The sequence below is a fragment of the Cryptomeria japonica genome, chromosome 3 (genome assembly GCF_030272615.1).
Source record: "Cryptomeria japonica chromosome 3, Sugi_1.0, whole genome shotgun sequence".
NCBI lineage: Eukaryota > Viridiplantae > Streptophyta > Pinopsida > Cupressales > Cupressaceae > Cryptomeria > Cryptomeria japonica.
In genome coordinates, this window is record NC_081407.1 from 694,656,467 (window position 1) to 694,728,555 (window position 72,089).

General features: G+C 34.0%; 2 protein-coding genes across 2 annotated transcripts; both read left to right on the forward strand.

Annotated features, from left to right (window-relative positions):
- Positions 1-18,978: 18,978 nt before the first annotated feature.
- LOC131874324 (BTB/POZ domain-containing protein At5g60050-like) lies at positions 18,979-20,094 on the forward strand. The gene has a single exon (XM_059217644.1). It carries the CDS (start codon positions 18,979-18,981, stop codon positions 20,092-20,094), a length of 1,116 nt encoding a protein of 371 aa, XP_059073627.1.
- A 5,993-nt stretch (positions 20,095-26,087) lies between these two features.
- On the forward strand, positions 26,088-27,569 carry LOC131058284 (BTB/POZ domain-containing protein At3g50780-like). Its single transcript, XM_059218531.1, has 2 exons — positions 26,088-27,303; positions 27,435-27,569. The coding sequence occupies exons 1-2, from the start codon at positions 26,237-26,239 to the stop codon at positions 27,436-27,438; spliced, it is 1,071 nt and encodes a 356-aa protein (XP_059074514.1). The 5' UTR covers positions 26,088-26,236; the 3' UTR covers positions 27,439-27,569.
- Positions 27,570-72,089: the final 44,520 nt, after the last annotated feature.

Sequence of the window (72,089 nt, forward strand, 5' to 3'; positions counted from 1 at the left end):
ATGTCCATGAGGTGAATACTACAGCTATACTTTGAAAAAATATTAGTGATATTATCAAGGGAAATCCTTGGTAAATAAGTTATTCCTAAGAAATAAGTTGTATTCTTTGAGGATGGAGGAAGGAGGGTCCGTTGCAGATCATATGAATGGGTTTAACATGCTTATTGCTCGATTGAATTTTGTCAATGACAAGATCGATGTGATCAAGGAAAATGTATGTTTTTATTATGTTCTTTGTCAGACTTGTGGGATCACTTTGTGATGGCCATTAGAAGGACAACAACCACTTTCAAGATGGAGTATGTGGTCAGTTCATTGTTATCTGAAGAGATGCAAAGGAGAACTTGGTTGCTTGTGGTATAATGATGGAGAAAGGCATGAAAATGACAAGAAGGTTAAATCAAAGTCTTTGGGGAGATATAAGTCTCTTGGTAAAAATTACAAGGCTAAATGTTGGAACTGTAGCAAATCCGGTCATTTCTGGAAAGACTATAAAGAGGAAAAGAAAAAGAAAAACAAGAAAGCCTCTAATTTTAATTTTGACAAATCCTCTCAAGATGATGTGGATTCTTTTGTTGCTACCTTGGCAACCCATGCATCAGAAGATGCATGGTTGATTGACTCGGGTGCTTCTTTCCACATGACCTCTCATAAGGGTTGGTTCTCAAAGTACAAAGAATATGATAGTGGGAAGGTGTATTTAGGTGATGATTCTCACTTGAAGGTTGTTGGTTGTAGAAGAGTCAAGATTAGATTCCTTGATTGAAAATTGAAGGAGATTGATAGTGTACTGCACATTCCTAGTTTGGCACAAAACCTCCTTTCAGTTAGCAAGCTGAGTGATGTAGGAGTGCAAGTTATTTTCTTGCAAGGTGGATGCAAGATGACAAGAGGCTCTATGGTGCTTAATAAGGGTGTTCTAATTGGCACCTTGTATAATCTTGATGCATGAAAGACTTGATCACGTAGGTGAAATGCACTCACGAACCTTGAAAAATAAGAGCCTTGTTGAAGGATTTGGTAAATTTAGAAGAAAATGTGGCTCTGGGATGGGTTTCAATTTTCATCTGATAAGAAGGACTAGAGGAGTAGATTCAAGCAGATGAGATGGAAAGAGAGAGCTCCACATAAGAATACAAGATGGAAGCTAAGGAAGAAGGCTAGAAGGATCATTTTTTTGGGGCTACATCTTAGTTAATATACAGATAGTATATAAGGTCAAGTATTTCAAAATAGGATACATAGAATAGTATGGAGTCATTTTGTTGATAAGGCACAAATTTTTTTTGTCAATTGAATGATTTGGTAAACTAATATCATAGATTGTTAGATGGTTGGTTATGTGATCAAAAGGGTTAAGTTTTCGTCATGAAATGCATAATTAAGGGGCTAACGACTGGGGGCAAGATGCTCTGTTTAAAAGGATGTAAATGTAAAGTGTTTAAAATAAGTTTTTTCTCTATAATTAAATGGGTACGAGCCCTTCTATTAGTTTATCTATAAAAAATAAAGTCCTTTCACTTAATGAAAAACATAATATAAATTTTATATAATAACTTTAATATATTTATAGTAAGGAAATTAAATTGGAACTATCTTAGATATATTTAGTTTAAAATTTTATAAAGATATGGCAGTTATTTTGTTTTACTTAAGGAATGTTTCACACACACACAGACACACATATGTATATATGTCTAAATGTATATACATGTATATATGTATAGACACACACACACACAAAATTGGCCTTAGGATCATATGTAAATGTATGTGTGTGTGTGTGTGTTATATGTTTACTCAAATAATAAAGGGCGAAAGATGAAATTACCTAAGGGATAATTTCAAAAACTCTAAAATTTGTATACATTTTATGTTTACTATTAATGGTTATATGCCATTATTTTTTAACATAAATTAATAATAATCTTATGAAATAATTCTTTTGGTACTATTTTTTATAGAAGTATGAGATTTCCTCCTATAATCCTAGGTTGTCTAACTCCGTCACTATTATTGTCCAATGATTCCACTTCCATTGTTAATGCCCAATTGACTCTATCTAGAGGAAAGACTATAGTGAAAAAAACCAAATTTGATGGAATTCTATTTTTTTTTCATGTTTTGAGCTCTATTATTCATCATTGCATTTATAATAATTTGATATTCACTTTCAATTTGCACCTTCTTCATGGTGAATTGTGAAAAAAAATTTAGGCCTAAAAGGAGTACCATGACTTCCACTTTGTTATTTTTTCATTATCTCAAATCCTTCAAAGTAGTTCCTATTAATTGCCATTCATGGTCTTTTACAATGCAACCATCCTAAAATATATCCAAATTGCCCCGTAAAAGTTTATCTTACTCCAACCCATCAAAACAACCATCTATTCAATTTCTATCCTTGGATTTTGAAAGGGATGAAACACGAGACTTCCACGAATAAAAAAATATTATATATTCATATGTTACTTTTATGATTTATATTCTCTATTTAACTTAATTGATTTTTATAATAGATGATAATAATATAAAACTTTTTTTCTATTTACTATATTTTAAAATAAATTAAAATGTTAAACGTTTACGCTAACTATATCTAAAATGAAATAGAAATAAGATGAGTTCACTACACATATTTTATGTCCATTTCTCCATTAGCAATGGACAAGTGCCCATTGAGCCAAAGCATCTGAAAAAACTACTAAGATTAATGCGAGAGAATGTCTAGCACTAACAACATAATTTATTTTTGATAGTGCTTAATTTATTTTTGATAGTGCTAGCCACTTGATTTTCATAGCACTAACAAGCCTGCTTTTACTAAAGTAAAGGGAATCTTCTTTTTGAAAGAAGAGGGGGCAGTGACGTGATTGATATAGACTGTTAAAATTAAAGCACTAAGAATAAACTTTACCATTGAAATTAAAGCATTAAGAATAAACTTTACCATTTTATTGCACCAGAAGCTGCTCCCTGTTCTAAATTCTGAGAGCTAGCAAGTTTGAGTTGCATTGGTATTCAATTCTACTCTATAACATAGAGTTGGTTTTGATCTCTATCCATTTATGCAATGGCTGAAGCTGCGCCTCGATTCGGAAGTCAAAGCTCTGCTGATGTAAAATTGATCTTGAAAGGCCCAGGTGAGAAAAAATATGGGAAAAATCCAGTTTATCTCCATTCTCAGATCCTCAAAAGATTGAAGTGTTTTGAAGGCAAGTTTTCCAACCGCTGCTCATCGGATAAATCAACCGAAATATGGGTAACTACTTCTCATAACTTTGATCACTATTTAAAATGCATTGAAATCATGTATGGTGATCCTGTGGGTTTCCTCAATATTGAGGAATGCCTGGCAATTCTGTCAGTTGCCTCTCAAATGTCAGCTGATGTCTGCATCAACGAATGCATGCAGTTCGTTGGAGTACCGAGGAGGGGTCCCAAATTCGGAAAGTTCTCTCTTTTGAGGAATTTAAACTTTCCCCAGATTTAGATGCCAGGCTTCATCAAGAGGACGAAGATGGCCATATAAATTTTGTGGAGAAGAGTATCCAGGAAATGGTGTCTCTTATTAAAGACGGGGACTCCAGTTTATCCAGAAGTCGAGAAAGTGTGGAGAAAGATTTAGCAGGTATCTTAGATGGAAATGCATCTAGAGATGTGGTGGACGTATGTGGGCGTGTGCTTTTGCAAGAGTTCAAAGCATCCATCAATTCTCATAGTTTCACAACTCTCGGGCATCTTTTTAAACTTATCCAACACTGTAATAGAGGAGTACTCGAGGCTGCATTTAAGGCATTTTGTGAAGATGCAGAATTTATGGAGTATGTAAAGAATAAGTCCTGTTACTCAAGTATTGATGACTTGATATTGTGGGTTGACATGATATTGTGGTTTATGAAGGCCACCGGAGAAGGAAAGATAATAATTTCACGAGCTTCTCGAGTTTCTTTACTCACAACTTGCCTTCCAATCATTGGAACATTCAATTACCATAGCTCACTTGGATATAAATTTGAGGAGCTTGATAAAGCAGTGCTTAAGGTGGTTGAGAGCCTCCCTCAAGTGGACCAGAAACGTATTTGCCTATTATGGGCAGAAGTTTACAGGTTGAATAAGATTGACATTGCTACGCCATTTACCATGTCCAAATATCTGCAACATGTGCATTCCGAATCTGCAGCAAAATAGTGATATGCTGTGTTAATTCAATGTTGAATAATCTTTTGAGATCTACAATTTGTTTCCATTTATAGATATTTGGATATAGGTGTTGAGTTGTCTCTCATAGTGTATGGGGCTACAGCCAGTGTCTTAGCTTTGATAGCATTTCTTGGAAAGTGTGCAATGTTTTAAGTGTTAAGGGTTTATGGCAACGAAAAATTTATTATGGTAGGAACGCTTTGAATGAAGCATTGCTGCTACTGAATTTATAGATAGAAAGGCGTCATCTGTATCAATTTATGTAATGGCAGAAGCTCGGCTTCGATTCGGAACTCAGAGCTCTGCTTATGTAAAATTGTTCTTGACAAAGCAGTGGACCAGAAACGAATTTGCCTAGTATGGGCTGAGCCATACAGACAGAATAACATCGACATGGCTAGGCCATTACTTTGTCAAAATCTCTGTAACATGCCCATTTCAAATCTGCTGCAAACTAGTGATATACTATGTTCGATTAAATTTTGAATGGTCTTTTGAGTTATACATTTTGTTTTCATTTCAAGATATTTGGACTACAGCTAGTGTTTTAGCTTTGGTAGCATTTGAACTTGGAAACTGTCTGCTATGTTTCAGTGTTAATGGTGATATAATTTTCGCTTCAGTTTTCACCTGTGTCTTCCATATTTTTGATATTCAACATTTGATATCTTTAATAAGTTGAAAGGTATGATTAAAATTGGTTTTCTACTTTGAAAAAATGTCAGATTAAGATTTATTTTTTATTTGATTGTTCAATATATTCAATTTGGAAAGATTTTCTTTTTTTAAAGTTTGTTAATGTTTTTTATATTTATTATTTTAATGATGTTTTCATTTAACATATAATATTGTAAAGACACAAATACATGTTTCCAACAAGTTTTAAACATTTATAGTAATAAGTATTCTTCTTTATTCTCACGCTTGCATTGAGAAATATATTCTAGCTTGCATTATCATCATTGATTTTATCCAATACACTTATTTTTTTTATTTTCTTTTTAAATTTCAGACAACCACTCTCCCACTACTAAACCAACACTTGGCCACTATGAAAATAGCACTGACTACCTATGTCCACCAAAATATTTTTCAATACACATAACTATTGTCACCACCAACATTTTATATCAATACCATATGGTCAACTTCTTCATATTGACGTGAGGATTTCTATAAAAAGTAAGCTTGAAAAGGTTAAACTAAAGAGTTAAAACAAGTAAAGGTTGACTAGAAGCTCCCTACTACTAACTTAAGAACTAAATCAAAGCTTAAATTCTTGTCAATTGTTTTCTATGGTTTCAGCTTTGATAGCATTTGAACATGGAAAGTGTATGCCATATTTCCTTTGTAACGACCCAATGAAAAATTCACTTATTTTCAAGTATGTATTCAATCATTTTTACTTTAAAGATTTTTTTCTAATAAGAGTCATCTTGTGTCACTTTATCATTTCAAAAACTATCTTTTATTATTTGAATGTGGTAGTGGAGGTCTATAAATTTTCATATCTATCATTCATTCTTGTTTTTATTTATGTAGATAATTATTTGAATTTGTTAATTTATATTATTATTTATTATGGTGAATTTTATGTCATTTATTTAATTTTTAACTATCTGATATAGGATCATTAGTCTTTAGAGTCAAGAGCTAAGGATTAAGGAATATCCATTTTGTCAAATTTTCCGATGATTCTTACCTCATTCCTTACAAAATTACTTTGTACTTAGTAAGACTTGATTCTTAGTGGGCTCATTCAAAACAATTCAGCTTCACCAACAAACTAAAGACCCATTCACTAGACTATTATCCAAAAAAATAGCGTTTCTCTCACCTAACACTCCAAATTTTGGAAACCCCATAATTAATATCATATAGAAATTTGTTACTTGAAAATAAACATATCAAATAGTTATCATTAATCACATAAAATATTTTAAAATATTGTAGCATAGAAGAACCTTTCATGATATTTGTATTCAATATTGTGATTGTACATACATATCAAAGTAGAGTAGTTCAATAGTTCTTCTCAAATGAATTTGGCAGTGTTGAGATAGGAAGGCAAGTACAAAATAGTGGTGATATGGGAAAAATATTTCAAACTTGAATGTGAGTGAGATTATATATATATATATATATATATATATATATACATATATATATATGTATATATATATATATATATATATGTATATATATATATATATGTACATATATATATACATACATATATATATAGATACATATATATATGTATATATATATATATATGTATATATATGTATATATATATATATGTACATATATATATATATATATGTATATATATATATATATATATATATGTATATATATATATATATGTATATATATATATATATATATGAAACTAATAGGAAAATTTCATGTAAAATTTAAAGTCATCTCCCTCCTCTCTTTTTAATTGCTTGCTAGATCTTGTTATTATTATCACATATAATTAGGATTGAATGAAAAGGAAAATGGAGAGTATGTTTTTTTAGAACATAGAGATGAGCGAGAAGAACTTCACTACTCTCCAAGCCATACAATATGAAATCAATAGGAGGTGAGAAAAAAAGTGGCACCATTTGTAGTCATCCACTATGAGTGGGCTAGAGACGTCTATGTCAAAGGTGAAGGAAACCCCTGATTCCCTAGCCATCTCCTCTGGGAAAGGTTCTAATAGGAAGCTCTCCTTTTTAGAAAAAGAAAAAGAAATCAGCTAGGATAGGAAGTTGGTGTTCTCCAACACTAGGTAGGCCACTAGTTCGTGCCTTCAATGGGGGCGTGTTTTGTTTTATTTTTTGGACTACTGGTTCTATTTATTAGTTTTCTACGTTTTGTTAGTTGTGTTGGATGCCTGCAAGATTTTGTTCTGTTTTGGCAATAGGCATTTTGGTCTTGGGCCCTCACTCCTTATGAGCCCTTGGATTTTGTCTCTTGTTAGTTTTTAGTTATGTAAAGGTTCAAACCTCTCTTGATTTAATCTATTTAGAACATCTTCAAAGAGAATCTCATCCTTTTTACTCCATGAATGCAATTAAGGAAGATCTCTCATCACTTCCATGTTTGATCCGTCATTGAATTTAATCATAGATGTTTGAAAGCTAGTACTACTTTATTTGCCTCCTTAGCATTTATTTTCTAAACTCGCATAAAACATTTTATCAAGAGATTCATAGTTAAAGTAAACTAGGTAGCCAAGAGCTTTATGGATCACCTCTCTTAAATGTTGTTTAACAAAGGCTACATAATTGGTCCATATTGATTATCCTTAAACAAATACCTTGTATTTTAATTAATTAGTTTTAAAGATATTATATTTGATGTCTAATGCATTGTTCCAAATAACTTTGGGATTGCTCATTCCCTCCATGAAAATATCTATTGTAAAATTGATAATTCCCATCATTCATTTAGTAAGGAGGTATCTTCCCCATCCATGATATCTTTAATTATCAATATATCAAATTTCTCTTTGACACCATATTGCAAGGTATATTTTGAGCACAGGTGTTTAAATTTGACCTAAAATTCTTCCATTATATCTTTCACTATGTATCCATATTTCTTGATCTTGTCATGAATGTTTGTCTTTGTCAATTACTTTGACAACACACTTATCCATTGATTGGTGAATGCTAAAATACATTTTATCTCATCGACGCTAAAGCTTCCTACAACGATATTATGATTGAGGTGGTGAGGGTTCCATCCAGTTATCATAGAAGAATTAATTTTTTTTTTAGTAGTTCATATTTTGAATTATAACAAAGGCTCTTATCTTAACTAGTGATTAATGCAAATTCATATAGCCAATCAAACATTCAATTTTTTTTTTAAATTTCTTTCCCTCCATATATTATGAGCAATTTGTTCAGTTTTTAATTAGTTACAATTAAAAATTAATCTGCCTAATTTTGATTGGCTCATCAATTCTTGTAGAGAGCTCACACAAGATTCAATATAAGAGAAGGCACGGATATTGAAATGTGGTGGCAGATATCACGAAAAATCCTAGCAGAATTGCATAAAAATATGGAACGTCATATCATCAAATCTCTAATATCAAATTATGGCCATTTCGAATCAAGAGCATGCCAATGTAAAAATGCAAGTCAATAGTAAGTATTCAGACAAAGGATGCAGGTCAAAGGACAAATTTTCATGCAAATCAACTCACTTTAGAGCTTACCTATGGAAAGCCATTTCATGTGGTCAAGAATAATAATGATTGAAGTTGTTTCAAATTTAGGAAAATTTATGTTTTCTTTTATAAATAATATGTTGGAAAATTAAGATTTTTTTTTGGTACATATCCAACATGTATTGTGCCTAAATTGAAGTTTTTCCAAATTGAGGAAGATTTATGTTTTTTTTTTTAAAAATTAAATCACATATTATCCAACATGGTTAGAAAAACAAGATTTTTATATCCAACATGTATCTATGTATGGATGTCGTATATAATGATTAAAGTTTTTAAATTTTAAGAAGATTTATGATTGTCTTTGTTTTAAATCAAATCACATAGTATCCAACATCGTTGGAAAATCAAGATGTTTGTTTGTGGCACGCATGGGTGCATTACCAACACGTATCCTTCCATATTATGATTGAAGTTTTTTTAAATTTAGGAAGATTGAGATTTGCTTTTTCAAAAATCAAATCGCATAGTATCGTTGGAAAATCAAAATGTTTCGGAGTTCTTTTAAATTTAGGAAGACATGTTGTGATATGTATAATGATTGAAGTTTTTTTAATTTAAAAAGATTTATGTTTTCTTTTTTTTAAAATCAAATCAAATACTATAGTTCAAAAATCAATATTTCTTGAGCATGAGTAGGTACATATCTGTATTAGATATTAGATAAGGGGATATGCCTTGCCTAGAAGAGGAGGTTGTCCAACTACTTTTCAAATAAAGGAGCTCATACATTTATGGATTCCTCATTCCACTAGTCTCTCAACAATAAATGTAGAAATTAGTAGCTTGAAGAATTTCTACTCTTCTAAAGAATGTTTTTTTTCCATTTATAGATTTTGTTGGTTGTATCTAAACATTTCAATCTGTTTTGATGATGTATGTTACTACTATTTGGATGTATTTTGGATATATATGGATGTTACCTATGCCAAATGAAGAAGTGTGTTAGAGTCGAGCCCAAAAAGGATTTCTAAATTGTAGATTGCAGGCCAATTTAATTGAAAGTATTAATCAAACATGTGATAGTCCATATAAGGATGAACAAAATAGTCAAAGGAACTCACAAAACTTGTTAAAAAGGAGGCCAATATGGCAGATTGATTTACTAAAAGTATATCATATGCATTTCTAGCATATGATATAATTACCATCTTTATTTATATCTAAATTAATGATAAGCACCATAATAACAACACCATTACATATATCTGAATTATTACTATTTGGACATAAGATATATTTACTAGTCTCTTCTATGGAATAGTATAACCTTGATTAAATACCATTTGCATTGATTTCATGAAAGATTACTTATTTTTTTCACAAGATTATCTATACTTAATGTTTGGAGCTCTTTATATTGGAAGTGAAAAAATGTGAAGATTTGAAATGGGATTCAAAGCAAGATCAAAAGCATTTAATTATACATTGGCATATAGCCATACTAATCTATGAGATCCAAGAGAGGCAAAGACTAGTTCAAGTATGCAAGATGAAGAAATAAAGAGGAATTTTGGTATAAGCATTACACTATGAAGGTACTGTCTATATTTACACCATAGCTCAGTTAATGACAGTCTCTTTTAGGGTAGATAGAAACAACATTTTCCAACATATGCTATTCTAAATGGGAGCAGATAACAAGCCTTTATTATATCTAAGAAATTCTAAACCGTTTTCTCCAAAACTGCTCTGCTAATATTCCCCACAACTATGTTGCAACACAACTCTTGTTAATAAAGCCAATTGATGGAATTTTTCCTTTAATTATTTCTTGATATTTTAGTTCTCATCCATTCAATACAACACAAATAGAAATAATAGTTGCACACTTTTTATGTCCACCTCCCTAATTTTCTTTCCTAAGTTGAAACTAGAAATTTCACGGTCTACATGAATGATCTCTCTATCATCTTTATCTATTAAGAGAGGTTAATTCCACAATCATAGAGCTAAAGCCATCAATGACAATGGAGGGAAATGATCTAGTTTTCTTCTTTGTTTGTGTCTTTTCAACATTGTAAAAATGATAGATAAATAGTTAGAGTTAGCATTCATATGCCTTTATTAAAGTGAAGAGAATCTACTTTTTTAAAGAAGGGGGTACTGACCTATAATTGATGCAATGACATGTTGTTGATTTTCTAGTGTTTAACCCCTTTCGTCTTAATTGCATTTATAATAAAATAAAATTCACCTCATGTTCATTTGTCAAGAATGCAATTATAAATAAAATTACTTCATTCTCTTCTTGGGATACAAATTCTATGTTCTACTCCAATAAAGTTAGGGTGATGTTGATAAAAAATAGTTAGTGTATTTTTCTTGTATCTAATTCAACTATTAAATTGAGTTTCTCAATGGTCTTGGAAATTATATGAAGGTATGATTCAATGTTCACTAGAATCAATTTTCTTATGGTTTTTTCATTACACATTGATGGAGGGGCTTCTTTGATTGATATGACTTGATTAATTCATAAAGGAATACTAAGACAACTAAATTAATTGTTTGATTCAATATAATAGAAACTAACTATAATTTTTCAATGATTTTAACTCACTCTTTTTCTATTAAATTTTAATGAAAATTTTAAATATGATTATTTTACATATATTAAAAATGTTATTAATTCATGAATCTAAAACACATCTATAGAATTTGTTTTTTATTATTTTTTTTTACACTTTTAATCAATGAATTTAATATGATTCACACTAATATTATGCTTTCTAAGCCTTATTATAAGATCTATTTGCAAAAGTCATCGTTTCTACAACCCAACATATTGTCGACATCTCCCTCTTTAATTTACTCTAGAGGTAAGGTTAGGAATGGCTAACTCAACTCGCACTAAAGGTTTCTAGTGTTAACTACATTTGACCCTAACCCTAGGAGTCATCATATCTATCTTCCTTGGCATTTTTAGGATTCTCTATGCATAGGAGAGACCGCAAGGAAGAAACAACAAAACCAAGTGCATCTGGCATCAGGAAACTATCGAGGATGAGGCATCACTAAAGGCATTGTCCTGAGTTCTTCTTCTTCTATTTTTATTTAACCTTCCGATAGAAAATAACATTCCTCCTTTCTTACCAAAGGAAGGCAGCTAGGGCATCAACAATAGGTTATTCACTATTTAAAATCAAGTTGTGTAGATGTTTGTTCTATTTTGGCAAGAGTGGAAAGCCTTGGTCCATTGCCACATGTATCTTACCTGAATATTCATTTAAAATATTTTTAACCATACCAAGATAGGTACTCTAAGAAGGAAACATGCTTACTTTCCTATCTTTTTTCATCATGTACCCTTTTTGGGTAATGTTTTAAAAATTGTTAATGGATTTTGTTTCCAGACTAAAGGGAAAGAGTAATAGCTGCTACACACTCTAGAAAATAATTATCATTCATCTGATCAGTAAAATGACTCTTCACATCTATCAAACATCAATTTCTTTTCTTCATTCTATCCATGATATACATACGTTAATTTGGGTGATACCCCCTTAGGAAAAAGAGAGCCTATAAACCTAGATGGTAAATACATGAGCTTTGTTTTCTACTCCTTGTTTGTTTATCTTCCAGTTTTCAACGACAGGTTTGAAGGGAAGACTAGGAGAAGAAATAAAAGAGACATGAAAATTTATATTAATTAAAATGGAAGTGTACATAGATATTTTCATGGAGGGAATGAGCAATCCCAAAGTTATTTGTAACAATGCATTAGACATCATATATGATATCTAGAAACTAAATAATTAAACATACAAGGTATTTGATTAAGGATAATCAAGATGGACCAATTATGTAGCCTTTGTTAAACAACATTTAAGAGAGGTGATACATAAAGATCTTGGCTACCTAGTTTACTTTAACTATGAATCTCTTGATAAAAAGTTTTATGAAAGTTCTAAAAATAAATGCTAAGGAGGCAAATAAAGTAGTACTAGCGTTCAAACATCTATGATAAATTTCAATGATGGATCAAACATGAAAGTGATGAGAGTTGTTCCTTAATTACATTTATGAACTTAAAGGATGAGAAAAGGACACAAAAAAATGAAATTATCATTGAAGATGTTCTAAATAGATTAAATCAAGAGAGGTTTGAACCTTTACATAGCTACAAACCAACAAGAGACAAAAACCAAGGGCTCATGAGGAGTGAGGGCCCAAGATCAAAATGCCTACTTCCAAAAGGGAACAAAATCCTACAAGCATCCAACACAAATAACATAAACTAGAAAACTAATAAATAGAACCAATAGGCCAAAAACAAAAACAAAGCACACCCCCACCAAGGGCATGAACCGACGGCCTACCTAGTGGTGGACAACACCAGCTTGCTATCCTAGCTAATTTATTTTCCTTTTTTTGAAAAGGAGAGATTCCTATTAGAACCTTTCCGAGAGGAGATGAGTAGGGAATCAGGGGTTGCCTTCATCTTTGACATAGATGCCTCTAGCCCAGTCATAGTGGAGGACTACAAATGGTGCCACTTTTTTACTCACCTCCTATTGATTTCATCTTGTATGGATTAGAGAGCAATGGGGTTCTTCTCGCTCATCTCTATGTTCTAAGAAAACACACTCTCCATTTTCCTTTTCATGCAGTCCTAATTATCATGCAATGCCTCAACCACTTCTGCCAAATCTTCATGTCATTACCTTGGTTTATTTTCTCACTAAGCTCCTTCATTGTTTTCTCCAAACCTTCCCACATTTCAACCATTTCAACATATTATCATTGAAGATGTTTTTTATTAAGATAAACGGGTTTTACAAGGACCCGAAACCCAAATCCATCCACAAATTAAACACGGTAACTAGAGTCTAACCAGTAGCTAAACAACAACAGAAATAGAGGTTTTCACCCCAAAACAAAAACCCACAAAAAAAAGACCTAAACAACACGCACAAGCAAAAAAAACTAAGAAAGAGATTTCATAAGCTCAACATTCTTCTAGATCGCTTTATTATTAATGTCCTGGAGTTCCTCTATAATGAACCTCGAACTACCTTTTTCCTGATGTTTGTTCCTGGTCCTGGTAGAAGGTCTTGTGGACACCTGCACTTCTTGGTTTATCTTAGCCAAGTTGATATCAAGGAATCTCTCGGCTCTAGTCATCTGCTCCTTCTGCATGGCAATTTCTTCATTGACTCTTTTGAGGCCCTCAACACTATTATGCATGGCTTCTTTGCTCACCTCCATCGATTCCTTAAGTTTACTTTTCAGCTTCTTTATTTCTTTCTCCAACCTGTCGATTTTAGCCTCTTGTTTTGTCTTCATAACCTTAATGTCTTTCACAATTTGTTGGGACAAATTCAAGAGTTCGTTAGTCTTATCTGGAGAAGGAATCTCAGTGAAAGTGGCAATAAGATCCTTAATCCTCTGTTTCAGAATATTAATCTCCCCAAAAACCCATCAGAAGCACATCTCCTGATATGTCAGCGACTTCCCTAGAAGCTTATCAACATCCATTTCATCATCTTTGGTCTCACTGGGGACCACATTGAGGGGGATGTCAAGTTTAATTTCATTATCCTCCTTGTCAAGAATCTCCACCTTTTTTCCAGTCTTCTGTTATTTCAGATTTTGTGGGCCCAATATGTGGGTCTACGAAACAGGGGATTTCTTTTTAGCAGCCCATCTAGGTGGTTTTTTCTACTGCTACTAGTACCAGGAATGATCTTTTGCAGGCGACTCTCATCCTCAAAGGGTTTATAATCCGAGTCGTTCGATACATTGACATCATTCTAGTCCATAGCCATTCTGCCCTCTGCATTGTCAAACACTGAAACATCGTGCACCTCCTGACTGGCTAAAGACTTAGGGTTATTCAGAGCAGAGGAGGGTTTAACCTCATGGGCTTTAGCATACACCATGATTAAGATGATTAAACCCTCATGCAGAATGAGATTATCCTCATTCTTAGAGTGCTTTCTAATAGATAGCTCCAAAGAAGATAACAAATAAAATAGAATGAAAATTCTTTTGTCATACCAAAAATGATTGAGAATCATGTAATAGTAAGAAAAGATGTTAGCAAAGTAGCCATCAAGGGTTATGTACCTCATTACAAACTTCTACATTTCCGCCCAGAGGCTCTGAAGGTCCAACCTATTGTAGTCGTCATCCGGGTTCTTCTTAACCCTTCTTCTTTCACTTTGTTTATCATAGAAAACTGAGAGGGATTCTTCTGAATTCTTCCTTTCCTTGAAAAATTTCCTACCCTCCATGGTGAGCCCACAAATCTTTGTAATAAAGGATTCATCAATTTTGAACTCTTCTCCATACATGCGCAACATCTCATTATCCCAATTGCTCACAAACAAATTTGTGAGTTGATGGTTCTGTCCATGAAGTTTCCAAACAAAGGGCTCCATTCCCCCATCAACTACTTCCCTCCAGACCTCCTCATTTTTCTCCCAAAGTTCACATGAGGATGGCTCCACTCTTTTCTTGTCTCCCCCCATTATGTTTCTACTTCTATAAAACTTTTTGATGACACCAAAACCAAGCTTCAGGCCTGTGCAAAACAAACAGAGCCACATGAACAATCTAGATACTCGTCTTCACTTCTTTCTATGAAAATTCCTACACATGTGATCTGTCATCATTAATGCTCAAGTGAAGAGAGATTTTGGACGTCCTTCCTCACCAACTCACTCAACTAGAATGGGAAAGAATCCCCTTCCTGCCACCACTTTTCATCATCTCTAGCCACATCGAGATTAGCCATGTGGTCAGTTGGCCTATTACCCTCCCTCAAAACATGCGTGATTTTAATAGCCTCAAATTTGGTCATCATTTCAAAGCGTTCCTGTATTAAATGGTTAATCATCTAGCTAGGAGGAGATTTTTGGTTCAAACAATTTATTATATTTAACGAACCACTCTCCAGCCAAACCTCCTTAAATCCTCTATGGCTAACCATTTTAAGCCCAATGTAGGCTGCATTTGTCTCATTGAAGATGTTAGTGCCTAGGACAAATCTAACAAAGATGAGGCCCCTTGATAATTGTATCACTATTCTTTTTAAACTTTCACACAATTTTAACATTTCTAAGGTGTACCTATTTTATTTTTTTATTTTAGGCCTAGGATATTGTTATCCTAATCATTGATGTAAACTTTATATGCGATAACGATTATTAAATTTAGCAAGCAATTACAAAGAGAGGAGGGAGATGACTTTAAATTTTACATGAAAATTTCCTATTATTTTCTTCCAAATTGCATGCAATAATACTTTTCTAAAACACTATCATGTGGTGTGATTTAATCTCACATTAATCCTTCTTTTTAATTCTATGTTAAATACAATTGTATCTTCTATAACTTTAAACGACATTACAATGTTGTCTCTATTAAAGAAAATTAGTTTATTCATGATATGTTATAATATTTTATGGATTACCATATATATATATATATATCACATTCAAGTTTGAAATATTTTTCTCATATCACTACATTTTTGTACGTTCTTTTCTATCTCAACACTACCAAATTCATTTGAGAAGAACTATTGAACTACTCTACTTTGATATTTAAATTTTCATTGGATAAGATTAAGTTAACTACACACATTAATATGTCATTTGTTCAAATAGTAATGGAAAAATATTTTGTGTCAAAGAATTTAAAAAATTACCAAGATTAATATGAGGTTGACTAGTATTGACAAGATTGCTTTATTTTTATAAAACAAAACATTCATATCAACTCGATTTTCAAAGGACTAACAAAATCACTTTTATTAAAGTGAAGAGAATCTACTTTTTAAAACAAGGGTGTAGTGACCTGTAATTGATGCAATGACATGTTGTTGATTTTTTATGTTTTAGCCCCTTTCTTCATCATTGCATTTATAATAAAAAATAAAATTCACCTCCCTTTCACAACTTCTCAATCTTTAGGTGTGAACAAGTTTATAGACCTAAAATGAGCACTGTGACTTCTACTTTGTTATTTGTTCCTTATCTTACACCCTTCAACAAAGCAACATCTATCAAATATCCTTTGTGGTCTTATATAATGTGACTAGCTCAAAAAAAAATTGGATTACCCCATCAAATTTTAGTCGGCCCCAACCTACCAAAGGAGCCGACTAAAAGAACAATCTATTTGATTTGTTTCCTCTGATTTTGAAAATGATGAATAACGAGACATCCATAAATGAACAAATATTGTACATATATATGTTACTTTTATAATTTATATTTCCTATTTAAATTAATTGATTTTTATATACTGAATCACGATATGAAACTTTTTTATAATATTCTAATATATTTAAAATGTTTTGTCTTTACATTAATTGTTAAAACATTATTATATAGTGAAAGTGAAATTGCAATAAGATGAATTAACTACATATTTCATGTCCATTTCTCCATTTGTAAAGGACAAGTGTCTACTGAGACAAAGCATCTCAAAAGCTATGAAGATTAATGTGAGAATGACTAACAGTAACAAGATTGTTTTATTTTTGATAAAAGCAAACATTCAAGGCCACTTGATTTTCAGAGAATAAAAAGCTTTCTTTAAGTAAGGGAATCGACTTTGTAAAAGAAGGGGCAGTGACATGAGACTGATATAGACTCACAGAAATTAAAGCATTAGCAATAAACTTTACCTTAAAGTGGCGGTCCCACTGCTCAGAAATTGTTGAACCTGTGTTCCACATAATAATGTGGTTTACAAAGGCCACAAGAGAAAGAAAGATAATAACTTCACGTGCTTCTCAAGTTTTGTAAAAGAATTTGGGTCTTCTCGAAAATTCTTTGTACTTAATTAAATCTAATAACTCCAATCTATTGTATTTATGATGATAAATTTAAATTTATAATAAATTAAATAAATTTATTTTAAATATTTTAAAGATATGTTAGTTATTTTATTTAATTGTATTGTTTACTTTTATTTTATTTGGAAAGTTTTAAATTTATTTTCAAATCAATTTTATAATTCTTTATTTTATTTACATTTAAAATAATATTAAATATTATATATTTATATTGTTTTTGTTAGACAAAAGTGGCTTTTAGGACCATACCTAAAAAATGATAAGGTTGCTTGAAGAATAGAGAGCTCAAAACTAGAATGAATAAGGGATAATTACAAAAACTCTAAAGGTTGTTGTATACATTTTGTGTTTTACTATCAATGGCTATGTGCAATTATTGTGTAATACATGAAAAATTATTTTATCAAATAATTAATTTTGAAAATATTATTATAAGAGTACAAGATTTAACGCTATAATTTGAGTTATCAATCCCATCACCATTATTGTTTGATGAATCTACTTCCACTACAAATGTTGAATTGGCTCTATTTGAAGGTTGGAATCTCGTGACATATTTCAAGAAGGAAATTCCCTATTTTTTCGTTAATGTTTTTGTGGACCATTATTGAAGTTACCAACTAAAATAACAAATGGTATCCAAAAAGAAACAAAGTTGTGTTGTTAATGGTGGGCCATGTCCTCTTGCCAATTAACAAACCCATAGTAGAAACAATCTAATGGGGAATAATGTTAAGACCTATATGCTAATAAGTATTAATCAAAACTATTTTTTTAAGTCATATTATTTTAGTGAATTATCCAATTTAAAACAAAAATGCCAACAAACATTGATTGAATTTCGATGTGACACAATATCTAAGACAGGTAAAGAGAAACAAACCTTATCACCTCTTTTATCAATGAATATTATCTTAATCTAGAGGTTAGGTATCTCTCAAAAAGAAAATATATCTAGTCTTATTGTATAGTATTACTATATATCAAAAACTTGTTTATCTTTATCTTTATATAATATATGTTTATCTTTATCAAAAATAAACCTCATCGCCTCTTTCACCAATGAATATTATCTTAATCTAGAAGTTAGGTATCTCAAAAAGAAAATATATCTAATCTTATTGTATAGTATTACTATATATCAACTAATTGATGGTTAAGATGTATTCTATAGTGATGGCTTTTTAAAAACTGTTGTAGCATTTCAAACCATGATTCATATTTGCTAACTACGTGTATGATACTTATTTTCAATCCACTCCACATTGTAACATGTCCATTCCTCTAATAGTAATGGAGAAGTGTTTATTGAACCAAAGCATCTTAAAACTTTCGAAGAAATACGAGAAGCAGTAACAGGATCACTTTATTTTTTATAGTACAAAGCATTTAAAGCCACTGGATTTTGATAGATCTAACAACTTTATTTTATTAAAGCTAAGGGATTCTGTTTTTTAAAAGAAGAGAGCAATGAGCTGTGATTGATATAGACTCCATTGAAATTAAAGTATTAAGAATAAACTTTACCATTATATTGGAGCAGAAGCCACCTCCTGTGTAAATTTCGAGAGTTATTAAGTTTGTACTACGTTGATATTAAATTCTACTCTATAAATGTAGAGTTTGTTTGATATTTACGTATCTAGTGTGATAGGAAAGCTTTGAAGTAAGCATTCCTCCTACTGAACATATAGATAGAAAGGCGTCATCTGTATCAATTTATGCTGCAATGGCAGAAGGTCGGCTTCGATTCGGAACTAAAAGCTCTGCTGATGTAACATTGTTCTTGACAGGCCCAGGTGAGATAAAGTACGGAAGAAATCCAGTTTATCTCCATTCTCAGATCCTCAAAAGACTGAAGAGTTTCGAGGGCAAGTTTTCCGACCGCTGGGAATTGCATAAATCAACCGACGTATGGGTAACTACTTCTCATAATTTTGATCACTATTTAAAATGCATCGAAATCATATACGGTGAGCATGTAGATTTTCCCGACATTGAGGAATGCCTGGCGATTCTGTCAGTTGCTTCTGAAATGTCGGCTGATGAGTGCATCAACAAATGCATGCAATATTTGGAAGCAGTTCGTTGGAGTGATGAGGAGGAGACCCAAATTCGGAAACTTCTCTCTTCTGATGGATTGAAACTGAAAATTTTACCAGATTTAGCTGCCAGGTTTCATCAAGATCAAGACGATGAGCATATAAATTTTGTGGAGAAGAGTATGCAAGAAACGGTGTCTCTTATTAAAGACAGGGACCCCAGTTTATCCAGAAATCGAGAAAGTGTGGAGAAATATTTAGAGACGATGTTAGATAGAAATCCAGCTAGAGATGTGGTGGACGTATGCGGGCGTGTGCTTTTGCAGGAGTACCAATCAACCATCAATTCTCGTGATTTCTCATTTATAACGCTGCTTTTTAAACTTGTTCAGCGCTGTAATGGAGCAATACTTGAAGTTGCACTCAAGGCATTTTGTGAAGATGCAGAATTTATGGAGTATGTAAAGAAGTGGTACCATGCCTCAAACATTGGTCCGCCTGTGTTCGACATTATAATGTGGTTTATGAAGGCCACAGGAGACGGAAAGATAACAATTTCAAGAGCTTCTCGAGTTTCTTTTCTCACAACTTGGCTTCCCATCATGGGATCATTCAAAGCGCATAGCTCCGTTAGAGATAAATTTGAAGAGCTCGACAAAGCAGTGCTTAAGGTGGTTGAGAGCCTCCCTCAAGTGGACCAGAAACGTATTTGCGTAGTATGGCTAGAGGTTTACAGATTGCGTGGTATCGACATCGCTACGCCATATGTTTTGGCTCAATATCTGCAGTGCATATCGTTATAACATTGTTATAAGGACTATGATACATAGAAATAAATTTGAGGAGGTTGATAAATCAGTGCATATCGTGGTTGAGAGCCTCCCTCAATTGGACCAGAAACGTATTTGCATAATATGGGCAGAGGTTTACAGGTCAAATAAGATCGACATCGACACACCATTGACTTTGGCTGAATATCTGCAGCATGCCCATTGGAATCCTGCATGTAGCATGTAGCATGTAGCATGTAGCATGTCATGATTTCATGTTATAGTCTAGACATGTTTACTTTGTGATTCTTAACATGCATATGTAAGTAGATTATATGATATTTATCTGAATACATGTGATTTGGATGAGTATATGTTCATGTCTATCATGACATATAATAATATGATTATGTACGAATATCACATACATGTGTTGAAATGATATACATATGTTTATGAAAGTGTATTCTTCATTTGGATAAACATGTATTTGTTTAGAATAGCATGTGACATAAGAAGTTCAATCATTATGTTGGATTCGTTATGATTATATTATGTTGAGTTAACAAAATATTCTAGTGTGCAAGTTTCAAGTGAGTGAGTGAAATTAGGGTAAACAATATAGCAACTTTCTTTGTGGAAAATTAACAAAATATTCTAGTGTGCAAGTTTCAAGTGAGTGAGTGAGTATTTGTGTTGCTATATGGTGCATATGTAAGTTGTCTTAGTGTATGAAATTTTATTCATATCAAATGTCTGTCATTGACATAAAATTTTATATGTTATCACTATATATCTTGCAATGTGAACTATTTTTAGGAATAATGCATTTTTAATAATTAATTTAAAAACTACAAGTTTAAAAGATTGTTTTGATAATAAAAAAATTTATAACAACAAAATTAAAACCTTAGGTCATCACAATTGAGTTCTAGCACCCCTTTTTAGAAAAATAAATTAAAGTTTCACAAATATTAATATTCTAAAAAATATAGCTTAAAAATTAGTGACAATAATCAAAAGAGAGATATTTTCCATTAAGGAAGGAGTTGTTTAAAGGATGAGAAAGGTTGGTTTCTGAAGTTATACCTTCACACCCAAGTTTGCAAGAAGGCTACCAACAAATTTTGGGGATGGTAGTAATGTGTGTGTGTGTGTGTGTGTGTGTGTGTGTGTGTGTGAGAGAGAGAGAGAGAGAGAGAGAGAGAGAGAGAGAGAGGCGGGAGGAGGAAGGATAAAGAAAAAGCTATAAGAAAGTGAGTTGTATGTCAAAATAAGTATTCCATTCTTAGGTGCTAAGGAAATCAGAGGTAGGCTCTTAAAAAAAGAAATTAAAAAGGAATTAAGGTTATGAAATTTTTTCCTGCTACACGTAATTTCTATTAAATTATTCAATTAAATAGTAGTAAATATTAAGATTTTTGTATGAATGTTTTATGTAGTTGAAATTGGTTGCATTGCATAGCTTGTGCTAAGAACTTTGAAGATTAAAATGTTTACTTTGCATAATTAGTATTAAGTAGTGAGAAAATTATATGTTTTTTAACTTCTACAAAATTAAACTTTGTAAAAATTGTTTCTCTTGGGGTAGGGTGAAGTGTTTATCCGTTGGTATAAAACTTCAAGTATGGGGTATGAGGGCATACACGTCCTTACAAGGAATGTGGATAAATATGTTTCTAGACCCACCTATATGATTGAATATGTTATGAGTTATGTAAAGGGAGGTTGTCATGAGTTAATCATGATGAGAAGGAAATTGTTAAGAAAGAAATTGAAGACTAATCTGTGGATAGTTTTGTTTTGTATAATACAAAAAAAATTCCTTTAAGTTAATGTCCTTTTCTCCTCCACTATGTGAATATGTAATTCAGATTTTCATGTGTAGCTCTTTTTGGGTTAAATTATTAAATCTATATTATGTGTGTCTTAAGGTTTATGCCCTATCTATTGTTTAATCCAAATCTGGTTAATGGTATGTCGATGTCTTGTGCATTGTTTGTGTAAAATTTGTACAATGATCACTATGTTTTCTTATATCAAAAGATGTTTAAAAAAACTACACGAATAAAATTTTAATGGTCCACAGCCCAACAAAGAAAAAAGTAGCCACCACCATTCTCTAGACTTGCGAATCACCAATTCATTAAAAAATAAAAAATAAAAAATAAATATTTTAATTTTGAACAATGCTAATCAGCAAGAGGTGGGTTTTGAGGAAATTCCTTCTAGGGTATGGGAAGGTTTGCAGCAATAGTCATATGATTTTCTTGAGTAACGTCGATGTAAAATTTTATGATGATAATTATTCACGCTTTCCCCTTTCATTTCAAGTATTCATGTTCGTTGTCTGGAGAAGAGTTTGAGGTCATGGTATTTGATATAATAGTGTTTTTTCAAAGGTTTTTTGATACTTTCTTTTTTGGCAGGAAGGTTTTTGGCTCATGGGATTTGGCACGGGGCTTTGGAAAATTTTGTCTTCTTCCATTGATAGCAGCTATGGAGTCTACATTTGAAAATTATCCGATGGGTTTTTTTGGCAAATTGTCATATGGGCTCTATGCAAAACTGATATTATATGTGTTGTGACCGCATTTTGTATGTGGTTTTGGTTGGGGTGTATAAATTGATCCGTTAGATACTATAGGTTTATTTTATGAGCTGTGATCAGAGGTTTTCTTCCCAGGGTTCTTTCCTCTGGTATGCTCTTTGAATCCTATGTAAAAAATAAAAAATATTAATAAAAAAGTTTAGTGGAATAATCTACTTTTATTGAAAAAAAATAAAATAATACAATATGAATTACTAATGTAATTTTATATTTAAAGTTTAAAGTGATAAGGAAGATGTCCATTCCTGCAATCGTAATGGAGAAGTGTTTTGAGCCAAAAGAATAAAAAAAAATTAGAAAGATTAATACGACAATGCCTAGCACTAACAATATCAGTTTATTTTATAGCACAAAACATTCAAAGCCACTTGTTTTTCGTAGCACTAACAAAACTCGCTTTTATTAAAGAGAAGGCAATTTTCTTTTTAAAAGAATGGGGGCAATGACCTGTGATTGATGTAGACTCCATTGAAATCAAAGCATTAGGAAAAAAATTTACCATTATATTTGTGTAGTATGGGCAGAGGTTTACAAATTGAATACGATCAACATCGCTACACCATTGGCTTTGGCTGCATATCTGCAACATGTCCATTCCAAACCTGCAGTAAAGTAATGGTATACTGTGTTTTATCAAATTTTGAATAGTCTTATGAGTTTTACATTTTGTTTTCATTTTCTACATATTTGGACTGGGGTTTTGAGATTTTTCTACCGTAAAGTATTGGGTTACAGCTAGGGTTTTAGATTTTGCAGTATCTTCCCTGTTTCATGTGTTTTTGGCTACACAAAACTTTCGCCTCCTTTGTCGCTGCCTAAAACAGTTGTTATAGTGATAAAAAGATTCCTCTGAGTTTTCAATTATGTCTTTCATCATTTTTAAGATATAGAATTTTTTAATATTTTAAAAGAAGACTAAAATGAGATTAAGAATAACTTTTGGGATTATGTTTACAAAGTTGGAAAAATAAGAGGCTAAGAACTTCTTTTTGTGAGCGTTGAAAAAAAGTGAGATTAAGAATAAATTTTCAGTTAGATATTGTTTCATTTCAAAATAGTTTTAAATCATTTTAATGGATCATTTTTTTATATTTTTAATCTTACATAGTTTTAACATTGATTAGGGATATAGAGGTAGGGTTCATGAATTTTCCTTCATTATTGAGTATACACTTTTTTTTTAATTTATCTCTTTTCGATTTAAGTAACATGTTATTCAAGACTTCATTAAACACAAAACTAGTGTTTCTCTCATCTTAGAGTCAACGTTTTTGAAATTGCATAGTTAGGTCCATATAATAAAACTTTGTGTGAAGGTCTACAAATAGTGGGCCTGATTTCCAAGCCCTAGTTATATTTTTGATAGAGGGATTTGAATTTGGATGTGTAATGGGTTGAGGCCCTTCCCCACTTAATAAAAAACATCTACAAATAGTCATCATTAAATATGCAAAAGATTTCAAACTATTGTATAATGCAAGAACCTTTTGTTTAAATATATTGAAGTCATGACAGTGCTAAGTATCTAATGGTCAATGAGGTTTGTTTGCTCAAAGGGCCTATGGATTTTTCAATCTACAAATTAGGAATGCATTTAAATATATTCCTACTTTAACCAAGTTTAAAATAAACATAAAAAGGTAGATGAAGGATGCAAAAAAGAACCATTAATATTTAACTTCTACTAATCAAATTCACTAAGTCCAAAGATCAATTAAACCATTTATCATTAATACTTGAATCAAAATACTAACAATGCAAAATTATGGGGAAATATTCAGATCAATGTATGAAAATAAAGATAAATGAAAACATGTGATTTTTGTGTATTTAGACAATAAAATGTAAATATTAATAAGAGTTAGAGTTATAAGTAAATATTAACTAGAGGTTAGATTTATAATATATATTTCATTGAAATATTTATAGTTATTTTATAATAATTTTTTACTGGCATTTGATTCTAATTTTAATTCTAATTAATTTTCTTAATCTTAAATTTAATCCTCACTAATTTTGATTCGAATAAATATATTAATTTTGCATAAGAAACCCTACCAAACCCTTCTCACATTATCGTGCATTAATAATTGACATTAATTTTAAATTAATAATGCAATATTAAGTTTATTATTTTTTTATTTTTAACGCTTCAACTTTAAGTTTTTACTATCATTAATTTCAATCCCTATGCAAAAAACAATACGTGATGTGTTTTAACATAAGGTAAATTGGCTACGTAGAATTAAAAAGAAATGCAAGTATTCAAGTGAATGTTTTACATGCCTACAAAATAAAAAGATGTATAAAAAGTCACATGGAAGTGACAACATTGGGGGCTGTAATTAATTAATAAAATATTTGTTATCTAGTTAATGGAATGTCAGATGGACCAATCGCTGGAGACTTTGGTGATATCATATGTCCTTCCTTAATTTACTTTGAAAGTCTTTGTTTTGATTAATAATGGAAAGTAAATAAAAATTTAATATTTTTTATTGACAAAAATTAAAATTTATACCTACAAAAATTAGAATAAGATCAATTATATGATAAATAAATCATGTTTTAAATAATTTTTGTTAAAAAAATTGCATGTTAACTTTTGAAATGATGAAAATTTATTTTAGTTTACAAAATTTTAAAAATTGATTAGTTAGAAAGACAATAATTAATAATTACTTAAACATTTTGTAAATATGATGAATGCATTAATATTCCTACCCAAGAACTAATAATATAAAAATTTGTTTATAAATTATATTTTATGATTAACTCCACTCCACATAGTAGAATGGAGAAGTGTTTATTCATTCAAAGCATCCTAGAAATAACGAAGAAATACAAGAATGACAAGCACTAAGAAAATCACTTTATTTTTTATAGTACAAAGCATTTAAAGCCACTGGATTTTGATAGATCTAACAACTTTATTTTATTAAAGCTAATGGATTCTGTTTTTTAAAAGAAGAGAGCAATGAGCTGTGATTGATATAGACTCCATTGAAATTAAAAGTATTAAGAATAAACTTTACTCCACTCCACATATTTATTTTAAAATTAATAATAATATTATATTTTATTTTTAAAGTTACTCCACTCCACATAGTAGAATGGAGAAGTGTTTATTGATCCAAAGCATCCTAGAAACTAGAAATAACGAAGAAATACAAGAATGACTAGCACTAAGAAGATCACTTTATTTTTTATAGTACAAAACATTTAAAGCCACTGGATTTTCAGAGCACTAAGTAAGTTTCTTTAATTAAAGCGAAGGGAATCTACTTTTTAAAAGAAGCGATCAATGAGCTGTGATTGATATCGACTCCATTGAAATTAAAGTATTAGGAATAAACTTTAGCATTATATTGCACCAGAAGCCACCTCCTGTTCTAAATTTTGGGAGTTAGAAAGTTTGTATTGCATTGATATTCAATTCTGCTCTATAAATCTAGAGTTGGTTTGATATCTACATATCTAGTGTGATAGGAAAGCTTTGAATGAAGTATTCCTGCTACTGATCTTATAGATAGAAAGGTGTCATCTGTATCAATTTACGCCGAAATGGCAGAAGCTCGGCTTCGATTTGGAGCTAAAAGCTTTGCTGATGTAAAATTGTTCTTGACAGGCCCAGGTGAGGAGAAGTATGGAACAAATCCAGTTTACCTCCATTCTCAGATCCTCAAAAAACTCAAATGTTTTGAAGGCGAGTTTTCCAACTGCTGGTCACCGTATAAATCAACTGAAATACGGGTAACCACTTCCCATAACTTTGATCACTATTTAAAATGCATTGAGATCATGTATGGTGAGCATGTTTATTTTCCCAATGTTGAGGAATGCCTGGCAATTCTGTCAGTTGCTTCTGAAATGTTTGCTGATGAGTGCATCAACAAATGCATGCAATATTTGGAAGCAGTGAGTTGGAGTGCTGAGGAGGAGTCCCAAATTCGGAAAGTGCTCTCTTCCGAGGGATTGAAACTGAAAATTTTACCAGATTTGGCTGCCAGGCTTCATCAGGACGACGATGGTGACCATATAAATTTTGTGGAAAAGATTATCCAAGAGATGATGTTATATTATAAAAGCAGGAGCTGCAGTTTATCCAGGAATCGAGAAACTGCGGAGAAAGATTTAAGGGGGATGTTAGAGGGAAATACATCTAGAGATGTGGTGGACGTATGCGGGCGTGTGGTTTTGGAAGAGTTCAAAGCATCCATCGGTTCTCGTCAGCTCTCCACTCTAAAGCTGCCTTTTAATCTTATTCAGCTATGTGATGGAGGAATACTCGAAGCTGCACTCAAGGCATTTTGTGAAGATGCAGAATTTGTAAAATATGTAAAGGAGGAATACTGTAGACCATATTCAACTCGTTCAAGTTCGACTGATGAGGCTGTGTTCGACATAATAATGTGGTTTATGAAGGCCGCTGGAGGAGGAAAGATAATAGTTCCAAGAGCTTCTCGAGTTTCTTTTCTCACAACTTGGCTTCCAATTGTAGGAATATTCAGATGCCATAGCTCAATTAGAAATAAATTTGAGGAGCTTGATAAAGCAGTGCTTAAGGTGGTTGAGAGCCTTCCTCAAGTGGACCAGAAACGTATTTGCTTATTATGGGGAGAGGTTTACAGGTTGAATAATATCGACATCTCTACGCCACTGACTTTGTCTAAATTTCTTCTTGTCTAAATATCTACAGCAATGTACTGATATACTGTGTTTGATTAATTTTCTGAGTTTTAAAATTTGTTTTCATTTGTAGATGATTGGACTCAGGTATTGAGTCGCGTCTGTCTTAGGTTATTGGGGTACAGCCAGTGTCTTAGCTTTGAACTCAGGTATTTAATGTGTGCAAGTAATAAAAAGTTCGCTTAAGTTTATAAGAACGTTTTCCATCATTTTTATTATTCAGTGTTTTGTATATTTTTGAAAAATATATGTGGATTTCTCGTTTTATAGATTTTAATGGTGTGATATATTATATTAAATTATTTTACAAAGGATAATATAGATTTTTATTCATTAAAAATTTAAATTTTTAAAAATCCTGATATAAGAATTGGTTTTTTATTCTTGTGTTTACAAAATTGAAAAAACTATTAAAGTAACATTAATTTCTAATCTTGATAATGGTCAATTTATGTCAAATTATATTTGTTCAATATATTCATTTTTTAAGACTTTCTTTGTTCAAGATCTAATGAAACCTGATATATTTATTTCAATCATGTTTGAATTTAAAATAGAATATTTTAGAGACATGGATATATGCTTTGGACAAGTTATAATCCTCTTATAAGAAAATAATAATCTTTTTTCTCATATGTGCATACATAATAAAACTCTCATTGACTACCTATTGATGTTTTATGGCCCCTTGTGGTCCATAAGCTATTATCAATTTTAAATACCCTACATGGACCACTTTACCTAGTTTTACCTTTGCCCCTTATGTTTTTACCCTTGTTCATGCCTAAATCCAAAAACCCAAGTTGCCAAATTTCCAAAATTTTATTGTGATGGGGTTTTCAACACTTCTAAGATACGAGGAACCTTACAAACCCTAATGGGTTTGTGGTTCCTAATCCAACCCTGAAAAAAAAGTAAACACAAATGTCAATGATAGTAGAGTTATATATCAATATTGAAGCCTAATGTCTAACTACGATGGACAATTCAAGTGAATGCAAGGGAAAAGGTAAAGTGAATATATCAACCCTAATAAAGATAAAAGGTAAGGAAAACGCAAATAAACTATGTGGTAGATCGTTCGCTAAAACATTAACAAGCTAAGCTTTGGTAGGGGTTTAAAAATTTTAATACTTTACATGACAAAGGAAATGGTCCAACATTGAAACTAAATATAATAAAGCTTGACATTGGTCATTATAATAAGAAGGAAAAGAAGGACAAGTAATATTATAAACCCTAATTTAATTTATTTTCTATCTTACTTATCTTTTGTTGTGCCTCATCAATCTTGTACGACCTTGCCATCTACCTAACCTAGAACTATGAAGCTTTAGGGGGTCCAAATCTAATGTATTTTTAGCATATTTCTAATGATTTTTAGGAACCCGTGTCTCATTTATTCTTCTGCATGTCCTTTTTGTTAGATAAGCATACTTGGACCACATTTTCGCTATTTTTTGGAACTTCTCCACAAATATTTCTCTTATCTTTAATGTAGTCATGGAAAGGGGAATTTGTGAGGGTTTCATAGGTTTACACATTGGATTTATGCTCTATAAAGGTATCAAATGTTGCATAATGATAGCTAGGGTAGTCTCCTTGCTACGATCTTGATTCTCTCTTTCTCATGTTCTCATGAAAAAAAGATACTTTTTTGCCTATTGTGAGGGGTTCAAATTTTTTCCCAAAGGCATGAATTTAATATCTCTATAAATTTATATATTCTTCATGCCTCCATATTAATGAAAGTTATGATATTTTTAAATCTTCTCAAATCTTCCTTGCTATCTAGAAATCCTTTTCTTTTGTGGTTGCATGATCATTTATGTATTTATCTATACATATGGTGTGCAAAGGTTTTTTGCAAGGGCTCTCTGTGAATATTGAAATAGAGAATTGTGTGATTTTACTTTGTAGATTCATTAATGTTTCATTTTGTTAGTGATAAGGATGAAACCATTTAATATAGGGGCATCACCACCCTTTCCCTTTAATACATCTTTCTTCCCCTTTTCAAGTGATAAGTGATAGAATAGGATTAGTCAATAAGTTTATTCATGTTGAGTTGGTTGAACACTATGCAACTATATTAGGTAAGGAACCAATCATTTCTTTGAAAGTTGGTCTTGATTCAATAAGGTCATATACCTTAAAGCCATTCTAAAGTTTCATTGAGCTATTGGATTTAGGATCTTATAATATGGTCTAGTTTATATTGACAAAAAAAATTGGCATGCTTTATGGGACCAAGATTTGTGAACTTTACATCACTAACTTAAGTTTTGTTGTGTTCTTTAGTGAACTCTTCCTTTTACGATAGATTCAACAACCACATAGTGACTCTACATGTTCAACATTTTGGGTGGCTCTACTTGTATGTACCCAATATCTATGGCTACGAAGATATATTCTCTCTTTTTCAAATAATTATTAAAATAATTCCTAGCTTCTTATATTCTTTAGCATATCAAAATACCATGAAAAAATATTTTTCCCTCCTTTCCATGAAAACATAAATTTTCTAACTCCATACAAGTGATACCAGGGTAGAAATGCTATTGGTTTCACTTCACATAGCCCTACTACATTAGGTTATCAATACTTTCATAGTCCTTACCTTCAATCCATTGTTGCTTAGCCTTATTAGCAACATGCATATGCTTATAAGAAACTATAAGAGGCTTAATTTATTCCCAAAGAGAATTATTATCCTCTCATATATCGATAGGATAATGATTAATTGTTGAATCTCAACATCAATGACATGATGTTAAATATCCAAAAATGGTTAAGGGCTTTTGAGTTGTAGCTACTATATGATCAATAGTAGGACGAGCTTTCCCAATGAGATTACCTTCATTAACAAGAGATGGAAGTACAATGGAGGCATTATAAATAAATGGAAATACGAAGACATCAAATTGAAGGGTTCCTTGCAAGGTAGTTTGGTAGCTTGAGAGAAACAAATAATGAAAGAAACATGGAAAATCTCTAGTGTCCTCGTTTAATTTTACATGTTTTGGAGGTCTTCATTACTTACTTGCAAGAACATATACTCATTTAGACTTAGCTTATTATTTTACAATAGAACCCCCCCTCCCCCATCCCCCTCATCCTTACCTTACCCCCCCGTCCCTGCCCCCTACTCCCTACCCCCCATGCCCCCCTCAAGATTCTTTCTCTCTCAAGACATCCAACAAACATGTAAAATAAATCCAAACAAGAAACAACAAATGTCTTCCAACTCTGTGAAGGCTCTTCAAAAAGAGAATGAAAATAAGAAGGATTCACCTACTTCTAATGATGTCCCAAAAGATGACCCATCCCCGGTTGATGTTCTTCAAAATGTTGAAGCCCCCTCATGTGAGGAGATTATTTCTAATCTAAGCCACAACGAAAAGAAAAATAATGTGGATGATCTCTCGGCTTCTACCTCTAGCTCTGAGATGACTTTGATGGGTCCATCTCTTCATCTTACCTCTGAAGATCCCAGGAGTTCGATCTCCCCAAGTACCAAGGAGTTTGTTATTGACTTAAATCAACTGGAAAACAATGATCAGAAGAACAAAGAACAAAATACTAAAGATGGAATGCAAAAAGAAAAATATACAAAAGGAAAATGTTCCTCCAATCTTACTGACTATATGTTTGGGGACTAGGAATACTTTTATGGTAACTCCCAAGAAAATGATAAATGGTGGATTTGGTAACCTGAAAGAAAATCTACCGATGCTAGGTTTTTTTTCTACTCCACGACCAGCAAAGTCAAAACATTGGTTTGAAGAGGATGAGATAAGAGACAAGGGATGGGAACAAGTGCCCACCAAGAAGAAGAAGAAGAAAGCTTATGTGGGGGGTAACAACGAATAGGGTTGACCCTCTATTAAGGACTCTAGATAGAAGGCAGTGGAACATGAGGTAGCTATAGGTAAGAAAATGACCTTGGATGGAGTCCCAGATAACAAGAAAAAGAGAAACTAATCACAATTTTATGGGAATCACCCCTATTTAGGTGACTAGGGCTTCTAAGATCTGTATTTCCATGATTATTATCTCTTGGAATGTGAGGGTCCTTAATAACCCCATAAAACAACATATGCTCAAATGTCTTTTGTTGGAATAGAAGGTGGATATCCTTATGATTCATGAGACTAAGATGAGTAAAGTGAATTTTTAGAGGGCCATAAACTCTTTCTTGCCCTTGGTCTATTTCTTGAATACTAATTCTTTTGGTTCCTCAGGGGGAGTGGCTACCTTGTGGAACCCCAATGTTTTAGAAGGCATCTTGGTCTCTTTTGACAGGAACTCTCTCATTGTCAAAATTTAGAACATCAAGTCTAATTTGCAATGGACCTTGGTTAATGTCTATGTTCCTAATGTTTGTAGTATTAGGGCTCAATTATGGAGATCCATAAATACCCAAATTGATATTGGATCTGATGATTGATGGATGATTGTTGGAGATCTCAATTCTCCCCTCTATCCCTCAGAGAAAGTTGGTGGTAATGAAGACTTTTTGGATAGTATGAGTGAACAGACTGACTTCATAGCCTCCTCTGGTCTCTTGGATATACCTCTCAGTGGTTCTAAATTTATGTGGACTAATCGAAGACATGGAGATCATCTTATTCAGGTAAGGCTGGACAGATTCTTGACTTCTTCAAATTGGAACTACCTAGATTCTTTCTACCTCAAATCTTCTCCTCACTCAGGATCTGATCACAATGCTATCATCCTAAGAATGGATGAATCAGGGACTAGAAAACCATACCCATTTAGGTATAAAATGATGTGGGCTCAACATAAAGACTTTAGAGGATTGGTTGAAGAATGGTGGAACATTCCTGTTGTGGGCACACCCATGTTTAACATTACCAAAAAGCTAAAGATTCTCAAAGGAAAAGTTAAGGGCTGGAACAGATATTCTTTTGGTAATATCTTTGAGGAGAAGAAGACCTTAATCGGTGATCTACAAGATATACAATCTAAAATGGAAGAACAATAGGATTTAGAAGAAAATTCCAAGGAGGAATTATTAAGTTTGTATTACATTGATATTAAATTCTACTCTATAAATGTAGAGTTTATTTGATATTTACGTATCTAATGTGATAGGAAAGCTTTGAATTAAGCATTCCTCCTACTGAACATATAGATAGAAAGGCGTCATCTGTATCAATTTATGTTGCAATGGCAGAAGGTCGGCTTCGATTGGGAAATAAAAGATAACAATTTCAAGAGCTTCTCGAGTTTCTTTTCTCACAACTTGGATTCCCATCATGGGAACAATCACAAACCACTTCTCACTTAGAAATAAATTTGAGGAGGTTGATAAAGCAGTGCATATTCTGAGCCTCCCTCAAGTGGACCAGAAATGTATTTGCATAATATGGGCAGAGGTTTACAGGTTGAACGATATCGACATCTCTACGCCACTAACTTTGGCTAAATATCTGCAGCATGCCCATTGGAATCCTGCATGTAGCATGTAGCATGTAGCATGTCATGATTTCATGTTATAGTTTGGACATGTTTACTTTGTGATTCTTAACATGCATATGTAAGTAGATTATATGATATTTATCTGGATATATGTGATTTGGATGAGTATATGTTCATGTCTATCATGACATATAATAATATGATTATGTACAAATATCACATACATGTGTTGAAATGATATACATATGTTTATGAAAGTGTATTCTTCATTTGGATAAACATGTATTTGTTTATTATGTTGCATTTGCTATGATTATATTATGATGATTTAACAAAATATTCTAGTGTACAAGTTCCAAGTTCCATGTAAGTGAGTGAAATTAGGGTAAACAATATAGTGACTTTCCTTGTTGAAAAACCTATTAAGTTGATTAGGGTCTTATTAAAGAACTTAGGTATTTTGTTTTGTAGTATTTGTGTTGCTATATCCTGCATATGTAAGTTGTCTTAGTGTAAGAGATTTTATTCATATCAAATGTCTCTCATTGACATAAAATTTTATATGTTATCATTATATATCTTGCAATGTGAACTATTTTCAAGAATAATGCATTTTTAATAATTAATTTAAAAACTACAAGTTTAACAGATTGTTTTGATAATAAAAAATATTATAACAACAAAATTAAGACCTTAGGTCATCACAATTGAGTTCTATCCCCTTTTTAGAAAAAAAAATTAAAGTTTCACAAATATTAATATTCTAAAACATATAGCTTAAAAATTAGTGGCAATAATCAAAGGAAGATATTTTCCATTAAGGAAGGAGTTGTTTAAAGGATGAGAAAGGTCGGTTTCTAAAGTAATACCTTCGCACCCAAGTTTGCAAGAAGGCTACCAACAAATTTTGGGGATGGTAGTAATGTGTGTGTGTGTGTGTGTGTGTGTGTGTGTGTGTGTGTGTGTGTGTGTGTGTGTGTGTGTGTGTGTGTGTGTGTGTGTGTGTGTGTGTGTGTGTGTGAGAGAGAGAGAGAGAGAGAGAGAGAGAGAGAGAGAGAGAGAGAGAGAGAGAGAGAGAGAGAGAGAGAGAGAGAGAGAGAGAGAGAGAGAGAGAGAGAGAAGTAGGAATGGGAGGCAGAAGGAAAAAGAAAAAGCTATAAGAAAGTGAGTTGTATGTGAAACTAAGTATTCTATTCTTAGGTGCTAAGGAAATCAGAGGTGGGCTCTTAAAAAAAGAAATTAAAATGGAATTAAGGTTATGAAATTTTTTCCTGCTACACTTAATTTCTATAAAATTATTCAATTAAATAGTAGTAAATATTAATATTTTTGTATGACTATTTTATGTAGTTGAAATTGGTTGCATTTCATAACTTGTGCTAGAATTTTGAAGATTAAAATGTTTACTTTGCATATTTAGTGTTAAGTAGTGAGAATTTTGTTTGTTTTTTAACTTCTACAAAATTGTTTCTCTTGGGGTAGGGTGAAGTGTTTATCCGTTGGTATAAAACTTCAAGTATAGGGTATGAGGGGGTAGACATCCTTACAATGAATGTAGATAAATATGTTTCTAGACCTACCTATATGATTGAATATGGTATGAGTTATGAAAAGGGAGGTTGTCATGAGTTAAACATGATGTGAATGAAATTGTTAAGAAAGAAATTGAAGACTAATCTAGATAGTTTTTTTTTGTATAGTACAAAACAATTTCCTTTAAGTTAATGTCCTTTTCTCCTCCACTATGTGAATATGTAATTTAGATTTTCAGGTGTAGCTCTTCTTGGGTTAAATTATTAAATCTATATTTTGTGTGTTTTAAGGTTTATCTCCTATCTATCGTTTAATCCAAATCTAGGAAACGGTATGTCAATGTCTTGCGCATTGTTTGTGTAAAATTTGTACAATGATCACTATGTTTTTTATATCAAAAGATGTTTAAAAAAACACCAAGAATAAGATTTTAGTGTTCCACAACCCAACAAATAAAAAACTAGCCACCACCATTCTCTAGACTTACGAATTACCAATTCATTAAATAATAATAAAAATAAATTTAAATATTTTACTTTTGAATTAATAATAATACAAATATTTATTTTTTGAATTACTAATTTAATTTTATATTTAAAGTTTTAAATGATAAGTAAGATGTCCATTTCTGCAATAGTAATGGAGAAGTGTTTTGAGCCAAAAGAATCTTAAAAATTAGAAAGATTAATACAACAATACCTAGCACTAAAAATATCAGTTTATTTTATAGTACAAAACATTCAAAGCAACTTGTTTTTCGTAGCACTAACAAAACTCGCTTTTATTAAAGAGAAGGCAATTTTCTTTTTAAAAGAAGGGGGGCAATGACCTGTGATTGATGTAGACTCCATTCAAATCAAAGCATTAGGAAAAAATTTCATTTTCTAGGTATTTGGACTGGGGTTTTGAGATGTATCTACCATAACGTATTGGGTTACAGCTAGGGTTTTATATTTTGCAATATCTTCTTTGTTTCATGTGTTTTTGGCTACACAAAAATTTCGCCTCCTTTGTCATTGTTTAAAAGAGTTGTTATGGTTATAAAAAGATTCCTCTGAGTTTTCAATTATGTCTTTCATCATTTTTAATATATATAGTTTTTTAATATTTTAAAAGAACCCTAAAATGAGATTAAGAATAACTTTTGGGATTATGTTTACAAAGTTGGGAAAAAAAAGAAGGCTAAGAACTTCTTTTTGTGAGCATTGAAAAAAAGTGAGATTAAGAATATATTTTCAGTTACATATTGTTTCATTTCAAAATAGTTTTAAATCATTTTAATGGATCATTTTTTCATATTTTTAATCTTACATAGATTTAACATTGATTAGGGACATAGAGGTAGGGTTCATGAAATTTCCTTCATTATTGAGTATACACCTTTTTTTTCATTTATCTCTTGTCGATTTAAGTAACACATCACTCAAGACTTCATTAAACACAAAACTAGTGTTTCTCTCAGCTGAGAGTGAACATTTTAGAAACTACATAGTTAGGTTCATGTAATAGAACTTTGTCAATTTAGGTGAAGGTCTACAAATAGTGGGCTTGATTTCCAAACCCTCATTTTATTTTTGATAGAGGGATTTGGATTTGGATGTGTAATGGGTTGAGGCCCTTCCCAACTTAATAAAAAATATCTACAAATAGTCATCATTAAATATGCAAAAGATTTCAAACTATTGTATAATATAAGAACCTCTCATGATAGATGTACATAATGTTGTAATTGCATAAATTGATCTATGTATAGTTGTATGCACAAGTTCAAGCATACTATATGCATTTACATTCGCATAACATGTACCATACACATCTTGTCTAACTTGTGCATCATTGATTCTTCACAATTCCCCTGTGCAAAACTATAAGAATGGTTCTCATACACCTTTTGTATAATGTAGTTCCTATGCATATTTTTTAGTATTTACTACCCACATTTTATTGTTTTACACATGAGTGCATGTGCATTTATTATGCCATGATTAATTTAGTACCATATGTCTACACCACAATATTTAGCATACTTATGTCCACATAGAATGTGCACCACATGCATGTGACGCTTGTCAACACATTATTAAGGGATTAGCTAACAACTAATTGTACAAATAGTTGCCATGTACTAAGTACAAGTAGAGAAGAATTTGTCAAAATAATTTGTAGCACAAGTTCCCTTGTATAGTATATATTTTCTTTTTGGAATAAACCAATCCTTTGACTCTTTTCACATGTTTGTAAATTTCTTCTAATTTAAATTGAATCAATTGAATTGGTATATTTCTCATACACTTGGGCTAGGATTTTGAATCCCTCTCTATATTTGGAATGACTCTTACTATTGTATCATTACGAGTACTCTTACATTGTTTCTTATGTTCTGTAAAGCGGAATATCGAACCCTAGGTGTTCCCCCCACTCCAAGGAGAGAGAAAGGAGGTCACTAGGATTGACGGTTTTCACTTAGGAGAGACTTTACATTCAAAGAGGGGTTGAAGCTCACAAGATCCAATCCCACACAATGCAAGATTGAATTCTAAATGAGTTTCAAGGGTTGAGACAGCAAGGATACCCTCTTTTGTAAAGAATGTAGATAGAAGGATTGAACTACGAGTGTATGTAAAAGTAGGAAAGATTCGCTTATAGACGGAGATAGAGACATGGGATGAAGCTATGGACCTGGAATTAGTAGTAAAATGTCGAGACAAGGCTGTCTTGTAAGTTTGAGCGAAAGTTGACGGGACGATGGCGCCCGGAGTGCACACGGTCCTCCGAAAAATCCGCGAAACGAAGGGGGATCTGTTGATCTCTACACAAGGATTCCAGATCTTCAATTACAGCCGTGTACCTGTAACCTACACATAGAAAAGAGAGGACGATTGGGGGGTTAGGGATTAGGGTTTTGCCTTCAGGTCAAACCCCGGTTTTGGAATTAACCAAGAAATGAGAATGCTATGAATGTAAATGTTTGTAATGTAATCAAGTACTAATACCTTGTTGTAAGAATGTTTGTATTCTTACATGCGAAGGTGTAATGATTTTGTATGTCGTATGTTGTATGTTGTAGGTGATCTCCTCTTCAATGGTTGAATCCTTGTCTTGAATGCAACACCTAGCCTTGAATGGAGACCTAGAATGCTCAATTGCTTGAAGGAATGCTTGAATGTTTGAATGTTTGCTTATCGCTTCCGCCTCTTGTACGCATATGTTTTTCCCTCTTTTTTCGTAAGGGGAAATGTAGTTTATATACTTGTCAATTAGGGTTAGGAGACTGATTTTTCTGACCTTAGGCTGACCTAGGAACATTATTTTCCAAATTGCAAACTTGAAGACCCGATGCCCAAGAAGAGACCGGGCCCAAAATAGGGCCAGGGACCAGGGTGCTAGGCGCCATGGTCCTAAGGGACCAGGGCGCTGGGCACCATGGTCCCACCTCCCGGGATAGCAAGGTGCAAGGACGATGAGGCCAAGGTGCAAAAAGATGCAGTTTTTGATGTCGTAAACAGGTTTCGGGGTCTCCATTCAGGTTCAACATTGCGTCACCATCGTGAAGACCCAAATGCAGTTGAAGTTGCAAGTGTCACAATTTTACGACGCTACATTTAGCCCCCACTTTAGTAGGAGTATAAGCGTATGCCCATACTTCTGGTAAAGTACAAGGAAACAACATTGAAAGACTTTCACCATGTCAAGGAGGCAAGATACACCAAGCCCCCAGTGGACTAAGGATCTTACGACTTCGATTGAAAAATTAAAAGGGAAGATCACGAGGGAGAACCATGACTGTCAGTAGTAAGGTTCCCTCACTATGAGTCATGCAAGAAAAATACCAAAAATTTTCAAGGCAAAGCTAAGTTCGTCAAGAAATTTTTAAGTATCCTGAAGAGATATGGACAGAGTGTATGCCCCCTACGTTAAAGCAATCGCACACACCTCATCAGGGGTGATTTCTTTAAGGTAGTGATACACATAAGAAATGAGAAGGGGAAGGAGCACATTATCACAAAGATTTAGCCCCCAAATGTGAGATAAACCTAAGGATAATAAACACAAAACACAAACCACGAGGTGACTTCGCTTTCCTTGGGGTCAGTATGCTATATGATAATTCATGTATATCATATGTATGTATGCATAATTGTTCCTCATTCCCCAATCAAGGAAGGTCACTTAGAAGAAGGGAACACATGTGTCTTTTGAGTCAACATGAGAGAAACCAAAAGAGATCTCAATGCTTTGCATCGTCCTCAAGTAGACAACACTAAGGATGACAAATAGAAGAATGAGAATAACACATAGAAGAAGTAACAAAAGATATCAAGAGAAGAGTAGAGAGTCTGCTATGCTAATGAACTAGTGATCAATATTTCAGGAAGGCAGGAAACACGCTAGAGGAGGAACATCCAACATACCAGATGGAGCTATCGCAAGATCCAAACAAGGGCTATGTTCATGTTCCAAGCCACGTTGTTCTTGTCTAGGAGCTAAGATAAGTGCTTTAGAAAATTTGTTAGATAAATGGTTATCAATATCAACATATTCATATTCACTATCAGAAGGAAGAGAAGTAACATTTTCATCATGAATAACATTTTCATCTATATCATCATCAAGATTTATAAAACTAGGATCTTTAACTCGCACAGGATCAAAACCATCATGCATCTTATGCTTAGGAGATTTTGGCTTAATTTTTGGCTGAGGAGAAAATGGAAAAATACTAGCTGAAGGTGTTTTTGGGGATTGCAAAGTTTGAGAAGCAGCTGCACGAGCTTTAAGACAACGCTTTCATCGGTGTTCACGCGCAAAACGATTTCGTCTAGTCTTAGTAGGAAGTGGAGAAGATTGAGGAGGAGGAATGTTCTCATCCTTATCACTTGGGTGTTTAGGTTGTGGTCTCTTAGGTTGGATAATAGGAGAAGAGGAAGGTCTCTTCTCTCTATAAGAGGAAGGAGGAGGAACTGCTCCATATAGAGGAGGAATATCTGGTTTAGGAAGGAGACCAAGTCCATCATGATGAGAAGGTATAGGTCTACTTTTAGAAAGTTTATTAGACATAGACATAGTCACATCCATAGGAATGGGTTGGGAATCTTCTTGAGGAAAGACATTAGTTTTATCTTTGAAAGGAAGAACTTTCTTCTCAAGAACGATAGGAATATCAAGTTTGGGTGTTCGAGGTTCACTTAGAGATAGGATCATATCTTTTTTCCACTTTTGATAAGATATGAAAAGATGATCACTTCGCGATGGAAGAGATTGGAATTGTTTAGACCAAAAATAAACAATAGGAACGCTAGAAGTTCTTTCAACTGGTTTAAAGAGACTATGATTGACAATAACAACTTCACCATTATGGGGAAATTTCAAACACTTTTGAATAGGAGAAGCAATAGCTTTCATGGAAGATAGCCAAGGATAGCCTAGCTTCACATGAAATTGTTCGGATGATGGAATAATAGAAAAGCTCACATCAAGGGATTTGTTATGGACCTCAATAGGTAATGTAATAGAACCGATTGCAGGAGAAGAAAATGCATCAAATAATTTCACAACCACATCTGTTTTATTATAGATCACTTGATTCAATTGCAAAGTAAAAAGAAATTCTTCAGTAATAACATTAACCATGCAAGAAGGATCAATAAGCACTCCACGGCAAGGTGTATTCTTGACTTTTGCAACTATATATAAAGGACCATCAGGTGCCCTGATAGTTTCACTTTAATCAAATGTGATGGAAGGTTCTTTAGGGATTTTCTGTTGCTCTACAAAGTTAATCACATTCGGAGTCATAGACACAAGACCATCAAGTGAGAAAGAGGAATCATTAGTCTCAATCACATTAGAGGTATGAGAAGGTAATGGATTAGTAAAAATCTTAAGATTTTGGTTAGGAAGAGCTACAGATGTGTTGCCTTTATCATTCACGCCTGAAACAGAGATAGTATTATTATCAATCAAATCTTGAATTTTACCCTTTAAAGCAAAACATTTTTCAGTATCATGCCCAGGTTGACGATGAAATTGACAAAAAGATTTGTTGTCAAAATAGGGTGAATTAATCTTTGCAGGATCTATTTGCTTTATAGGAGGGAGAGTAAGCACACTTTGTTCCAATAACTTATTCATAATACTATACAATGATTCATTCAAAGGAGTAAACTCTCTTGCTTTCTTGAAAAACTTAGAAATAGGAGGCACACCTGATGCTGCATTCACATTGTTGTTGATAATGTTTTCATTGAACTTAACGAACCATCTGTTCGGTTTAAACTTCCCAAATGGTTGTTGAATACTATCACCCTTATCACTCGGAGCCATAGGATTTGCTTGTTCCATTTGACTCACAGTCAGTTGATAATTGTGAAGAGTTGCACACAACTGTTGAAAAGAATTTAACTCAGAAAATAGAAGTTTTTCTCTAATATCTTTTTGTAAATTAGAAATAAAGATTATTTGAATATCATTTTCAGGTACTGGAAAAGAAATTTGAGCACACAAATGCTTATATCTACCAATGAAATCAGTCACTTTTTCTTTAACACCTTGTTTACAATGCATTAAATCAATCAAAGTAACTTTAGGACTTATATTGTTTTGAAATTGTTGAATAAAAGCATCTACAAGTTGTTGGAAAGAAGTAATAGAATAGGAAGGCAACGAGCAATACCATTGTAGAGCCTTATCTCTTAATGTTCTAGTAAACAGTTTTGCAAGCAACCTCTGGTCATAAGCAAAATCGGTACATATTGTTTGAAAGGTCTTAACATGTGTTAGAGGATCACCCTTACCATTATAAAGCTCCAACTGTGGGATTTCAACATGCTTAGGGGGGATAGCTCGAACAATGTCAAGAGAAAGTAGGCTCGCAACATCAAATGTAGGCACACTAAACTTAGATTGATTCATAGAGGCAATTTGTTGCTATAAAGAAGAGACAGTTTGCGCAAGATTGTTAATGGTCGCTTCAGTCGAAGAGTTCATATTAGACATGTTAGATTGTGATGGAGGTATTATGTTATTGAAAGAAGATATTGATTGAGAGTAAGGTGGCGGGACACTATGATAGTTAGTCATAGGAGATGATTGGAAAGAAGGAACACTACAAGGAGGAATGGAATGGTTGAATGAATTGCCCCCTTGCGTCATGTTCATTTGTGGAGATGTAATAGGGACACTCATTGAAGGAATGAATGAAGAAGTCGGATTGAATGAAGGAAGAGGGTTGATTGAAGAAGAAGGATTGCCCCCATGACTGGTGATCATAGGTGGAATGTTTTGTATTGAAGTAGTCATTATGTTTGATGTAAAAGTAGGTATACTAGCAATAGAAGTTGTCAAAGGGATAGAATGATTGACTTGAGTAGGAGGTTGTGTATAACCTAAAGTTTCGGCACAACTCTTCATAGGCATCACATTTGAATCTACGATGTGTGCAATAGCACATAGAATATCAATTCCATTCTTATCACTTTGAACCATACATTTTAGACCCTCAATTAATGAAAGAGCTTGACTATCAGGGTATTCTTGAGACATCCATTGCTGAAAATCATCAAATTGGTTATCCAATTTCAAAAGTTGTTCTACAGAAACCTCATGGAGAGCTTCTTCATCATTAAGAGGATTAGAGGAATTACCCATGTCCTCGTTAAAAAGGCCATTCAAATTAGGTTCCATCTCCTCGGTAATTAAACCTTGGAAAGACTTAATTCTAAGGCTTCGTCTAACGGGAATAGTGTAAGTAGGGCTTACTGTTGTGAAACTCATGCACTAGAGAGAGAGAGAAGATTTTTGAATTTAGAGGTAGCAAATTTCACTAAAATCAGCCAATCTCCTAAATTTAAGCTGTTAAATGCAATCAAGACAATCTCCCGAAATTTCAGAAAAAATGTCGGGGACCGTGGCGAACGGAGTGCACATGGTCCTCGCAACTTTTTTTGAAATTTTCAGAGATGAAAGTTATGATGATTTTAAAGCTAATCTGAAAAAATTGACTGATTTTCCGATCTGTAGATAGGCTAAATTAAAGTTGCAATCTCAAAATTGAACCCTACCAAGATTGTTGAAAAATGCAAAATTTGAATTTTGAAAAAGAGAGAGAAACTGGAATTTTGAATTTTATGATTTTAGAGGGAATACTAAAAGCAATACAAGCTTTGAAAATTAAAAGTTGACTCAATTTCATGCAAAATTCAATTTTGAAAGCAGAAATCAAAGTTGTTGCAATTAAACGCTTAATTTCAAAAGTCACAAATTGCAAAACTTTTAATAAAGCACTAAAACTTTGAATGAATGTCAACACACTCTTCAGATTTAGGACAGTAAGAAACACAATTTTGACACAAAATTTCAATTTCAACAATTTTTGAATGATTAGAAGCCTTAATCCAAGCAATCACTAAACCAACTTTGACTTTAATTTTGAAAGTGTTAGAATTGATGAAATCAGCCAAGATTCTGGATTCTAGCAGAAAAATACAGTAAGATCTAGCTCCCGAAATTTTGAAAAAAATGTCGAGGACAATGGCGCTCGGGGTGCACACGGTCCTCGCAACTTTTTTCAAAATTTTTCAGGGATGAAAGATATTATGATTTTGTTGCGGAATCCAAAGTTACAGCCTATTTGGAGGTGTTTTGATCAGTGAAATCATCGGTCAAAGGTTGAATCAAGAGGGTTTAAAAATTAGGGTTTTGACACTTAACCACTTAATTTTTAGAATTAAAGCACAAATATGAATTGATAATTTGCGATAGAAGGGTAGATCTAAAACAAGCATTAACAATTAAATATTTCACAAGCTCAATTACTAAAAAGAAAATTTAGGGTTTTTATGCAATTAACCTCTAAAATTTGCAAAAGATCAAACATGGAAATGTAATCAAGGAAGCCAATTTTTTCAGATCTAACCATGAATAATCAGAATTAGGATGTTCACATCGGGTTCACCAAAATGTAAAGCGGAAAATCGAACCCTAGGTGTTCCCCCCACTCCAAGGAGAGAGAAAGGAGGTCACTAGGATTGATGGTTTTCACTTACGAGAGACTTTACATTCAAAAGAGGGGTTGAAGCTCACAAGATCCAATCCCACACAATGCAATATTGAATTCTAAATGAGTTTCAAGGGTTGAGACAGCAAGGATACCCTCTTTTGTAAAGAATGTAGATAGAAGGATTGAACTAGGGGTGTATGTAAAAGTAGGAAAGATTCGCTTATAGACGGAGATAGGGACACGGGATGAAGCTACGGACCTGGAATTAGCAGTAAAATGTTGAGACGATGCTGTCCTGCAAGTTTGAGCGAAAGTTGACAAGACGATGGCACCCGGAGTGCACACGGTCCTTCGAAAAATCCGTGAAACAAAGGGGGATCTATTCATCTCTGCACAAGGATTCTAGATCTTCAATTACAGCCGCGTACCTGCAACCTACACATAGAAAAGAGAGGATGATTGGGGGGTTAGGGATTAGGGGTTTGCCTTCGGGTCAAACCCTGATTTTGGAATTAACCAAGAAACGAGAATGTTGTGAATGTAAATGTTTGTAATGTAATCAAGTACTGATACCTTGTTGTAAGAATGTTTGTATTCTTACATGCGAAGGTGTAATGATGTTGTATGTTGTATGTTGTATGTTGTATGTTGTATGTTGTATGTTGTATGTTGTATGTTGTAGGTGATCTCCTCTTCAATGGTTGAATCCTTGTCTTGAATGCAACACCTAGCCTTGAATGGAGACCTAGAATGCTCAATTGCTTGAAGGAATGCTTGAATGTTTGAATGTTTGTTTATCGCTTCCGCCTCTTGTACGCATATGTTTTTCCCTCTTTTTTCGTAAGGGGAAATGTAGTTTATATACTTGTCAATTAGGGTTAGGAGACTAATTTTTCTGACCTTAGGCCGACCTAGGAACATTATTTTCCAAATTGCAAACTTGAAGACCCGATGCCCAAGAAGAGACCGGGCCCAAAATAGGGCCACTGACCAGGGCACTAGGCGCCATGGTCCTGAGGGACCAGGGCGCTAGGTGCCATGGTCCTGAAGGACCAGGGTGTTGGGTGCCATGGTCCCACCTCCCGGGATAGCAGGGTGCAAGGAGGATCAGGCCAAGGTGCAAAAAGATGCAGATTTTGATGTTGTAAATAGGTTTCGGGGTCTCCATTCAGGTTCAACATTGCGTTGCCATCGTGAAGACCCAAATGCAGTCGAAATTGAAAGTGTCGCAATTTTACGATGCTACATGTTTGATCATGTAATTTCTTACTTCATTTGAATCTCCTACACATGGAATCTTGTGAACCTAAAGGTAATTAAATTTCTAAGATTGTGTTGATTATTACTAGCTATTATTGGTTCTAACTTTTGTACTATAATGTTGTTCCGTTTCATTGTCATCATCTTTTATGGTAGTGCTTTGGTTGAGGATTGCAGTAACTCTAAGCCCAAATCTTGGTTTTCCTCTTCATGGAAAGATGTTCAACTTAGAGACTTTACTATTCTCGTGGTGGTTTTCTAGCCCAATTTCCTTCTATAGAGTTTCCTCATTCTATTCTTCTTCAACCTATTCCTACTACTCTAGCATCTGATGAGAATTATCAAGTAGTATTGCATAAGGAAGTTGAGAATTTTTTTTTTCAGCATCTACTGATCCAAGTGCTACTATAGTAGTAGATGTTGTTGTTCCTCCTTTTACTACTTCCCTATTTACTAATATTGAGTTTGAGAAAATAGAACCTAATGCAAATTTGAATTGTCCGTATAGATGGAGTTCCTTCATAGGAGGATAGGTAGTGTCCCTTCACTTGGTTCTAAACCTTTAAATTTTAAAATATTATACATGGGTATTTATGGTTTAACTTTAAATAAATGGTTGCTATGTTTGGTAGACTGGATGTTGTTATTTTCCTTATGTTGGGATTATTGTTGCACTATTTGTTCTAGAAACTTTACTTACGCTATGTTATTACAACCTTGGAGTATCTTTTGTCTCACCTTTTAGTGGTTTTGTAAAAGGGTTTAGGCCCTTTAAAAATATCCTTTTACCTAATTAAATATAATAACTTCAATCTATTGTATTTAAATTAAAAAATTTAAAATTGATAATATCATAAATACATCTATTTTAATTTTTGTAAAGATATGTGAGTTATTTTATTTTCTTAGGAGTTATTTTATTTTACTTAAGAATTATTTAAAACACTTTTTTATTTAATGAAAAACTATTTTACTTGTTCAATTGTTTACATTTTTTATTTTAAATTTATTTTTTTATTTTTTTTAAATAACCATCTTAGTCTTTATTTTATATTTATTGGAAGTAGTAGTGAACATTACATATTTAAATTATTTTTTCTCAACGAAAGTGGCTTGGGGACCATACCTAAACATTAATCTATCAAAAAATGACAAGGTTGCTATAAGAACAAAGAGCTAAAAACTAGAATGTCTAAGGAATAATTTCAAAAACTCTAAATTTTGTTGTATACATTTTTTATTTTACTCTCAATGGCTATATTCGATTACTTTTTAAATACATGATAATTTTTTTTATCAAATAATTATTATGAAAATATTTTTGTTATAATATGAGGTTTACCCCTATAATTTTGGGTTATCAATCCCAACACCATAATTATTTGATGAATCCACTGCCACTACAAATGTTGAATTGACAATATTTGGAGGCAATAATCCCATTGCATTTCTCAATATGGGAATTTCATATTATAATTAATGTTTTTGTGGACCATTGTTAAAGTTCCTAGTTAAAATACATAATGATATCCAAGAAGAAACAACCATTGTGTTGTTAAAGGTGGGCCATGGCCTATTGACAATTACCAAACCAATAGTATGAACAAAATTACCATGAATACTATTAAGATCTATATGCTAATAAATATTAATAAAAACCATTTATCGTAGCCTTATCATTTTAGTGAATTGCCCAATCTTAAGAAGAAAGTCAATAAACATTGATATAATTTCTATGTGACATAATATCTATTAGAGGTAAAAATAAATAAGCTTTATCATGGCATCATTGAAGTGAAGGAAGATACTCCAGAGGATAAGGAGACTGGGTTTGGGAGAAGAACGCGGGCGAGCATCAGAAAGATGCAAAGCCAAAGCAAGGAAATTGAGGAAATCAAGTGGGCTCAATCGAAAACTGCTTTCCCTTATTCAAAAACAATAAGCAATATCTTAATCTAGAGGTTAGGTATCTCTCCGAAGAAGAAACTATAAGAAGTGTTAGTGTATGGTATTATTATGTATCAAACTAATTAATGATTAAGATGTATTCTATTGTTATAGTCCTTTAAAAACTATTATAGCATTCAAAACCATACTTCATAATTTCTAACTCTGTGTCTTTATAAGGATTAAAATAATAAAATCATGTTCAATGTAATTGTGTTGTATTATCACAAAAAATTATTGGCATTTATTGGTGTAATGGATCATCCTAAAATAAAGACAGGGTTTGTCACATCCATAACCTTAATTTATATCTACATAATAGCCATATGTGATAATTAATACTAAAGTTGACCAACACATCAACATATCAATTTCATTCTCTATGAAATTCTCCTCAAATTTGTACCATCTTAATACCTAGGTGTTAACAAGCTTATAAGCATAAAAGAAGCACCATGGTTTCTACTTTATCATCTATTCATTATCCTATACTCTTAAAAATAGCTCTCATCAAATGTCCTTCATGGTCTTTTATAATGCAACAAGCTTAAAATATATCTAGATTTCCCCATCAAATTTTAGGCTGATTCAAACCACCAAAAGAATTAACGTTTTATTTTCTTTCTTTGAATTTTGAATCAAATGAACCATAGACTTCTATAAATAATAGAATATCATATATTTATATGTTACTTTATGATTTATGTTTATGATAGATTTAAATATTTTATAATACACGTGATAATAATATAAGACATCTCTAATTTTATTTAACATTTTTTAAATAATTTAAAATATTTATTTTAAAATTAATAATAATATTAAAAATTTATTTATAAATTATATTTTATTTTTAAAGTTACTCCACTCCACATAGTAGAATGGAGAAGTGTTTATTGATCCAAAGCATCCTAGAAATAACGAAGAAATACAAGAATGACAAGCACTAAGAAGATCACTTTATTTTTTACAGTACAAAACATTTAAAGCGACTGGATTTTCATAGCACTAAGTAAGTTTCTTTAATTAAAGCGAAGGGAATCTACTTTTTAAAAGAAGCGAGAAATGAGCTGTGATTGATATAGCAATCAGATCCTCAAAAAACTCAAAAAGTTTTGAAGGCGAGTTTACCGCTGGTCACCGTATAAATCAACTGAAATACGGGTAACTACTTCCCATAACTTTGATCACTATTTAAAATGCATTGAGATCATGTATGGTGAACATGTTTATTTTCCCAATATTGAGGAATGCCTGGTAATTATGTCAGTTGCTTCTGAAATGTTAGCTGATGCATGCTCTAGAAAGGTCTCAAATGTTACATAATGATAGTTGCCTGGTGTAGACACCTAAAATTGTCATGTCTAATTAAATAAATATTTTATTTATTTAATTATCTAAGCCTAATTCTTCTATTAGTTAAAATAAATCTTTATTTATTTAATTAATTCATTTATCCTCTTCTAACCTTATTTCTTAGTTAAATAAATACCTTTATTTATTTAAATTATCCTTTTCCTAAATTAAATAAATATTTTATTTATTTAATTATCCCATTTCTTCTATTAATTAAATAAATCTTTATTTATTTAATTAATTCATTAACCTTTACTACCCATGACACATATCATTCATCTCTTAATTCATACACTACCTACCCCTTTCATTATTTTATTATTTCTTTTACCTACCCTCTAATCATAGCCGACCTCCTTTTACACCTCTCAATCTTATCCCTCCATTTCATATAGTGTCTTCTATATAAGGAGATGCTTCCTTCATTATCTAACCCTAACTAAATTATGCATTTGACTACACTACGTTTTTGAACATAGGCTATCCTACTTGCAATCACATTCCGTTCTTTGTTGAGCTCTTGTGCACATAAAATCTGAGAGCAAATATATCAAGCAAGATCAATGGAGATAGGAAGAATGGAGATCCAAACCCTATTGGACATGTGATGGTATAATCTTTGTGATTTCATTTGATTTGCATTGTCTTAGGTAATCTTCATATGTTATGGTGGATCTTTGTTGTTGTTAGGCTAGGGTTTTGTGGTTGAATTCATTTAACCTTTCAACATTGTTTTATCCATTTTCACCATATACATTTTGGCACACCTGGTGGGACTCTTGTCCCTTTTGCATATAACATCCTTGTTGCAGATTTTGTGTTTTGAAGTTGCAGATCTAACATTTTCGACAACATTTTGATATTTTCGCATTTGCGTACTGTCAGATCGTGTTTTTGATTTTTTGTTGCGTCTGTGACATCTGGAATCACGTCTATGTCTTCGACAGTATTTTATTTTGCAGATTTCGAAAACCACATCTATGTTCCTCAGTCACGTCTACGGTGTTTTTAGACGCGTCTATGTCCTGAAGTTGTGTCTGGGTTCTGGAGCCACGTCTATGTCTCACAGAAGCGCGTCTGCGTCAGAGAGTCATGTCTGTGTTGATTTTAGAGTCTATTGATTTAGTTTTTGGTCTTGCATTTAATGTTTCAGATCTAGTTTGTTTTGAGCTAACATTTTCAGATCTAGCTAACGAAATTAGTGCAGTTTGTCTTGAAAGAAAAAAATCGTTTGGTTGAAGGGCCCTATTTTCACAAAGTCTTTTGGATTTAAAATTTACCTAACTTGTGTGCTTGCAGGAAAGGGTGATTATTTGAAACAATCCAAACTACTAACAACTCTTTGTTGCAGGTCCTTGGTAAGGGTTTTTGAATTTTTATTGTGTGCTTTGTTTTCAATAGACTAGCAAACACTTCAATTGGTGCACTAAAATTGAATCATTTTCTTTTGTGTCTGGAGCAATAGGCTCTTTTTGTTTAATCTTTAGAGGGCCTATCTTCTTGTGTGGTCATTAGGACTACTAGTGAGAAGAGAACGACCCAAGTGGTAGCGAGGAAAACTCACCTCTTCCGAACCACTATAAATAATTGTATTGGATGGATGCTTGAAATAGGATGGGGGATTAGGATTATGGATTTTTTAATGTATTTGGGGAAATGAGATGATGGATTTAGATTATGGATGTAAGTGGTAGTTTTGTTATGAAAAGATGGAGGTTGGGATAGGCTCATGGGAGAAGATGGAGGTATGGATGTTGCATATGAGGGATATGTGGATGTCACATATGAGGGAGTTGTGGGTGGAAGAAATACTAGATTTTCCTTGTCAAAAGTGTGATAAGGATTATGAGTGGATGTGCATGGAGGAATGGTAGGGTAGTTAGGATGAACAGTTCGATTTTGGTATCTAACACTTGGTGCAACCTTTCTAAGGATGAGGACAAAAAGGTTTATAATTTCATACTTGCCTTGATCAACATGACTCTCATCATCATCAGAATGGGATGAAGTAGAAGAAAATGAAGGATGACCAAAATCATTATAATAAAATTGTGACATGACGATTAGTTGATGAGTTGGATAGATGAAAGATGAAAATGGACAATAAACTAAAGCTTAGAATATGATGAATGACAAGATTAGACTAGGATGGGAATGGACTTGAGGAAGTTGAAAAGAGGATGAAGTTTGGTATTTGATTTTGGATGTTTGATTTTCAATCTCTGACTTAGGAAGAAGGTAAGGATGACACAAATTGGGAGACAAGAGGCGATGATGAATGATAACGATGATACAAGAATTGAGATGATGACAATAATTCAACTATGCAAGAAATGAGGACACTTAAAAACTACAAATGCAAAGTGAGATGGACAACAATGAAAACTCAATTGAATCTAAAATGGACCTTAGGAATTAGGAAATCCTACTAGACTATGAAGAAAACTCATTGGACAAGCAGCATAACAAGTCAATAAGGATCAAACCAACTGAAGGAAGAAGCCAACTTGCCATAATAAGGATCAAACCCACTAGTCCTAGATGCAAACCCACCATAGTATCAATGATTAAGTTGATAAGTGATAATGATAGAAAACTCATTTGATCATGGTACAAACCCACTAGAGTACGAAACACTGAAAGAACTAGAAAAACTAACAACAAATTTGCCAGAGTAAAGAGTGAACTCGTGAGTCTTCTTGACACAAACCCATGAGAATTTGAATGATAGTGAATACGCTAAGTATGTCAATCTAGCTCAAAAAAAAGGCATATCCATTATATCAAGATCCGAACTCACTACAAGACAACATAAACTAGGACTATGAAAAAAGTGATGTGTTTGATGACTTATACTAATTTTGGCAAAAGTGTGACATAAACACACCAAATACGCAAGCATGATAAAATCATGAATAATCATGTATATCATAGATTGGTCAAATGATAATACTTATTGAATCCCCTTGCCCAAAATACCACATTCAGTTGGATAGATAGAAGCTTGGTAGCACTAGCTCTACTCCATGGCACACACTTCTAGGTATACCAAGCTTTGAATTTCTAAGGACCTGAAGATCTCAAAAAATTTACTCTCAAGTTGAAGGGTACATGAGGGGTTTCTTTGGCATGCACATATCACAATGCTTGAGTCAACAAGTAGACATTTTTTGACAACTAAAAATAATTTGTTTCTTATTGGGGGAACTTCAGCGAACCTAGTGTCTACCCATGCGATGGTGACTTATTTAAGAACCCATTCCTAATCCTCAAAAGGATTTTTATGCATCTCACACAAGTGTGGATACTGAAGGAAAATCGTCAATGTAGATACATGTCACCAGGCAATCGCTAATTTCACTTAAATTATATTTATATAGTTGGCTAAAGAAGTAATTCTTGGGTTGTTCCCTCTCACTCTAGCTTACTGGCTACACATGAGGCAGACCCCCTACCTAAAATTAAAAATGAGTGTTGCTAACACTTTTCTCTTGCACCCAGGTCCACAAGATTAAGGCAAGAGAATAGTGTGTGTTAGTAGTAGGTTAACTCAATAGATGCACAAGTGTTACAAACACAAATTTTTTTTTATTATTTTCCTATATAAAATTGAAGTGTGCAATTAAGCAAAAGACACAATGCAAAATTGAAAGAGGTTAAAGGAAAAATATGTTTTCAATATGCTACCCCTCTTTGGCAGTCCTACAATAAATCGTGATGTAAGATAGTAGGGTAAATAAAAAAAAATCATAATTCAAGAACCTTTGAATTATTATTTCACCTTTATGGCTCTAACTTAGTGTCTTTTCACAATTCTTCAATCTTGGCCTTGGAGCCCTCCATAACTAATTTTCTGATCATAATTAATTTTATGGGTGGAATCTAACCAAAATAAAGACATTTTAGGATACCCATTTGACCCTTTCGCAACATATTTAGAAATTAGTATGGGTTACTTTGGAACATATGGCTAAAAAATTGACTGGTAATGCTGCTACAAGGGTTCAAACTCAGAATTTTCACTGTGAAGTGCAACAAATAGTCATTCATAAATTTCAAAAACCCCAAAATAAGGTTAATCTCTTCAGTCATATTTTATATAAAATAGTTAAATAATTTCCTTGAAATTTTTATGAAGATCCAACGGTTAAAAAGAATGTTATAGCGTCTTTCCTGATACTGGGAACACTAGGCAGAGTTTAGACCTGCACTCACCAAAATTGCAATATCTTGCACAAAACTTAATAAAATCACACGAGAAAAAATTTGAAAGAAATTATATTAATATTAATTTCACATAAAATGAATGAGGAGTAGGCTCTCATCCATATAGGTCCATACAATGGCTTGGAGTGGAGCAAAATGTTAGGAAAATGCAGAAAACTACATGTATTTTATTCAATAATTTATCAAAACCTTACATTCCACTTCTACCCTACTCCTCAAGACCTTCCATGAGGTATTTTAACATATTTAAACCCATTCCCAACCTTTGGTAACTGTCCAACCAACTTCCACATGACTTTTAATTGATGACCTTTCATATTCTAAATTTTGACAATTTTTTCAATATTGATAATTTTGCAAGATTTCACAATATTTGACAAATTGAACCCATAATTACTTAGAAACCTAATCAAATGACTCAAATACATTTGAAATCATCTAAAAATTAAAATTTTACAATATTTCCTAATGGAGGCATAAAATGCACAAGGTGCTCCTGTACCAAATCATTAGTGTTTCAAAGGCGTAGCGGTGTCTTCAATAAGCAAGATAGTTGCATGAAAATTAGTGAAAATCCAATCAAACAACAAAATATAGTGAGTTAGAAAATATTTTATGAAATAAATATTTGAGAAAATGACTATTAAAATACAAAGACCACAAATATGTAGAAGCACAGTGCATTCCCATAGTTTTTAGTGCATTCTCATGGTTACTTAGTGCATTCCCATGGTTTCTTCGTGCATTCCCATAGTTTCTTCTTGCATTCCCATGATTTATCAATGCATTCATATAGATTCTGCAAAAAAAAATAAGAGCTTTTTTTTTTAATGCAAACCCACTAGAATTACTCACAAACCCGCTAGAGTTACCCTCAAACTTATTGGTACCCACAAACCCATTGGACTTAGCCACAAACCTGTCATATTTTTTTACCAAATTGAGTACCTGATTCTATTTGTTCTGCAAGTATGTTTCTTCTGTGATGCATGAAAGCTTTCACAAACGGTCTTCTTCATTCTTTCGTATAATGGCTGATGATGCACCTTGCAACCTTGAGTACCTTTGGTAGGTGAAAGGTGGGTGTATGCATAGGTGATCAATTGATTTTACTCTGGAAAGTGCTATAAATGTAAGGCCTTCTTTATTTGTTTTCCCGATGTCAACTATTGCAAAGTCTAGTGTAAGATCCTATGATTTGTGAATAGTAATACCCCATGCCATTGCTAATATAATTTGTGTGCAGTTTCCTCTAGTAATTGGTGATATGGGAACATGTTTTGAATTTGTTGGATCCCAAGATGGGCCAGTATAATGTTGGAAGAGAACCACCACATATTTTGGCAGATCAGGTGGTTTAGAACCTGCATCGTAGACAATCATTTTGATTTAACCCAAAGCACCATTGACAAGGCCAACTTCTATCCATAAGTTTGCAATAAGCATTACTTCCTGGTCTATAGAAAGAAGGATTTCAAATGCTAGTTATTCTTCTTGGTGTGTTTGTTTATCTTTCTGATGTGCAATGATTGTTGTTGTATGTGGAATGGGTGAGTGCAATTGTTTCAACATTTTAATTGCAATGGGTGAGTAAGTTTTAATAAATGAGATAAAGCACATGAAATTACTATATTTCACATATATTCTTATATAGTGAATTAGATTAATATATTTTTCATTCAATATAATATAGTTATGTATTATTTTATAAATGTTAATATAAATTGTTGTCTTTGATTTCAATGTGGCCTAAATCATGAGGGATCCCTATGAAACTGGTATGTTCCATACCACACGAGCTCCTGGAAAGGCTAATTGACCTTGTCAATTAGTCGCTTTTCATTTTACGTCTTTATATTTAGGCATTTTTGAGTTATTAGTTTTCTTTCTTTTTACTAATAGGTTAGGCTTTAAACCCTGACGTGTCAGTTTGCCTTTGTCGGCACATCGGACTTTAAAGTTCGATGTGCCAGTTTGCCTGACTAGAAAGTCTAACTTGTAGTTTGTTTTTGTTGACAAGTCAGACTTTAAAGTCTCACCTGCTAGTGTCTTGTGGTGACATGTCAGGATTTAAAGTCTGACATGTCAACGCGAGTTGCATTTACTGCAACTCGCGTTTATCTTTCAGTTAGTTATAAATTGCTTTTTAGTCGGTCTTTTTGCATTCTAAGTCTTTGTTTCTTCTCGTGAGGTGTTTTAGCTCTTATCTCCTTCCTCCTTGTAGGTGTTGGCAATTTAGCTACTGGATTCATCTTTTTCTTTAGCGTCTTCACATTTGGAAGGTAGGGTTTTTAGTTTTCTTTTATTTGTTTTGCATCGGGTTTTCACTAGGCTTTGTGTTAGTTTTTAGTGTTTCTTCGTTGTTTGTTTTCCTCCAATTAATGTGAGGCATGTCAGGTTTTTGAAACCCGACATACCTTCCCCTTTTTTGCTAAACCTCTCATAATGAGTTTTAAAACCCAAAATAAGATTTTCTTTTTCATCCCATTTTCTTTACATAGTTGGCTTCAAAACTTGACATGTGGATTGGACTTGCAGGTCAGTTTTTAAACCCTGACATGTAAGTCAGCCAATGCTCATTCCCACAATTCACATGTCGGAGTTTGAAACACAACATGTGAGGATCAAGTTTCCTCAAGTCGTATGTCATGTTTCAAATCTTGACATGCGAGCTTTTATCTTTACGTTTGCAACTGATAGGTTAGGGTTTGAAACCTAACCTGCCAGTCAGTTTTGTTCCACTGGCCTGTCGGGTTTTGAATCCCAACCTATGAGTGATTTATTTTTCCTTTATACTAGCATGTCGGGGTTTAAAACTCGACATGCCAGTATCTTTCCTTTGCAACTAGTAGGTTGGATATTAAACCCTGACCTGCTAGTTTTGATGTTTTTCCCTTCATGAGCCTTTTTCAATTAAGTTTTTCTCTTAGTCATTTTTGATTTCGGATCTCTAGCTTGCTCTTTTGATGATGAATACTGATCATGGGCCTAACAAACATGTTCTCTATAGCATCTTTACAAATGTCCAAGTCATCTACAAGCAAATCGAAGGCCTCTCCCATTCATACAGATCCATCACTGATGAAACTTGTATACAAAAATATGAAGCTGAGATGAAATCCATCTTCACTAAACTTGAAGAATTTCAATCCAATGAAGAGGAGAAAGATGAATAAAGTGTCCCCTTTTTGTCACTTAGTTTTTCATGTAGATGCATTTTTAATGTAGTTGCATTTTTAGATGTTGTTAGTTTTCTTGCAGCTATATGTTCCCTATATGCTATAGTTGTAGTCAAGTGGTACTGTGCAGTTGAATTAGTCAACTATGCCCATCTTTTTCTCATTTTCTCTCCTATATATAGAGGAGCTTCATTTGTAAATATTTATCTATTATTATGCTAAGCAAGACTCTGCTGAATTTCTGCCTCAACTAAGACTTTGAGCTTTTTGTTGTAAAGATTCAATCAAGAAAATAAAGAAAGCAATCGCATTTGATCTCAAATTTTGTGTTGTGTCAAAGATTTTTTATATGAGTTACTGTTCCTATGTTTATTTTTTATATATGTTCTTTAACTCCTTGATATTGGTGATATTGTTTATGTTAATAAGAGAGCTTTCCAATTGTGATAAGTAGACTTTGTGCTATTTGCATATTTGGGAAATTTCCTGATGTTAAGTGATTAGTGGTAGGCTTTGTATTGCTGCTATTACGTGTAGTTTTAAGGGATTGGGAAATTATACTTGAAGACTTTGAGTTGCAAGTTAAATTTCTCATCATTTGTAATCATTAGCTTGGTTAGAATTACATTCAAGAAAGACTTTGTGCTTCTTGATTGTAAGTTTAGTGTGTTCATTTATTTAACTATAAAAAGTGATAGAGAATTGTAACAAATTGGAGGGACAATATATAAACTTTGAAAAAAAAGAGTTATATGCCCGAAACTTACCCACAAATTTTAGATTTTTCTTAATTAGAGAAGAAATTTCAAAGGGAACCTCCCCTTGCTAAGAGGAGAGATTAATTTCTCAACATAGTTGTGTGTGAATTATATATTTTGTCATTGGTATGCTAGTGACAAAATATTCAGCCAACAATTTTTTGGTGACTCTGCTGGGGATACGATACACATCCAAAAGCCTCATGCTTTTGGGTGAAGTATACTAGCATCCTATTCATTGTAATTCCTTTCCTTATAATTTATCAAACTTTCAGCAAGGATATGTAAAATGGTTTCTCAAGGTCCTTGGGGGAATACTTTTGGTCCGTCGAACCTGACTGTACCCTTACATTTTGTTCCTGATGGTTTGCGGAAGAATTTTCCCATTTTTGGGAGATGGTGCTCAACATCCTGATGATCACATCACTACTTTTTATATTGTATTTGGTTTTCTTGGTGTTGAACATGAAGATGTATCTATAAGGTTATTCATTGAAACCTTACAAGTTGTAGTTGCTGATTGGTTTTACCATTTGCTTGATAACTCTATCACCAATTGGGCTACTCTTAGAAAAAGGTTTGAGGCAATGTTCAAGCCTGTTGAAGATGATCATGCGCTTTTAGCTCAATTAACTCAAATGAAGAAGGAATCGCAAGAGCCCATGCGGGAATTTGTTGCTAAATTCAACAAGCTGCATAACCACATCTAGGTTACTTCTCAACCTACCATTGCAAATTTGAAGTGCTTCTTCATCAACGCTCAGTCACCTAAGGTGAGTTTCTTGTTGAGAAGAGCAATTCCAAGAGACCTTGCAGCTGCACAAACCTTAGCAGTTGAGGTTGAAGATGATCTTATACTTGCGGGTAAGATAAATATAGAGCCAAATGGGTCTAAAGAAAACTCTTCTTTAGGATCATGGTATACCAAGAGAGAAGATACCATGGTGCAGAGGTTGGTTAATGAGTTTATTTCCCTCAAAAATCAAATAGCTCAAGCTGTATTTTCTTCCCCTTATGAAGACATTCCTAGGAGGCCATATCCAAATACTGCTCCTAGTTATGTAGCTAGAAATGAAGACAAGTTTCCTTCGCCACCAGAAGTGCTTGCACTTGAGGCACCATCAATAAATGTAGCAATGGATGACTCTGAATCTAAAGAAAGTGGTCTTACTAGTCTATTCCAAGAGGAGGAAGTAGACATGGCTAGCGACTCTCAAATCTAGTTTATGTAGTTCCAAAAAGCTATTGAACAAAAAGAAAAGACCATGTCAAGTACCATGGAGGAGGACAATCACATTATGAGATGTGAAAAGGTGATCATGCATGAAGATCCCAGTCAAGTAGAAATGAATGCTTTTATGCTCCAAGGTCATTAACCTGGACATATCTTACATAAGACACCTACCCTAGAAATTGATGAAGATCTTTTCATGAGCACTATAGAAGAGTTTTGTTCAAGTCATGTTGATGATTCTCTCCAATCATAATTTTGTGAATGGCCTACTAAGGAATACAATGAAATCATGTTTTCATCTGAATCACATGAAGAAGATCATTCCATTCAGCATGAGGTTGTTATGTTTGAAAAACCAGTTGTTCAAGTTGTAGCTAGTAAGAAGGATTCAATCTTTGTACGGTCAAGAGGATGTCCAATCAGAAATATTGCTTGGTTGGAGGCTAATGGAGAGCCAGAGGTCCAACTTGTACTAAAGGTTTCTAGTGTTAACTACATTTGACCCTAACCCTAGGAATCAACATATCTATCTTCCTTGGCATTCTTAGGATGCTCTATGTATAGGAGAGACCGCAAGGAAGAAACAAAAAAACCAAGTGCATCTGGCATCAGGAAACTATCGAGGATGAGGCATCACTAAAGGCATTGTCCTGAGTTCTTATTCTTCTAGTTTTTTTTTAACCTTGTGATAGAAAATAACACTCATCCTTTTTTACCAAAGGAAAGTGGCTAGGGCATGAACAATAGGTTATTCACTATTTAAAATCAAGTTGTGTAGATGTTTGTTCTATTTTGGCAAGAGTGGAAAGCCTTGGTCCATTTCCACACATCCTCCCTGAATATTCTTTAAAATATTTTTAGCCATACCAAGATAGGTACTCTAAGAAGGAAACATGCTTACTCTCCTATCTTTTTTCATTATGTACCCTTTTTGGGTAATGTTTTGAAAATTGTTAATGGATTTTGTTTGCAGGTTGAAGGGAAAGAGTAATAGCTGCTACACACTCTAGAAAAAACTTATCATTCATCTGATCACTAAAATGACTCTTCACATCTATCAAACATTAATTCATTTTCTTCATTCTATCCATGATATACATACATTAATTTGGGTGATACCCCCTTAGGAAAAAGAGAGCCTATAAACCTAGATGGTAAATACATGAGCTTTGTTTTCTACTCCTTGTTTGTTTATCTTCTAGTTTTCAACAACAGGTTTGAAGGGAATACTAGGAGAAGAAATAAAAAAGACATGAAAATTTATATTAATTAAAATGGAAGAAGGTCTTGTGGACGCCTGCACCTCCTGGTTTATCTTAGCCAAGTTGATATCAGGGAGTCTCTCGACTCTAGTCATCTGCTCCTTTTGCATGGCAATTTTTGCATTGACTCTTTTGAGGCCCTCAGCATTGTTATGCATGGCTTCTTTGCTCACCTCCACCAAACCCTTAAGTTTACTTTCCAGCTTCTTTATTTCTTTCTCCAACCTATCGATTTTAGCCTCTTGTTCTATCTTCATAACCTTAATATCTTTCACAATTTGTTGGGACAACTTCAAGGGTTCGTTAGTCTTATCTGGAGCTGGAATCTCAGTGAAAGTGGCAATGAGATCCTTAATCCCCTATTTCAAAATATTAATCTCCCCAAAAACTCATTGGAAGCACATCTCCTGATATGTCGGCGACTTCCCTAGAAGCTTATCAACATCCATTTCATCATCTTTGGTCTCATTGGGGACCACATTGAGGTGGATGTCAAGTTTAATTTCATTATCCTCCTTGTCAAGAATCTGCACCTTTTTTCCAGTCTTCTATTATTTCAGATTTTGTGGGCCCAATATGTGGGTCTACTAAATAGGAGATTTCTTTTTAGCAACCCATCTAGGTGGGCTTTTTCTACTACTAATAGTACAAGGAATGATCTTTTGCAGGGGACCCTCATCCTCTGAGGATTTATAATCTGAGTCATTCGACACATTGACATCATTCTAGTCCATAGCCATTTCACCCTCTGCATTGTCAAACTTTGAAACATCGTGCACCTCCTGACTGGCTAAAGACTCGGGGTTATTCGGAGTAGGGGAGGGTTTAACCTCATGGGCTTTAGCATACCCCATGATTGAGATGATTAAACCCTCATGCACAACAATATTATCCTAATTCTTAGAGTGCTTTCTAATAGATAGCTCCAAAGAAGATTAGAAATAAAACAGAATGGAAATTCTTTTGCCATACCGAAAATAATTTAGAATCATGAAATGGTAAGAAAAGATGCTAGAAAAGTAACCATTGAGGGTTATGTACCTCATTACAAACTTCTCCATGTCCCCTCAGAGGCTCTGAAGGTCCAACCTATTATAGTCATCATCCGGGTTCTTCTTAACCCTTCTTCTTTCACTTTTTTTTTCATAAAAAACTAAGACGACTTCTTCTGAATTCTTCCGTTCCCTAAAAATTTTCCTACCCTCCATGTTGAGCCCAAAAATCTTTGCAATAAAGGATTCATCAATTCTAAACTCTTTTCCATACACATGCAACACCTCATTATCCCAATTGCTCACAAACAAATTTGTGAGCTGATGGTTCTGTCCCTGAACTTTCTGAACAAAGGTTTACATTCCCCCATCAACGACTTCCCTCCAGACCTCCTCATTTTTCTCCCAAAGCTCACATGAGGATTTCTCCTTTTTTTTCTTGTCTCCCCCCATTATGTTTCTACTTCTATAAAACTTTTGACAACACCAAAACCAAGCTTCGGGCCAGCACAAAACAAACAGAGCCACATGAACAATCTGGGAACTCGTCTTCACTTCTTTCTATGAAAATTCCTCCACATGTGATCTGTCATCATTAATGCTCAAGCGAAGAGAGATTTTCGATGTCCTTCCTTGCCAACTCACACAACTGGAATGGGAAAGGATCCCCTTCCTGCCACCACTTTTCATCATCTCTAGTCGCACCGAGATTAGCCATGTGGTCTGTAGTACCCCTACCGTAATCGATCTCTAACCTTGGTTTAATCTTGATTAGTTTATCGTGATATTATGATTATAATCAGATGTTGATTTTACGCATAGCTATTGATGTGGTTCTCACAATAGTTGTATTCAGGTTATTCAGTGTACCTATTTCGTGATTTTAGTATCGGACTAACGCTTTCATTAGATTTTATAAATGTATGCATGTATGATCTTTTGTTGCAGGAGATTCCAGGTACGAAGTCGCATGAGTGCGAGGTTCGTCGTCACCTGGTTTTGCAGGTTTGAGTGTACCCTTGTTAATCCCTAGAGTCGGATTAGGTGGTCGTGAGACCCCAGTTGACCTTCGTCGTGCTCAAGTGAGCATCGTCAGTCGTCGTCGGTAATCCCTTCTTGTTGGGTTTGCCAGTCGTCTGTTTGGTTAACCTTCTCGGTTTGCGTGCCTGGTGTGTTTGGTTATTTGATTAATTAGTCCTTAGTAATTATCTTGATTAAATATATGCATTTGTGCATTGAGGATTAATGGATTAAATTAATCAAGTATTCGTTATGCGATTTTCGTTGTTAATGAATTGCCTATTTTAAACTGGAAGCAAATTTGATTTAATGTCTGATTTTGAATATTAATGCATTTATATATGCTGTTGAAAAAGGAAAGCTTTGTATTTTATCGCAATGGATTAATTGTATTTTGTGGCTTCTGAATTTCGAAAGGTTAAATTTGTTTAAATAAGGAAATCGAATTTTTAATTGAAAAAGCAAGTTATTTTGTTGTTGTATTTAGAAAAGAATTAATTTTGAGTATTATTTGTAAATAAAGATTTTTATTCCAAAAATAGAAATTTTGGGTCAACTCTCCCATATAACCCAAATTTGGGGAAATTTGGGGAGGATGGTCAATTTGGAGAAGATTTTGGTTGGAGAGAATTTTTGGGCAAAATTGGGAGTTTTTGGAGAGGAAGATGTTGGTCTGGATCTGGCAGGATTGGGCTCTCCCTCAGCCATACCGGGATTGCGAATTAAGGTAGGATTCTGAATTGGTCATTGAAAAAAATCTATTTGAATGTTCATTATGAATTTGGCTGGAAATTTTTATGGAAATGTGTATTTTTCTTCATGGCTGTTTGGGTGTTTGAATCCCTTTGTTATTGGGAAGGAGGAAATCACCCAAGAACTTGAACCGAACCAGTCCCTGTTAACCGAATTTTTATTGAATCGAATTTTGCTTGCCAAATTGGGTGATGGGCGGTTGTTTTAGTTTTCGGACTGGGCGTTTTAATGAAATTTGTTTTATTAAATTTCATGCGGGGAATGTAATCGGACTGTGTGCTTTTAATTAGCAAAGAAATTTTATTTAAGGTCGAACTGTGTGTGTGTTCGAAGAAAGTTTCGAACACTCGTTACCAACTGGGCGAGTGTTTATATTTTAAAAAAAACCCGAGGGTTTGGGGTTTGGAGGCGGGGAGCGGAGCTCCCCCGCACCTCCTTCCCCCTTCCCCCGCACGCAGCTCTTCCTTTTTCCCTCGTCCCCCGCGCGTTCTGTTTACCGCCGCTCGCACACCATTTTGTTTTATCCCGCTCGCTGGTGGTGTTGGCTTCGGCTGCGGCCCACGGCGGTGGCCGCAGGGCGCCGCGGCACCTGCGGGCACCACCGTGGTGCGGCCCGCGAGCGCCGCCTCCCCTCTCCCTCGGCTAGGGTTAGGGCACGGCCGCCTCGCCTTTCCTCTAAACTTTTTAATGCGTTCTCTTTGGTTTAAAAAAAAATGGTTTAATAAATGTTGATTTTTATGTGTTCTTTTTTTCTTCATTCAAAAAAAAAAAAAAAAAGAAAATGCAAATGATATGTTGTTAATGTATGTTATTTTAATGTTGAGTATCAATTAGTATTTAATCTTGATTAAGATAGCAAAAGAATGACAAATGATATTTGGGTATTGATTAGTGTTATAACGGGGTTATAGGTGAATTAACTATTCAATTTCATTTCATGATTTTTGCTCTCTTCTGATTAAGTTCTGAAACTGTGAACTTTTGCAATTGAATATTGTTGTTTATATTCTGATTGATCTGGGATTAGTGAAACTAGATCTCACCCTCTAGCTGATTAGAGCATTCGGCTAATTGAGAAGTAGTGAAATATTTATCGATGGGTGTTTAAATTGAAACGATGTGCTTTTGGAAATGATTAGCTTCTTTAGTTTCTCCTTCTACATTTTTAATTATGAAATTCGTATAATGCATCTGGAAGTGAAATTATGAATCTGTAGAGATTGATTTTAGCCCAGTATGTTAATGATGTTAGATTGGAGATTAAATAGCTCATTTTAATTGATTAATAGTTGTCTAATATTTTTAATATAAATTTGGTTTAAAAACTCTATATGGCTTAACTTGCCTGTTCGATGCTTGAACCTTAGGAGTTAGAAAACCAAGAACAACTTATCCCTCGATGAGGTAGATAACTGTAAGCTGATTTAGATCTTGTAGAAAACTTGATCGATTTTAATGCTTAAATCAATTTGAGAAAATATTGTCTTTTCTGATTATTGCCTTGCGAGTTTAATTCCTGTATTCGCCTTTAATTATGAAATGGCATGTTTTGCTTTGTGTAAAAGGACCCTATCGTATGGATGATTTGGTGTTCCTATTTCAGTCCTCGAATTTTGAGTTGCCTATGGATTGTGATGTTGTCTTAGTTGGTTATATCCTCCTTGTGTGAGTCGAATGATGATTCATGGTTGACCTTAGTTGTCAGGTCTCTAGTTAGAGTACCGTCAGTAAGTGTTCATCTTTGAGTCGTGTTTGACCTGATGATTGTATCTCCTGGAACTCCGTTCGTCTTACCATGTGTATTCCGTGGTGTGAGTTCGTCTGAGTTAGTCTAGTGTCGTATGGGAAAGTGGCTTTCGATTGGGGGCCGCGCCCAAAGTGGCTGCTGGATAACCCGTCGAAAGTGAGTCTAATAAGTGATAACCTAAGTAGATTAGAATATAATCTTTAATTAAGATAATTGTGCCTCACACATGAGACGAGTGCTATCATAGATTCGACATGCTGTGAGAAGGTCTGAAATGGCAAACTACCTTCCTTGTCATCACGAGAGGATGTGTGGGTCCACACGAGGCTTGGATGGGCCAGAAGTTCGGATTAGGTTGCCAAGGTTACCAGTGTATGGGCCGGGACCTATGAAGACTTGCCATGGTATCCATACCAGGTTGTGTGATGACACTTGTCCCTACATTCGCTAGTGTGTTGTTGTTTTGTCCTGTTTTGAGTTCCTTTGAGAGTCGTCCCTTGTCTCTGCTCTTGTGAGTGTCGGTTTCGTATTAGACCCTTGGGCGGTGATGGCTCAGTGTTATGGATGCTCTCTTGGACCTCTTGTTTTAGCTTTGATTATGTTCAGCTGGATCCTGTTCTTTTTAAGGATCGTTTATGTATTATTGACCGTTGTGGTCGTTGTATATTGCTTATGTATCGCCTTGATGGCTGGATTGTATGGTGTAACCTCTTGTACTCTTAACCTTATTATTTATCCGAGGGGGTCTTGCAGTTGCGCAGACCCGGAGATGTAGCCCTTTAGGGGTGAACTCCGAGATCATTATGGTGTTTTGTGGTGTATTCTCTTATGTTTCCTTTATTCAGCTTTATCATGTATGATTATCTTATGTTTGAATGGTTAAGTGGATAATTGGAATTAACTTTAAATGTTTATATTTAGTTCTATCTTGAATGCCTTGTGGATCGAATGCATAATTGGTTGAGATGTGATTTATCGTAATGCATGTGTGAAATCGTCATTTTAACGCAATAAGTGGGTATATGAATGAATGTAACTTAGAGTAACGAATCTTACTCAGTTGTTGTTAGGAATTTAAATATGCTTGGAAAGATCTCTTATGTTATGATGAAATCTTAGTGTATTAGAATGTTAGATGTTTGGGTTGCAATTTTAAATGAAAAGCTTGAATGATAATTAGGAAGGGATCTTAATGATGAATCCTTGTTGTGGTTTATATTTCCATCCTTGAAAGAAATTATCCTGAGTTTGAATTACCTCGTTATTAAGATATCTAGCTTATTGGATTAATGGTGTGAGTTAAATGAATTTTGAAATTAAGTAATCTCGTTGGGAAACTCTTTAGGAGATTGTTGTTAATGTCTTCCGCTATGTAATCTGAATCTTGTTTATCTTGTTGCATCTTATGTGTTGTAACTTAAAAAAAAAAAGGAAAATTTGCACTCTATTCTTGTTATTTGGCTTATCCCTTCGGGGTTTCCTGGCGGGGCATTACATTTGGTATCAGAGTCCATGTTGCAAACATTGGGATCTCTGGTGTCGCGTGTGCCCTTTATTGGTTTTGAGGTGTATCGACCTTATGTGTATGCTTGTCCTCCTTTTGCATGTGAGTGATTGAGTAGACCTTAGCTTGTGTGGAACGTGTGTGTTAACACCTGGTTTTCGCCTTCTTGATGTTGGTGTTTGAGTATTATATGTGCATTGTTGCTTATTGAGGTCTTGGTCTACGATTACTCTTATTTGGAAAGAGAGTCGTATGTACCTTTCCTTATTGAGTGTTGTACTCTTTAGACTAATCCATTTGGATTGGTCCGTGCTTGTTTTGAATCTGAAAGTGCAAATTGTGCTTGTTTTAAGATTATGATCTAGCTTAATGTCGTCCACTTGAGGGACTAATATGGCAATTATTGAATGCTTACTTTGTAGAAAATTAAATGATCATCACCATTCCTCTCTTCTTTCTGGAAATTAAATGATTAAGATATGTGTAATTATCTTTGATTTGAGTTTCTTGTTTGAAAGAGAAAAGGGTGTGACTTCTTGAACCCTTGTGTGAGCCTTATGACGCTTATGCTTGTAGAATTATTAAAAAAGAGCATGTTATTGTAGCTTCGAGAGAATATTAATGTTTTTTCCGAAAGATTGTCTTATTTGTCTCATTAAACCAGTTTGATTTAAGATTTATTTTAGCAAATGCTCCGTTGAACTCGCTTTTGGGTATGTGGTATTACCTTGATGTGTTTAGAAAGTGCGAATGGAAGAGCTTGTTTGGTGTGCGTGCATTAATATGTTTTATTTGGATAATAGCTCTTTGCTTATCTTTGATCGTATTGTGATCTTTTCTAATAGGTTGCAACTTATGACATGTGTCTATATTGTATTATTATAAGTGAGTGTTCTTATGAGGTCTTGCGTTATTGAAAAGATTGCCTCTCCTGATCTCTGTTTTGTTTGGAAAACTAGAACCTCCTGTTGCAACCATAATTATTGGAAGTGTTTTGGTTAGGCTAATTTTATCTTTCTAATCGGTAGCGAAATGAAAACCGTGTAATTAAATGATAGGCTTATAGTGGGAAATTTAATATTGCAGCGTGATCTTGTTTGATCTTGCATGTTTTGTAGGAAATGGTTTGGTTATCAAACTCTCTTTCCCTTCTCCTTGCCTAATCATGAGATTTTTATAGAAATGATATTAAGAGTGCATTGATTTTCATTGAATGCTTATAACCATGTGAAATTGTATGTTTGCTTTTGGCTTCATAGTGATAGATGAAAGTCTTAAGCCTTAGAAATGAATTTGCTTAGCTAGTAATTTAGTTATGAATGCTTAGTAAGATTCGAGAAAGATGTAGGAATAATGTCATTTCCTTATGTAATTGTGAATTGTTAATAATTTCAGTACTTGAATCTAGAGTAAACGTGATTCAGTTATTTATATAGAAAGCATAATTGGAATCTTCCTTGTATAGATGTTAGCGTACTGAAAAGTACTCCTCGTAAATGTGACTAAACCAGTGCTGGTGTAATTGTGTGTATTGTAGGAAACCAGTGCTTATCTTATGTGCCCATGGATTGGTGAAGTAATCAACCATGGAGGGTATGTTGCTTATGAGTATGGGAAACCATACTGTTTATGTGATGTTGCTTATTTGTTTCCCTGCTGAGTACCAAAACTCGGGTTGTGGGCAACTCAGTATGTTAAGGGGTAGTATTCGAAGCGACCGTTCCTTGAATAGTATGGATTGGCGTACGAGTAATGTCGGTGCGAAGCGACTTTAGCTTCTCTACTTCGAGGAATGATATAGTTGTACTACTAAACTGTATCAAGGTGTACTCAATACTTTCCCTTTGATGAACCTATTTACAGGTTTATGTGTGCCAGCCTATTCTTTTCCTTATTTGAGCATTTGGATGGTGATTCTTGTGTATAGTGATGGTATGATTTGGAGGATCCTTTGCCTTGTCTTCATGAAAGGTAGGTTTATTCACATGTGCTGCCAGTTAGTATGTGTTGGTGGGCATGTGGGTGGACCATAGTCATGTATACCTCTGACTTACGGCGAGTATCCTTCTAGATACGTCGCTATGCGGGATGTGGCTTGCGCGTGCTTTTTTCGCGAGGTGCACTACCATGCGGGATACGTCCATTATGTGTTTTCTCCACTTGGGGTATTGCCATGCCACATGACGACGTGATGCGGGGTGATGTCGAGGTGCACACCGCCATGCCATGTGGATAGTGTGACTATGTCGCACCACATGATGAGCTACTGCAATAGCTAGTCAGTTGTTCCTTCCTTCCTCGTTGGTGGCTAGATGCTAGTCACACAGTGCTGTTATGTGCAGTTGTGATATTCTTTATATTTCTTTGGGGATCAGCAATTTATTTTACCTTGACTTTGAAGGTTTGGCCACGATCTTGTGATCTTTTGCACTTTTGATTTGGTGTTGAAATTCCGGATTATTTTCTTACCTTATTGTTGGAATTGACGATTTATTATCTTTATTCATCTGTACTTTGGTGGCTAAACTGGTTTATCATTATTGTTTTCGGATGCTGGTCTTGTGTCGAAATGTGAAATTCCTCTCCAAGGACGTATGATACGGAATTGGTAGAGTGTGTGCGAGGAAGTTGATATAGGGAACCGTGAGGATAGGGGGTATGTGAGGCTATGACGCAGCTAGTACCCACTACCTACCTATGTGTGGTGACTATCTCTTGGAGGCTAACCACCTTGTTCAACAAGGGATATTCACAAAGGTCTTGTATGGAAGGTAGCACCGCTATGGTGTGCCTAGCACCATCAAGCCTTTGAGTGAGATATTGGATATTTATGATCATATTATTGTTTTGAGATCAGGCATAGAGATGCTGATCGTGCATGTTATCCTTGACCAAGCATTAGACATGCTCACATGTGGCCTTTTCTGTTATGCATTCCAGTTATGTGGATGGTTATTATTTGTATCATGGAGTAAATTGTGTTAACTTGTCGCTATGTTATGGGGCATAGTCTTTGGAAAGGTTTTCTTATGCCTGGCAAGTGTAATCAATTGAGTTATTTACGTTGCTCTTATTTCATGAAAGCTAATATGGTTGTAGAAACTGATATTTTGAGCTAGTTCTATGTTATTAAATCTTATGATAAAGATGGATTGGTAAAGGAAATTGATCTTATGGCATGTTTTCCTGTCATTTTTGATCGATGATTATGGTAATTGTTGTTACCTCATTGTAATGTTTTAATTTGGTGTAATGAATGGAAGAAAATTCCTGTTTTCTCTGCTATGATTGTGGATAATTCCTAGAATATTCTAAGGAATGTATGGTTTTAGATGTAGTTTGCCAATGGATAATGGCGTTTGTAAAGGATTTTGCAATAATACTTCATTTGATTATGGAAAGATTTCTATGTGCAATTTGATCTTTGTTGAATGAGTTTCAGGGCTGATGCGTATGACATGTTCTTCATCTAGCCTCACGACTTCCAGGAGTAAGTCGGAACCTAGGGGGGGAGAATGTAGTACCCCTACCGTAATCGATCTCTAACCTTGGTTTAATCTTGATTAGTTTATCGTGATATTATGATTATAATCAGATGTTGATTTTACGCATAGCTATTGATGTGGTTCTCACACTAGTTGTATGCAGGTTATTCAGTGTACCTATTTCGTGATTTTAGTATCGGACTAACGCTTTCATTAGATTTTATAAATGTATGCATGTATGATCTTTTGTTGCAGGAGATTCCAGGTACGAAGTCGCATGAGTGCAAGGTTCGTCGTCACCTGGTTTTGCAGGTTTGAGTGTACCCTTGTTAATCCCTAGAGTCGGATTAGGTGGTCGTGAGACCCCAGTTGACCTTCGTCGTGCTCAAGTGAGCATCGTCAGTCGTCGTCGGTAATCCCTTCTTGTTGGGTTTGTGAGTCATCTGTTTGGTTGACCTTCTCGGTTTGCGTGCCTGGTGTGTTTGGTTATTTGATTAATTAGTCCTTAGTAATTATCTTGATTAAATATATGCGTTTGTGCATTGAGGATTAATGGATTAAATTAATCAGGTATTCGTTATGCGATTTTCGTTGTTAATGAATTGCCTATTTTAAACTGGAAGCAAATTTGATTTAATGTCTGATTTTGAATATTAATGCATTTATATATGCTGTTGAAAAAGGAAAGCTTTGTATTTTATCGCAATGGATTAATTGTATTCTGTGTCTTCTGAATTTCGAAAGGTTAAATTTGTTTAAATAAGGAAATCGAATTTTTAATTGAAAAAGCAAGTTATTTTGTTGTTGTATTTAGAAAAGAATTAATTTTGAGTATTATTTGTAAATAAAGATTTTTATTCCAAAAATAGAAATTTTGGGTCAAATCTCCCATATAACCCAAATTTGGGGAAATTTGGGGAGGATGGTCAATTTGGAGAAGATTTTGGTTGGAGAGAATTTTTCGGCAAAATTGGGAGTTTTTGGAGAGGAAGATGTTGGTCTGGATCTGGCAGGATTGGGCTCTCCCTCAGCCATACCGAGATTGCGAATTAAGGTAGGATTCTGAATTGGTCATTGAAAAAAATCTATTTGAATGTTCATTATGAATTTGGCTGGAAATTTTTATGGAAATGTGTATTTTTCTTCATGGCTGTTTGGGTGTTTGAATCCCTTTGTTATTGGGAAGGAGGAAATCACCCAAGAAATTGAACCGAACCAGTCCTTGTTAACCAAATTTTTATTGAATCGAATTTTGCTTGCCAAATTGGGTGATGGGCGGTTGTTTTAGTTTTCGGACTGGGCGTTTTAATGAAATTTGTTTTATTAAATTTCATGCGGGGAATGTAATCGGACTGTGTGCTTTTAATTAGCAAAGAAATTTTATTTAAGGTCGAACTGTGTGTGTGTTCGAAGAAAGTTTCGAACACTCGTTACCAACTGGGCGCGTGTTTATATTTTAAAAAAAACCCGAGGGTTTGGGGTTTGGAGGCGGGGAGCGGAGCTCCCCCGCACCTCCTTCCCCCTTCCCCCGCACGCAGCTCTTCCTTTTTCCCTCGTCCCCCGCGCGTTCTGTTTACCGCCGCTCGCACACCGTTTTGTTTTATCCCGCTCGCTGGTGGTGTTGGCTTCGGCTGCGGCCCACGGCGGTGGCCGCAGGGCGCCGCGGCACCTGCGGGCACCACCGTGGTGCGGCCCGCGAGCGCCGCCGCCCCTCTCCCTCGGCCAGGGTTAGGGCACGGCCGCCTCGCCTTTCCTCTAAACTTTTTAATGCGTTCTCTTTGGTTTAGAAAAAAAATGGTTTAATAAATGTTGATTTTTATGTGTTCTTTTTTTCTTCATTCAAAAAAAAAAAAAAAAAGAAAATGCAAATGATATGTTGTTAATGTATGTTATTTTAATGTTGAGTATCAATTAGTATTTAATCTTGATTAAGATAGCAAAAGAATGACAAATGATATTTGGGTATTGATTAGTGTTATAACGGGGTTATAGGTGAATTAACTATTCAATTTCATTTCATGATTTTTCCTCTCTTCTGATTAAGTTCTGAAACTGTGAACTTTTGCAATTGAATATTGTTGTTTATATTCTGATTGATCTGGGATTAGTGAAACTAGATCTCACCCTCTAGCTGATTAGAGCATTCGGCTAATTAAGAAGTAGTGAAATATTTATCGATGGGTGTTTAAATTGAAACGATGTGCTTTTGGAAATGATTAGCTTCTTTAGTTTCTCCTTCTACATTTTTAATTACGAAATTCGTATAATGCATCTGGAAGTGAAATTATGAATCTGTAGAGATTGATTTTAGCCCAGTATGTTAATGATGTTCGATTGGAGATTAAATAGCTCATTTTAATTGATTAATAGTTGTCTGATCTTTTTAATATAAATTTGGTTTAAAAACTCTATACGACTTAACTTGCCTGTTCGATGCTTGAACCTTAGGAGTTAGAAAACCAAGAACAACTTATCCCTCGATGAGGTAGATAACTGTAAGCTGATTTAGATCTTGTAGAAAACTTGATCGATTTTAATGCTTAAATCAATTTGAGAAAATATTGTCTTTTCTGATTATTGCCTTGTGAGTTTAATTCCTGTATTCGCCTTTAATTATGAAATGGCATGTTTTGCTTTGTGTAAAAGGACACTGTCGTATGGATGATTTGGTGTTCCTGTTTCAGTCCTCGAATTTTGAGTTGCCTATGGATTGTGATGTTGTCTTAGTTGGTTATATCCTCCTTGTGTGAGTCGAATGATGATTCATGGTTGACCTTAGTTGTCAGGTTTCTAGTTAGAGTACTGTCAGTAAGTGTTCATCTTTGAGTCGTGTTTGACCTGATGATTGTATCTCCTAGAACTCCATTCGTCTTACCATGTGTATTCCGTGGTGTGAGTTCGTCTGAGTTAGTCTAGTGTTGTATGGGAAAGTGGCTTTCGATTGGGGGCCGCGCCCAAAGTGGCTGCTGGATAACCCGTCGAAAGTGAGTCTAATAAGTGATAACCTAAGTAGATTAGAATATAATCTTTAATTAAGATAATTGTGCCTCACACATGAGACGAGTGCTATCATAGATTCGACATGCTGTGAGAAGGTCTGAAATGGCAAACTACCTTCCTTGTCATCACGAGAGGATGTGTGGGTCCACACGAGGCTTGGATGGGCCGGAAGTTCGGATTAGGTTGCCAGGGTTACCAGTGTATGGGCCGGGACCTATGAAGACTTGCCATGGTATCCATACCAGGTTGTGTGATGACACATGTCCCTACGTTCGCTAGTGTGTTGTTGTTTTGTCCTGTTTTGAGTTCCTTTGAGAGTCGTCCCTTGTCTCTGCTCTTGTGAGTGTCGGTTTCGTATTAGACCCTTGGGCGGTGATGGCTCAGTGTTATGGATGCTCTCTTGGACCTCTTGTTTTAGCTTTGATTATGTTCAGCTGGATCCTGTTCTTTTTAAGGATCGTTTATGTATTATTGACCGTTGTGGTCGTTGTATATTGCTTATGTATCGCCTTGATGGCTAGATTGTATGGTGTAACCTCTTGTACTCTTAACCTTATTATTTATCCAAGGGGGTCTTGCAGTTGCGCAGACCCGGAGATGTAGCCCTTTAGGGGTGAACTCCGAGATCATTATGGTGTTTTGTGGTGTATTCTCTTATGTTTCCTTTATTTAGCTTTATCATGTATGATTATCTTATGTTTGAATGGTTAAGTGGATAATTGGAATTAACTTTAAATGTTTATATTCAGTTCTATCTTGAATGCCATGTGGATCGAATGCATAATTGGTTGAGATGTGATTTATCGTAATGCATGTGTGAAATCGTCATTTTAACGCAATAAGTGGGTATATGAATGAATGTAACTTAGAGTAATGAATCTTACTCAGTTGTTGTTAGGAATTTAAATATGCTTGGAAAGATCTCTTATGTTATGATGAAATCTTAGTGTATTAGAATGTTAGATGTTTGGGTTGCAATTTTAAATGAAAAGCTTGAATGATAATTAGGAAGGGATCTTAATGATGAA

What these genes read in the sequence shown, in the direction of transcription:
- LOC131874324 (XM_059217644.1), top strand. Translation starts at nt 18,979, where the DNA reads ATGGCAGAAGGTCGGCTTCGATTCGGAACTAAAAGCTCTGCTGATGTA.
- LOC131058284 (XM_059218531.1), top strand. Translation starts at nt 26,237, where the DNA reads ATGGCAGAAGCTCGGCTTCGATTTGGAGCTAAAAGCTTTGCTGATGTA.